General features: G+C 36.7%; 5 protein-coding genes and 1 long non-coding RNA gene across 10 annotated transcripts; 1 reads left to right on the top strand and 5 right to left on the bottom strand.

Moving 5' to 3' along the window:
• Window positions 1-6,570: 6,570 nt before the first annotated feature.
• On the top strand, window positions 6,571-9,603 carry LOC113344721 (probable protein S-acyltransferase 16). Its single transcript, XM_026588658.1, has 7 exons — window positions 6,571-6,905; window positions 7,810-7,902; window positions 7,994-8,095; window positions 8,256-8,333; window positions 8,410-8,508; window positions 8,597-8,692; window positions 8,946-9,603. The coding sequence occupies exons 1-7, from the start codon at window positions 6,630-6,632 to the stop codon at window positions 9,054-9,056; spliced, it is 855 nt and encodes a 284-aa protein (XP_026444443.1). The 5' UTR covers window positions 6,571-6,629; the 3' UTR covers window positions 9,057-9,603.
• A 93-nt stretch (window positions 9,604-9,696) lies between these two features.
• LOC113344720 (pentatricopeptide repeat-containing protein At5g41170, mitochondrial-like) lies at window positions 9,697-13,704 on the bottom strand. 4 transcript variants are annotated; one of them, XM_026588655.1, is made up of 7 exons: window positions 11,754-13,704; window positions 11,557-11,634; window positions 11,390-11,483; window positions 11,158-11,292; window positions 10,911-10,997; window positions 10,714-10,818; window positions 9,697-10,460 (listed from the first exon to the last, which is right to left on the bottom strand). In XM_026588655.1, the coding sequence occupies exon 1, from the start codon at window positions 13,635-13,637 to the stop codon at window positions 11,877-11,879; it is 1,761 nt and encodes a 586-aa protein (XP_026444440.1). In that variant the 5' UTR covers window positions 13,638-13,704; the 3' UTR covers window positions 9,697-10,460; window positions 10,714-10,818; window positions 10,911-10,997; window positions 11,158-11,292; window positions 11,390-11,483; window positions 11,557-11,634; window positions 11,754-11,876. The 4 variants fall into 4 exon arrangements, with proteins under 4 accessions (XP_026444440.1, XP_026444441.1, XP_026444442.1 ...); XM_026588656.1 differs by lacking the exon at window positions 11,158-11,292; XM_026588657.1 differs by having other exon boundaries at window positions 10,911-11,283.
• Window positions 13,705-14,021: 317 nt separating this feature from the next.
• On the bottom strand, window positions 14,022-17,635 carry LOC113344550 (peptidyl-prolyl cis-trans isomerase FKBP20-1-like). 2 transcript variants are annotated; one of them, XM_026588504.1, is made up of 6 exons: window positions 17,423-17,635; window positions 15,242-15,378; window positions 14,999-15,132; window positions 14,836-14,915; window positions 14,510-14,602; window positions 14,022-14,390 (listed from the first exon to the last, which is right to left on the bottom strand). In XM_026588504.1, the coding sequence occupies exons 2-6, from the start codon at window positions 15,351-15,353 to the stop codon at window positions 14,240-14,242; spliced, it is 570 nt and encodes a 189-aa protein (XP_026444289.1). In that variant the 5' UTR covers window positions 15,354-15,378; window positions 17,423-17,635; the 3' UTR covers window positions 14,022-14,239. The 2 variants fall into 2 exon arrangements, with proteins under 2 accessions (XP_026444289.1, XP_026444288.1); XM_026588503.1 differs by having other exon boundaries at window positions 15,242-15,375; window positions 17,423-17,634.
• A 23,713-nt stretch (window positions 17,636-41,348) lies between these two features.
• Window positions 41,349-43,904, bottom strand: LOC113344643 (receptor-like protein 12). The gene has a single exon (XM_026588572.1). It carries the CDS (start codon window positions 43,902-43,904, stop codon window positions 41,349-41,351), a length of 2,556 nt encoding a protein of 851 aa, XP_026444357.1.
• A 22,457-nt stretch (window positions 43,905-66,361) lies between these two features.
• Window positions 66,362-68,750, bottom strand: LOC113344644 (probable leucine-rich repeat receptor-like protein kinase At5g63930). The gene is made up of 2 exons (XM_026588573.1): window positions 67,265-68,750; window positions 66,362-67,128 (listed from the first exon to the last, which is right to left on the bottom strand). Exons 1-2 carry the CDS (start codon window positions 68,748-68,750, stop codon window positions 66,362-66,364), a joined length of 2,253 nt encoding a protein of 750 aa, XP_026444358.1.
• Window positions 68,751-70,493: 1,743 nt separating this feature from the next.
• On the bottom strand, window positions 70,494-71,226 carry LOC113344681. Its single transcript, XR_003357902.1, has 4 exons — window positions 71,049-71,226; window positions 70,870-70,952; window positions 70,728-70,777; window positions 70,494-70,559 (listed from the first exon to the last, which is right to left on the bottom strand). It is a non-coding gene; the product is annotated as an uncharacterized LOC113344681 (long non-coding RNA).
• Window positions 71,227-72,089: the final 863 nt, after the last annotated feature.

Here is a 72,089-nt window from a genome sequence, read left to right on the forward strand (position 1 = left end):
GAGACAAGACCGCTCTAAATTCCTGGCTGAAGTCAAACATTTCCTTTGGGATGACCCATATTTGTTTAAGTACTGTCCAGACCAAATCATTAGGAGATGTGTCCCCAACACTGAACAGAAATGTGATATCTTTCTGTCATGACCAAGCATGTGGAGGCCATTTCAGTGCCAAGAAAACCGCTGCAAAGATCTTGCAGTGTGGATTCTATTGGCCATCATTGTTCAAGGATTGCCATGATTATTGTGTTGCTTGTGAACGCTGTCAAAAGCTAGGAAGCATTTCGAGGAGAAACATGATGCCATTGAACCCCATTTTGATTGTGGAGATTTTTGATGTTTGGGGGATAGACTTCATGGGTCCATTTCCCATGTCTGACAGCAAGTTGTACATCCTAGTCGCAGTTGATTACGTTTCTAAGTGGGTAGAAGCCATAGCAACCAGAACAAATGACCACAAGGTGGTACTTTCATTTCTAAAGGAGAACATATTTTCACGTTTTGGTACCCCTAGAGCTATCATCAGTGACGGCGGTTCACATTTTCGTAACAAGTACTTTGAGTCTTTAGTACGCAAGTATGGCATAACTCACAAGGTTGCTACTCCGTACCACCCTCAGACTAGTGGACAAGTGGAAGTGTCTAATAGGGAAATTAAGCACATTCTGGAGAAGACGGTCAACCCGTCCAGGAAAGATTGGTCATTGAGATTGAATGATGCTTTGTGGGCCTATAGAACAGCTTATAAGACACCAATTGGCATGTCCCCCTATCGTCTAGTGTATGGAAAGCCGTGCCATCTACCTGTGGAATTAGAACATCGTGCCTACTGGGCAATCAAAGAGCTGAACTTTTCTCTGGACGAAGCTGGAATTCAACGGAAACTTCAACTCAACGAGTTGGAAGAATTGAGAAATGAGGCTTATGACAGTGCCAAGCTGTACAAGCAGAAGATGAAGATATTTCATGACAAGCGTATTCTGCGCAAATCCTTCACTCCTGGTCAGAAAGTCTTGCTGTATGACTCCCGATTACATCTTTTTCCAGGAAAACTGCGTTCCAGATGGAAGGGTCCGTACCTAGTACGCACAGTTTTTCCTCATGGAGCTGTAGAGTTGGAGGATGTCTCCAACAAGAACGTTTTCAAAGTCAACGGGCAGAGATTAAAGCCATTCCTTGAGCCATTTCCACCCGACATTGAAACAACCGACCTGGAGGACCCAGTCTATGTGGACTAAACTGGTCCACTCTTTCCCTAAATAACCAAAAAGTTTTCCAAATGTTTCCCTAAAAACCAAAATTTTTCGTTTTCCCATCAAAACCAAATTTTCTTGTAGATAATGTGTTAGTTAAATTTCCTTTTGTATATATTTGTGCTCATCCATTGTGACTCTAATATGATGGATTTTTGCCTTGAAATAACGGAGTTTTAATCGAGCTACCCCGTACAATCGGGTATTCTCTCTCCTTTTACTCTACTCAGCATGTTCCTCTTCATATATTGTTTTATAATTCTTTCCATATTTTGAAACATTGAGGACAATGTTTAGTTTAGGTTTGGGGGTATAGAGTAGATACCATGATAATTTGCCATAATTGAAAACGAACTCCTTCTTCTTTTTGAAAAAAATTGAAAAATTCCAAAAAAATTGAAAAATCAAAATTGAAAAAATTAAAAAATGAAAAAATCATAAAAATGGAGCTCATTTACCTTGAAATGTTGACTCTTGTGCAAATATGTATTTTTATTAGGAGTCTTAGTCTAGATATTTAGGCACCCTGCTAGCACAATTCACATAGTGATAAGAAATTTGCACGCACGATCTACCAATACATGTATGGCCTCGATCTTCAAGGTGTTTGATAGGAAGTTACGATTGCCAATCACTTTAGAATACTGAACGAAACTGACTAGCTTGTTCTTTGGTTGGTTGGGATAGAAGGTGGAGGTTACATTAAGAAAGACAACCATCGAATTTAACTGGGTGCATCAAAAAGGGCTACCTCTTGCAAAGTGTCATGTAATCTTTTGTTTCCTTTTGTATGTATCAAAAGTGTTTCCTTGTTCAAAAAAAAAAAAAAAAAAAAAAAAAAAAAAAAAAAACGATGTATATATTCAAAAAAAAAAAAAAAAAAAAAAAAAAAAAAAAAAAAAAAAAAATATCAGAAAAATACAAAAAAATCAAGTATTTATCAATTCCATCATCTCTTGTTCCAAAAATAAAAGAGAATTGTCAATGTAAATAAGAGTCATGTAAATAGTCATCTTTTGTGTTTTTGTGTTAAGCAAGGAGGGTGTATGCCATTGATGTACAACGCGAGAATTGTGAAATACCTCCAACTCATTCACAATTCTCGTAAAGTCCGGACAGCTAGCTAGATTTCGACCTCAGTTCTTAGCCTGAGAAACTATCTCTTGGTGATTAGTAGTCATGACTTCAGATCTTTCTTTACACATGTGTAGATACACTTTACACTCTTATCACATGTCTTATTTGTTATCAGTGTGGCTAGGATTGTGCCTTCGATAGCTAGATTGACATCTCCATTTTGCTGTGAGCTTAACTGTTTTGCACATGTCACGTTTGATGGAATCTGAGCTTATATTTTGTCCTAGGTTTGTAGGTACCTCTGGTAAACCTTCACGAGACTTCAACTCGTCCACTAGGGACACTTAGTGGTTTAAAAGGCTTAGTGCATACGCTAAATGCATTCGAGAGACCAGCGACAGTGGTATAGTTAGGATTTCCTTAGTTTTGTTTTACTTGAGGACAAGTAAAATTCAGGTTTGGGGGTATTTGATGAGTGCCAAATATGTATATATTTATCCCTTTTTGTTGGCATTTAACTCATCTTTTATGCATTAATTCTACATTTTATCCCATATTCTGTATTTTCATTGTTTTCAAGAATAAATATTTTATTAATTAATTTTGCATTTTTAGGTAATAAATAAAGTTCGGATGAGTCGCGGAGCGAAAAGAGCAGAAAGTAGTGAAAAGCCGGGAGAAATCACGCAAGGAAGCCGCGAAGAATGGTGCGCACAACCTCATTTTCTACACACAAAAGCGCCTCCGTTCTCAGCCGTCAGATCAGTTCCCAAAAGCATCCGATGGTCGCTCCTTCATAGAGCATCAAAATCTGAAGTCTCTGCCAAGCACCACAGCGCTGAAATTCCAAGCCTTCAGATTAGATGGTTGTTGAATCCAACGGTCGCTCCCTTGCTGTTCATCAACGTCTGATATCTCCGCCTTACACTACAACACCTAACCCCATCTAGAGCCGTTAACTTCGTTGTATAAAAAAATCCAGCGGTCGCTACAAGCTTCACTTCATCTCACCGTCCGATTGATCTTTCATCTCCCTATCCCACGGCTCAGCGTCGCAGATCATCAAACTCGATACACTCGCCTCACACCCTAGCGACCGAGCACCTACACCTCAAACAAACGCACCCTTCCCTTTCTCCATCGAACCATCTCCTCCATCAACTCCCTCTGCAGAACCACCATACTCTGTACCACCACCATGTCCGTCTCCATCACCACCACCTCACCCCAAATCACTCCACTATTTTCTCCCCAAATCACTCTACCTATACCCATCATCACTATCACGTTTTACATCAACTAATCTCCTCAATTTCTCATCTCTGCCGACTGAAACCCTAGGTGAGAAATTGAAGATATAAGTTGATGTTAGAGCAGCAATTGGAGCGGGAGATGACTCAGGAAGAGAAATAGAAGGATGGGTCGACGAGATGGAGCGAGAATTTCATCAACAGTAGGTAAATTAATTTTTCACCAAAACCTAATTTTACTGACTTTGGGAAAAATTGGGGAAAACCAAAATTATGTGTATGGGGTATAAATGGGTGTTGGGGGAAGTATTAGAAAGACACTATTTACCTCTCTGGACTAGCCAGTAGAGAATTTGCTAAAATTTTATGAACTTCAAATTTCAGTGTTTTTCTCAGTTAACAGTTGCAAGTTGCTTATGTGTTGAGTTATCTGATATGTTGCTAGTTATGTATGAATTATCTATGTTAGTGTATGTATGTTGCCACTTCATGGTTAGCATGAGCTAATCAGCTTCAGGCCAAGGCTCAGTGAAGCCTTGTGCACTGTCAAGTGTGAATGATCTAGGATAGTTACTTCCTGTTGCTGTGTTTTGATTGTGCAAATGAGAGATACCAATGCTCATAGAGCCTGTGATTGGCTGTACTGTCAAAAGACAGCCAATGCTAGGGGTAGACTAGTGAGCAATTTGGTGTTCTTCCATTTCTAGATGTATGCTTAGGAACAAACATAACCTAGAAACATGTCACTTGATTAGGACACAAGGTGGATCATATGCCTTGGCTTACCCACCACTTCTCTTTCAGTCAATTATAATTTCAGTCCTGTGTGTTTGCTTCCTGATCAGTTATTTTCTTCAGTTAATTTTATTGCTTTTTATTTTCTTGCACCTTGTAGCTTTTGTGCACTGAAGTCAGTGCATAATCCTCACCCTGCCCTTGGCTGCCAAGCCTTGGTTATTTGCTGCTTTTCTTGGCTGTTTCTTTGCTGCTTTACTTTCCAAGCCTTGGTTCCTTGTCTGTTATCTTTCCCTGCTGTGGTTCTTAGCCTGTTTCTCTATTGCTTTACCTTGCATTCTTGTTTGTATGCCTGAAACCTTGTTTGCCTTTAGCTCACTGCCATAGTGCATTGCCACTCTTATTAGCCTAGGAAAACTTCTTATATGCTCCTCTCCCTGTGGACAAACCCCTACTCACCCTTTTATTACAAATCTTGACCTTGTATACTTGCAAGCTTTTGTGTGTCTTTGCATTTCACACCAGATTACATTGAATATTAAGAAAACAAAATTTTTTTGGCCTTCTTGTGATGAACGAAAGGTGAGAGATGAGATGTTTCCTGCTGGAATCTCAAGGCCAAGTAATGGGGTCAAATTATTGGGTGATGCGGTTAGCCTTGATGCTGGGTTTGTGAAGGGACTTTCTATTAAGAGAGCTGAGAAGGAAGTAGATTTAATACAAGTTTTACCCAAGCTCCTAGATCCTCAGAGTGAATTGTTACTCATTCGTTCGTGTATAGGCATCTCTAAGATGCTATTTGGGCTTCGCATTTGCTGTCCAGAATACACTACAGAAGCAGTGGATATTTTTGATAAAGGATCGAGGGAGGTGGTAGAGGGCATAGTGGTTTGTGGAGGTCCTTTCCTTGGGGATCTACAATGGAGGTTATCCACCCTACCTATTAGATATGTAGGCCTTGGCTTATACACTGCTAAAGAGGCGTCTTATTATGCTTTTCTGGCACCGCGTGTGCAATCCTGGGGTTTAAAAGATCACATATTAAGGGAGGGTGGAGTGGAAGGCATGGATGACAATTTTCATAAGGCTTTGGAGGCATTGCAAGCAACTCTTCCTGATTATGACTTTAGCAGCTTCGCCAGTAAGGACACCGCCCCCCCTTAAAGCACAAAGTAACCTGGCGAGTGCTCTTTTTGGTAAAATGGTTAAAGACATGGATTGAGATTACGAGTTATCAGACAGGAAGAAAGTTGTCTTTGGTTGCTTACGAGCAGCGCACGCCCAATACTTCCTTCTCGTTATTCCGATTGAGGGCCTTGGACAGAAGATGTCGCCCGTGGAGTACCGGTTCATCCTTAAGTACATGTTAATGATCCTTTTATACCCTTCTGATTCACGCTGCCCTGCTTGTTTCACAGGATGCTTAGACACATATGAGGAACATGCAATTCACTGTAAGGTAGATCACGGTTTTAAATATAGACATGATCATGTGCGAAATACCTTATATGATGTGTTATGGCGAGCGGGTATTTCAGCAAAGAAAGAAGCGGCTGTCAATTTTTTGACAAATCCATTGGAGGGGAGATCCACACTAAGGCCAGCAGACGTACTTATTTTTGGATGGGATAACGGCAAACACGCATGTGTCGACCCACTGGGGTTTCTCCATGAATAGGCATTGGACATGGTACTTTTACAGTTGGCCAAGCAGCGTTGAGGGCTGCATCAGGTAAGGTAGCGAAGCATGAGAAAGCATGTATCGATAATGGACACGCTTTTATTCCCTTTGCTTTTGATACTTTTGGTTTCTTGGCTCCAGAGGCGATTAGACTCCTCAAAAAAGTTCAGAAAGTCATGCCCAGTAATGTCATGACCCCCGGTTCGAGAAAATTTATTTTTAAAAGAATTGGTTTTGCAATTCAAAAAGGGCTTGCGGCGCAGCTTCTTGCTCGCTTGCCTAGTATGTAAGAATGATTGTCTGTTTTGATTATTTTAACTTGAACAATATTATTATTTTGTATTTTAATTTTATCCTAAAAAATATTTTATATTCAAAAATAATGATAATAGGACCCGAAGGGGTTGTTAAGTTCGAAAAAGACCCTTGCGCCAAACATCTCCTCCTTCGAAAAAGACCCGAAGGGGTTGTTAGTTGACCAACACCAACCGAAATTTCCACCACCTACGGTGGCTCTGAATAAAAATCAAACAGATCTTAACGTAAAACCCCCAAAATGCCCTCTATTTTTTTAATTTCATCTCACCTTCATATCTCTCTGGAAAAAAATCCATTCTTTCTCTCTGTCTCAGAGAGATGGGGCAGAGAAGAACAGTATCAATACCAATTATACTAGTTCTAAGTGTAATTGGTTACATGTATTACACAACCATATTCATCTTCATTGAGAATTGGTTAGGTGGTCTTAATACTTCTCATGGGATTCTTAATGGTGTTGCTTTCACCATAACTACTATAATCTGTATTGTTACTTATTGTATCGCTATTTGTAAAGATCCTGGTGGCGTTCCTTCTAATTTCTTGCCTGATGTTGAAGATTCTCAAACTCCTATTCAAGAAATCAAAAGAAAGGTCTGTTTTTTTTTTAAAACCTTTTTTGATTGTTTAATGGCTGATTTGGTTTGAAATTAGGGGTTTTAATATTGGTTTTGTTAGATGGGGATTGATTAGAATCGTGGGTTTTTGTTGGAAGTTGAATTTGGATTTGGGTTTGAGATTTTCAGCTGATTGTGGAAATTTAGGTTTTTGAGAAAACCCTTAGAGAAATATAAAGGTGATTATAACTTAACATTCATAATTGTGGAATTTATAGGGAGTTTGTTCTTGGGAGATATTGGCTTTGAATCTGGATTGAGTTCAGGTTGATTGTAAATGGTGGATTTTGGGGATTCGGGGGAGTGTTTTTGACTGGGGATTCTTAAGACGTTTAGATTTTAGAGACATACAAAATGGGGAGAATCTGAAAATTCAAGGAATTTTTCAATCAGTATCTTCGATTTCTAGACCATAAACATTTTTGTAGTTTCGTGATTGTTAGGTTTTCTTATAGAATCTAAGGGTTTAGCTTTCTAATTTCAATATCAGAACTTCGCTACAGAGGTTGACTCACACAGCTCTTCCTATTCATGGTGAAGCCACGTATAGAATCAATTATCTAATACAGTAGTTCGTAGGAATAGCTTGATTGATATGGGGATTAGTGATGGATGTATACATTTTGAACGCTCAGTTGGTCTCGGTAGTTAATTAGCTAATGTCCTATCACCTATACGAGGCAAGTTTGTTGATAAACAATTTGTATCAACATATATTGCTGATGTAATAAATAACCGGTTCTCTTATCATACTGAGAGATGTATGGAGATGTTCTGAATTTGAGTTGGATCTGGAATTGGAGTCTGTATTTGTTGGTTCACGAGTGTTGTTAAGTTGTCCTGTGCAAAATCTTACTTGGTTGTCTTGAATCCTGTTACAGGGTGGGGATTTGAGATATTGTCAGAAGTGCTCGTGCTATAAACCTCCCCGCGCACATCATTGTCGTGTTTGCAAGAGATGTGTTTTACGAATGGTGAGGATGGCCATAATTGTATACCTTGGTTAACTTCTATTTGGACCTTCGCGACTGTTTAGATTTCTGAATTACAATCTTTGCATTGCAGGACCACCATTGTATCTGGATCAATAACTGTGTGGGTCATGCAAACTATAAGATTTTCTTTGTCTTTGTTCTGTATGCTGTAATTGCATGCATTCACTCACTGGTATGCTTTAAAACTTCATTCCTAATTTGCTTTCTTTTCCCCCCGGAATAAAAATAAGATTCAATTGCAAGGTTCTACAGCGGCTGATGCCACTGCGATAAAGCTGAAGTAAGAGGATGAAGTTTTGGGTTTTAAAATTGATGCTATTATTTGTTTTCAGATTTTGTTTGTGGGTTGTGTTCTTGATGATGCTGAAAAGGATGGTCAACTAGAAGATGGCTCCTCCAGAATCCATTTTGTAAGTTACGACAGCAACCTGCTATTTATCTTGTAGGGAGTACTTTAATTGATCACTTAGGGTCCGTTTTCTGCAGATTATTTCTGGGGTGTTGGTTGTTCCATTAGGGACTGCGTTAAGTATTCTACTCGGCTGGCATGTCTACCTTATTCTGCAAAACAAAACCACAATAGAGGTGTGACAAAAACTTCTTTTTTTCTTAATGTTTTTCTTGTTTGCAAGTTCGCCTTCTAATTATCATTAGTAATTTACATCAATCTCAGTACCACGAAGGAGTGAGAGCAACATGGCTTGCAGAGAAGGTTGGAAACGTATATAGGCATCCATATGATCTTGGTCCCTACCAAAATCTAACAACAGTAAGAATCTTAGTTCGTGCAATTTGACTCTTTGATTTTACTTATTGTCACTCTTGCGAGTTTCATTCATTTGATATATTGAGAATTCACTTACACATTGTCACACCACTTGCACAAACCCCACAAGGCGCAATATGAATTCTCTTTATTGTGTTTTAGCCTCTTTTGTTCCTTCTTTTGTGATTTCTGCTTTTGGAAAGCATTTGATCATACAAGGTTTAAATAAACCATCCTTGTTTAACGTTTATTCTAGGTTCTGGGACCAAACGTTTTCACGTGGGTCTTACCTACCTCAAGACATATTGGTTCTGGTATACGTTTTCGAACATCCTATGACAACACAGATTCATCATCAGCAAGATGATAAAACTTCCTTTTTTGGCTTTGCTGCGGCTTTTAGAGAAGTGGTCTGGAAGCTACTAAATCTAAACCTCGAAGAGATGAAACTGACTCTGACATATGGTGGGTGTGGTCCATTTCAACCAGTCCATTCGTGTATATTACTACTGGGTTATCTCGCGGAAGAATGAAACGAAGCGAGTGCCCTTGTCTATCATCATACATGATACACAAATTACTGCACACAAGTTGACCATTTGATGTTCATATTAACAGAAAGCTCATCTACTAGTAGGCTTAAGAATGATTCATGCAGTGTTTTTGAAACGTAGTTTTCCGGTCTCAGGGTACTACTATGCATCTAGCATTCTGCTCCAAAAAACTGAGCTTTGTTACAGATTTCCCCTTTTCTTGTGTTCATTTTTGCCATTTTCTTTTCGGAGTAGAGCAGAGAAGATTGTAATTTCTTGCAATATTGTACAATAAACTGTTTTTTTTTCTTCGAATCACTCACCGAAACGAATTTGGCTTTGTTCTCCTTGGGTATGGTAAAATACAGATTCTCCAAGCCATCAACATGTTAGGCGTTTTTGGCACCACACCATGTTTCTTTACAAAAATCTGAAGGTGATATATAACTTTGTTTATTTTTACATGTAGACGATTCCTGATTGAAAACTACTTCAATAGTAACTCCTGATAAACTGGGACAGTAATAATTTGGACCCAGAAAATCATATAGTTCTTAATTTTTTGTGAGGATGATTTACAAAACAATACGTGACCTTACAGTACTGATAAAACAAAAGCAATTAGAAATCCAAATAATACTACAAAAAGTTATTATGATGGAAGCACTGAAGCCCTTTATTCCACAATTTAGAACGACTAATACGACGTCTCAGTAGTCAGTACCCACAAATGGTGTCTCGCGTGCATCAACTTGACATATCCGGCTCCAGCCTTTCGGGCTGCATAACAAATTTCTTCACACTACAAGTAACATTCCTCGATAAAAACGGTTTGCTTGAACGTTGGTTGTATTATCTTCTCCTGCTCTAGTGATTTGAAGACATTACCATGTCTTCTGTGCATCGACAGACATCTCTGACTCGTGCCTTCCGAGCTGCATAACAAGATCCTTCACTGTTGCGCGAACCCCAACCTTTTGGACCAAATCTTGCATCATCTTTGTTGGGAGTCAACTCTGCAGTGTTCACAGCCAGTATTGGAAATATTCCTCTGTACAAACGGTTCTTGGCTTGAACGTTGGTTGTACTATCCTCAGCAAATTCCGGCGTGCCCATTGCTTGAGTGACAGTCAAAGGAGTATTTCTCAAAAATCTTAGCCCATCAAGTTCCTTGCAAGGAACCCAATTACTAGGAACTGTATGATCACTCATCCATGGTTCTTCACCGGCTGCTTGACCTACAATACCACAAGACTTTATAAGTTTTGATGACAAATCTAAAACTTGTTTCTCGAGAGCTTGCTTATCTTCAAGGAACTCTGTTTCCTTGTCTTTAAAGGTGATAGCAAGTAGCAACCTCTTGATCAATTTGATCAATCGGAATTGGTGTGATGTTTAAAAGTAAGACTGAAACTAAAAAATGACAAGTAACTGTAGCTTAATAAGCATGGTGATTTGACAAAAATAACAGTCAGGAAATGATCCACATACCAGACACTAGGGACTACAAAAGAGACTTGAATAGGTTCCACCAATTCCGTTCATAATTGCATGTTGAAGGGAGATTCTTCTCATTCTATGACAAAATTTGTGCCACTACAGAATATGGGTACAGAAGTGTCAAGGCCCGAGCAGCAAATTTTAGTGGAATTATCAATTTCTTACAATTGCTTCACTGCAATTTTTACCTGGTGGCAGCAGCTTTGGCTTCCTCTATTTATCTCTTATCTTCTTCTTTACTCGCAGCGCCCGTCCTCCTCTGCCTCTTCAGTTCACTGATTTGATACTGAATACAATAAATTATCTAAAGAAAGTATTTGTAATTGACGTTTGGAACAAAACAAAGGACTAGCTGATAAAATAAAAGGAGCTACAACTTAAACTAGACATGTCCTTCCATCTAAAACACTATCGATATCAGAGCCTTTCTCTGACCTGCAACTTACAAACTCAACCTTGGGATCAGTGTTGCACTGTATAAATCACGCGGACATTTTAGCATCAATATGAAAAGCATTGAAAAATGAGGATGCTTCGGACACCCATTCTAGCAGGCCTTTTCTGCAAGAACTAAACATTTTCTCAGTACCCTAATCTCGACCAAGGAATAAATGGACTATGTTTTGTCGATGCCCAAGATAGGAGATATGTCAAAACTTAAACATACCAGGAAGCAAAATAGTATACTTTGGGGATGGTGGAGAACCAGCACTTCCATAGGCATAAGTCGGCTTACAAATGGCTTTTACAACTTCATCAATCTAAAAGAAAGAAAAGTGTGTGATGAATGGACAAGTTTTTGCTAAAGCATAACAAAGTCCCAAAGAAAAGCACCTTCATAGTTGTCAAAGCTAAATCTTGCGCTTTGGTCACCGCTCCATTTCCAACCTCAAACGAGAATAATCTTCATGACTAGTGACAAAAACTTCACCCGTTTCAGAAATCAACAAATCAAGTCATGCTTCTTCATAGTCATTCATAAAGTAAGAGTAAAAACAAAACAAAAAACATAACATCAAAATGAAAATTACCATGGATGAGTGGAAAGTTATCAGCTCGACCCCACTTTAGTGCCTTGTGTCTCCATACCTCCATCTCCAGACAAACCAACAGGGTCATAAGTAAGTTCTACCATGGTATACGGAACAAACCTTCTAGGCATATGCCTTTATGTCCTGTTGCTCAAAAAACCTTTCTTCCTCCAGATTACTACTTGCACTGCTGCTGCTAGTTTCTGACAAGGCAAGAATTGGTTTGGCGAAACAACTGAAATTCTCTAGTTGATCCACCGACAGTTTGGTCTTAAACAACGAAATTACATTATTGCTGGGAACAAATCCTCTTTCAAGCATTTCATGATAAAATTGCTTTGCTTTATCAATCTCTTCTTCCTCAATGAAACCTTGAATGATGATGCAATATGTGATAGCATCAGGTAAGCAGCCATTCTTTTCCATTTCAATGAAGATTCTCTCAGCCTCAAATGGCATCCCTTTCTTGCATAGGCCATCGATCATTATGGCATATGTTCTAACATCCGGCATAAATCTTTTATTACGGAGTTCACAAAATAATTTCCTTGCGCTTACAAGTTCCCCAGCTTTGAACAAGCCATCAATGGCTATATTGTATGTATACAGATCAGCTTCTAAACCATTATCCTCCACAAAATACAAAAGTTCGATTGCTTTGTCAAATTCATGATTCTTGAAGAGCCCGTCCAACAATGCATTACATGTGGTTAGGCTCAACGGCTGTCCGCAGGATTTAATATTGTTGAAAAAGTCTACTGCAGTTCTAATCTTTCCAATCCGGCTGAGTCCAGCTATTAGCGTGCTGTAAGTATATCCGTTGGGTTCCAAACCCTTTTCTTGCATTTCGTGGAAGACTTGAATAGCTTCATCCAATCTGCGATTCATGCAGTACCCATTAATCATCGAATTATAAGTTACTACACTAGGCTCCATGCCTAACTTACTCATAAGCTCAAAGACCCAACATTCACCTCTCACTATCCCTGCTTTACAGTAAGAATCTATCAGTACTGTGAATGCTACCATGTCCGGTGATATCCCTTTACCCACCATCTGATCAAAATATTCTCTCGCTTCCATCCACAAACCATACTGACATAAAGCATGAATTAAACATGTATAAGTGACAACATCAGCTGAAATTCCTCGACTCAACATCTCATTAAAGAGTCTCATTGCTTCACTTACCCGGCCGACATTACAAAACCCATGAATCAATGAATTGTAAGTAATCAAATTAGGCCGGCATTTCCATTTCACCATATTCATATGCAATTCTAGAGCAAGACCAACTTCCCCAATCCTACAAAGCCCACATATAAGAGTCCCATAAGAAACAGCATTCGGCCGAACACCCCTCTCAGTCATTTTCTCAAACACCTCAACCGCATGCCTTATCAGTCCCTGCATACACAATCCCTTAATCAGAGTGGTATAAACTACAGTATCAGGCTCATAACCCCTCTTAATCATTTCACCAAACACACAGAACCCACAATCAACATCACCTGATTTACAAAAACAGTTAATCAGAATGCTTAATGTAAACAAATCCGGCTGAATTCCGACCATACTCATCATTTTGCACATCATAACAACAGCTGAATGATATTTGTTCTTTGAAACTGAAGTTAACAGATGATTGAATGTATAAACAGATGGCAAAGGCTTCACTGAAACCATTTGATCAAAATAACACTTTGCAATATCAAGATTTTTAATCTCCCCAGACTTGCATTGGTCCCTTATGAAACGCTCAAATGGAGGAGTTGCTGTTCTTCTTCCTCTTTCTGAACCATTAAAGTGTCTGACAAGTTTTATTAGGAACAGAGGATGATGGTGATAACTGAAGCATGATACTCTCCTGGAGATGAAGTTCATGTTTAAGTTTTCACATTTTTGCTTGGTTTTAGTAGGAACCAAGGAGGAGGATGATACTTGGAGAATACTCCCCCTTCCATGATGAATGCTATTTTTTCTTTCATAATTTGCTCTGTATTGGTACTAAATCGGAAGTTATTGGGTCTGACTCGGGATCTGTGTGGTCTGTGGAGACATGTCTCAGCGCATACATCTGACTCAGAAGTGGTATAATTTTGTGCCTGACTCGTAGGTCAGGCATCTGACTGGATTCAAAAGCTTTTTAGTTTTTATAGCCCCATTGTTTCATAACTTTTGAGGCGGATCTCACAAGTCAGATTCAGCTACGCTGAGTCAGATTCAGACGAGTCAGACAAGTCAGATTAAATGAGTCAGACGAGTCATAAAAAACATTTGTTAAGCACCAGAAATGGAACATTCATCAAGAATTTCAGCACATTCCCTATGCAAGCTCATATAGTCGTGCTCAAGTAAGAATTACATTGTCATAGATTTGAAACCAAACCATAGTCGTTGCAGCAAAATTATGGACTAATACATAGGTAACTTTCTTCAGATACAAAGAGACTAGTGCAGATGTCCCGATTAGCCAGGTTGAAGTCTTATTTTCCTTTTCCTTTTCCCTTTCCAGGACCTTTCTTAGCGTCCATTTTGGCTTGCACACGAGCGGCTGCAGCAGCTTTGGCTTCTTCTCTTTTCTTCTTCTCTTCTTCCTTGGTCGCAGCAGCCATCTCTCTCTGCCTCTTCAGTTCACTGATATGAAATGAACAGGAAGTCTTCAATAAACACTCTAGTGAAATAAAGTTTTAAAGCGACAGTTTGAACCAAAAGAAAACTGCTCAATAAAGTACTGAAATTGATGTACTACTTACTCTAAACGCGCCCTTTCATCCGATACACTAGCGACATTAGAGCCTTTCCTTGGTCTGCATGCCACCAACTCTACCTCGAAAACAAGAGTTGACCTGTATAATACACATACTCCCACTTTTAGCATCAGTATGATTAGCATAGGCTGCATTGCGAGCAATAACGATGTTTGAAGACATTTTTTCCAAGCACTTGGACATTTTTAACAGTACTCAGATCTCAACGAGGTATAGATTGTAATATTGTATAAATTTATACCTTGTTTGGCCAAGAGGTCGGTCTTAACTTATGAGTACCAGGAAGACGAAAAAAAAACAACATTACTTACTCTGGAGGGATTTCTGGGGGAGAACCGGCACTTCCATAGGCGTATTCCGGCTTACAAACTATTTTCGCAACTTCACCAGTCTATAAGAGTAGAAACACTAAGAGCAATGGACGATTTATCGCTTCAACAACGCAAAATCTAACAAAGATCAAAAGAAAAGCACCTTCATGGTTTTTAAGGCTAAATCCCAGGCCTTGATCACAGCTCCCTTTCCAACCTCAAACGAAAAAATAGTATTGTCTTCATGGGTAGTGTCGAAAACTTCACCCGTTTCAGCAAGAGTGCCTTCATAATGGACTGCACAACACCATAAAATCATACATCTTTTATGATTCCACCTTAGTCATCTATAATCGACAAGTAAGGGCAACCAAAAAGAAACAGCACAACATCGAAACAAAATTACCATCAACAAGTGGAAAGCTCTCAGTTGGACCAGTTGCATCAGGTTTGGCTTGCCTTATAATGGTCTTAATAACACCTCCATCCCCAGACAAATCAATTTCGTTACCACCCATTACTTCTGGAGTTCGAAATACCCTGCTAAATGTCAGAAATTAGCATGCTATGGCTACCTTTAATAGCTTGCATGTCAGCTAAGTCTCGTACTAGCTTAGATCACATATCATATTGGAAAGAAATTTTTGCTACTGTGATATGGTTTATTTGGACATATAAATGTGTGATATGGTTTATTTGGACATATAAATGTGAGAAATGCTTCTGGCATGTGGACACAGACCCTGTCAAGGATATTGGTCCAGTAATATCTCATGGTATTAGCAACAGACCTTCGGATCGGAATGTGAGAACAAGAAAACTGTTGAAACAACTTAAAAAGGAGAAAGATGCACACTTCAGATTTACTTCTTCAAATTTAAGTTATCCTAGACAATCAATTAAAGATTTTAGGAACTCAAATCGTAATTTGCCTAAGCCACAATGACAGCCTCAAACTGATTTCTTCCCGTAATCCTTAATGTGTGGAAGGATTCTGGAAGTGTCCAAACAATAAATTAGCAAGCCTTCTTCTGTCTATATTCTTTGTGTTACTTGTAGACTAGCTAAGAGTAAGTAGCCCTCGTGTATGATGATAAGATTAACAAACCTTAGCCCATTTAGAATAATTATTTTGACCTCAGAAACAGACAATCCTTTTTTCAACATTCAATCGTGAATTAAGTTAATATATAAAGAATTGTTCTAGTATGAAAAAAGGATTGTCAATTTTTGAGATAGTAAATTTGAGAAAATGGATACATCGATAGTAAAATTAGATAATATAAATTAGAACATGATTATTTACTAAATTAGACAAAGATAGTAAATTCAGTACATATAAGTTCTAGTATGTATCAATTACTAACTAAAACTCCATTCAGTGCTATAAAACCCAGCAGTATCGGGTCGCTAAAAATGGTATGACAATAACAAGTGTAATGGATCTCTAACATTGAAAACCTTTTCTCAACAATAGATGGGCAAACTAAATTTGGTTGTTTATTTGTTCCTGTGTGTACTAATCAGTAGCCAAAACTCAATTCAGTCCATGTGTTTATAAAACACGCAAATAACCCAAACAACCGACCTTTGGATCCTAAATTGGTGATATAGAAGCCATACTGTGGGCAAGGATACAAAAGCTAACAACGATAGGGTTTCGAACATGAGAAAAAGACTGTTGAAACGACTTAAAAAGGAGAAAGGTGCACCACATCAGGTATTTCTAATTTACGTACCTAGACAATGTATTAAAGACTATAAGAACTTTAATCATAATTTCCTTAAGCCACAATGGCAGCCTAAAACTGATTTCTTGCAGTAATCACTAATGTCTGGAAGGATTTTATGTCTTCTTAATCCCTCCTTTAAAACGCTATGTAGCAATAAAAAGAATCTAAACAATAATGTGGCGAGCCTTCTTCTATCCATAGTCTTTGAGTTACTTGTGGACTAGCTAACTGGATTGGAAAGTAAGTATCCCTCGTGCGTTATGATGATAAGATAACAAACCTAGCCCATTTACAGCAACTATAGTAACCTCAAAAATCGACATTCCTTTTCTCAACATTCAATGGCAAAAATAGAATAGTATACTTACAAATGGTATGACAATAATAAGTTTCATGGCAACAACATTTCACATGAATCAATCAAATAAATCCATAATCACTAATCTCTAACATCAAAACCCTTTCTCAGAGGCAACTTGATAGCACTAAATTTGGTTCCTTTTAATCCTGTGTGTACTGATTAGTATCTAAAACTCAATTCAGTGGTCTTAAAACCAAGTTCACTGCAAGAAATTTCACATTAATAAAATAATCCATAATCACTGAAACCCTTTCTCAACATTCAAAGGCCAAATTAGATAGTACAAAAATTTGTTCCCTACGCGTGGAATCAAAACTCAATTGCAAGAATTTGAAAAACCACAAAAAAAATCATGGCAACAACAATATTTTTCACATCAATCAATCCAATAATATTTTACATAATCAGACAGGTAACTACAAAAATATACCAAAAACAGAGGGGAAAAAAGTCAGATTTCAAGACTAGGGTTATGAGTAATTTGTCTACTTACTTGAGATAGGTATGTTGTTTTGGCAGAAGAACCTGTAAAAGTGAGGTTAAAGGAAGAAGAATTTAATGGAACCAAATAGGAAGATTCTGAAATTTTGGGACCCAAGAGGAGTATTGTAGGAGAAGGAGGAGGAGATAGGAACTGTTGTTGCCATAGACAGCACAAAGAGAATCAAGAATATCTTTCTCTGAAAAACCTTACCCTACCCCTCTTCACTGCTGAAAATTTTAGGGATTTCTCATCCTATTGTTGGGCCTTGGTAAGATCATGCTCAAATAGAAATGTAGCCCGAAAGAGTTTGTTTGGATTGGGCCTGATTTGACGGAAGTCCATAGGTTTCACATGTTTGACGACTAGAAGCAGAAGTAGTTATCCAAACACCCTCTCCATAGGAAGGTTACTCTTTTTCTTGAAAAAGTTATTCTTAAATTTCATTCTTAACTTCTAACTTTTCAACTTAATTAAGTCAAAAAGTTTCTTTTTAAGATGTATCCAATACTAAAGGATTTTATTTATGAATAACCACAAGTGACTAGAATTTTTGTGACGAAACATCAAATTTGGAAAATCCAATTACCGCAAAGATTTCAATTTTTTCTAGCCCTAAAAATCAATAGGCTAGAAACTTATCACTTTCTATTTTGTGGTTATGTCTAGGAAATCTCTCTTAATAAATCTCTCTGAGCAGCCATGTACTTGTGTTAGATAATAAATATCTCGCCATTAATTCTTCTATATGGGATGATTTAATATATGTTAGCACTTCTCTTTTAGATTTTGCTGTTGATTTTTTTTTGGTTTTGTTTGGTTGAGATTTGGGTTGTTAGTGTTTCTATGATTTGGGTTATGATGGAGAAAAGAGACCAGACCATATAACCATCTGAAACTCGGATTTACAAACAAACCACATCTTCAGCAACAACTCTGGCATCTATGTTTACATTGGATATGTTTTACAGCTCTAGATATCCTCTAATTCTTCTCTTAGGGATTATCTTTGATCTGTGTTTAATTAGATTATATTTTGTTTAAGCAGTATGTGTAATGGGTTTATTATGCTTGAGTTACTCTGAGATCAATAGCTCCAAGTTTGGTGATGAATATTTTCAGCAGGAAAAGCAGTTTCGACGGATTTTCAGGCGTTATCTTTGTATTCCGTATGGAAATGATTCTGATAAACCTCTCTTGGAAGCAATAAGCATGGCATCAATTCAAGTCAGGGAAACCAATACGGTCTCAATTCATTATTCAATATTTTCTTCAAGTTTTTCAATCACTATAATTGTTACAACATCTTCATTGCCGACACAGCACAATTCGTTTCGATTTAGACTCTTTAAGACGGATTCATACTGCCACTGCTACTCAAGACACAATGGTTACTACTGTTACTCAAGACACTTTGGTTATTGTATAGAAATTGTTACTATTAGTTGGGTCATTATTACCCTGATTGCATTAGGTAATCAAAAATTTAAAAACTCCAGTTCATGTTGTTTACATGTTCTGATGAACATTGGGTTGGATTTGATCCAGTCATTGCGTTGTGCTTTGATAGATTCCCTAGTTGTTTGTTCCTCTCCTTTGCGAGAGAGAAGAAGGTCCTGTGAAACTATTTTTAGGTCTGAAGGGATAGGATTGATAGGCAAGAATTGGTGGATATACTACAACTTGAATGATTATTTTGTAATCTTGAAAATATCATGTAAGGTTTCCGATTTTCTAAATCGGTTTTATCAATGTATTGGCTGAGGTTATCCTCTTTTATGAAAAAAAAAGGTTATTTCTATGAAATTGAAAACTCAGCTTAGCCCTGCACACTTCCCTAAAACAGAAAAATTAAAAAAATGCATACGAGCTTCACCAATTCCAAAGTCAAATCATATTCACTAATTAAATCTAACTAGTTATACTTAATTGGTTTAGATAATTAAGTTCATTAACACAAATTAACAGAAGGAATTTTATCATAAAAATTGTAGGATAAGGGTTGTTGAGTTTATTACATCTGATCCCATTTTATTTTCTGTTTTCTTATTAGCCCTTAAAGTTTCCGTAGCCCCAATAATAGGTTTCATATATTGTTAAATTCTTTTTGGTCTCCGTATTATTAGAACGATTTTTTGGAGTTCATGGAAATTTTATGGGACATGGGTGTTGATGGTGGTTTTTAGTTTAGAGTTAAAATCGTGAAACCTTAGTCAAACAGTGGCGTCACACTTGAGTAATAATTTCGCCACTAGAACATTTATTAAACCATTCAACATGTCTGCGTAAAATTACCGGGGTACCTTTTTTTTATGTAAATGCCATGCTCCACGGCAAATCCCTTGGTACTGACTGGTATCACCTCTACACATGCCAGCCGCGCATGTTAGCCAAACGTGCCAATCACGCGTGACAGATATTTTAAATTAGAGTTTCAACACGCTAAACCCTAATAGCCATATCTCCGCGCCAAAGGAATGTCAACCATGCCATCCGCACCACCGTGCCAATGGCATGCCATGCCAGCCACATCTCCGCGCTAAAGGCATGCCAACCATGCCAGTCGCACCACCGTTCCAATGGAATGCCATGCCAGCCACAACTACGCGCCAAAGGCATGCCAACCATGCTAGCCGCACCACCGTGCCAATGGCATGCCATGCAAGCCACATCTCCGCGCCAAAGGCATGCAAACATGCCAGCCGCACCATCGTGTTAATGGCATGCCATGCCAGCCGCACCATCGTGCCACTGGCATGCCATGCCAGCCACATATCCGCGCCAAAGGCATGCCAACCATGCCATCCTCACCACCGCGCCAATGGAATGCCATGTCAGCCACATCTCCGCGCCAAAGGCATGCCAACCATGCCATCCTAACTCTAGGTCAACACAACTGGCATATACAAGGGCTCCAATGGTCGACTTTATTGAATTTATTCCGGTTGGTCTGATGGTCTAGCCTCAATTTTTTTTTTTTTTGTATCTCAATCACTCTATTTCACCCAATCACTTATAAGAAAATAGAACAAAAGGTGAAAAGGATTCAACGAGATACGGCGAAACTACCATGTTTTTTTTTTTAATTATAACACCTGAGCTCTGTGGTTTTATGAATAGACTCTTTTGATGTTTCCATCTATTCAGATTGGTTCCTCAACTCCTATAACCAAGATGCTTCCATCCACTTAGATTGGTTAGTGGCATCCTTAATAAACATAAATTTCTAGGCTTTGGAGTTTATTTATTGCAACTAAAAAGTTTCTCCCACACCCACAAACTTAAATCTAACATTGTCCTCAATGTTCTAAAGATAAAATTAAAATCATATGAACAAGGAGAAACTGTTACCATTTGAAGCAAAAGAGTTAACGAAAGATATTACCGTATTGCATGAGATTGGGTTACCTCCCAAGAAGTGCTAAGTTTAACGTCTTCAGCCAGACCAAGAAAGGATCAGTCACCTTATAGAATCATAAAATAATAGCCGGAATAACTGCGGATCACCAAAACCAAATAGAGATATCACAAGTAAAAGGAATCTGCAACATGCCAAGAAAATTAACAAATAAAGCACAACCTTGTCTAGTTTCCTGTTTAAGACAACTACATCTAGCTGTGGTTCAGGTTCAGGTTCTAGAACAGGGTCTAGATAAAATATTTCCATGGGTTGCATTTCCTCATAAGTTCTAGAGGTTCTAGAACTTAGAATAACCTAGAGTCTAGTGTACAGGTTTTAGAGTCTGTAAAAACTCAAATAAAAACTTAGAATCACATAATAATAACCTGAATAACTGAGGATCCTCTAAGTCAATCAGATTTGACTAACACATCTGACCACAATGAGAGTGGTGGTGTTCCTTAAACAAATATGTCGACCCTAATCTCCTAAAGTAATTAGGTTTAGTCTCAGAACTAAATAACTGACATATTTCAAATTCAAACGTTCCCACAAATGGAATAAAAGTTTTTGGTGGGAAAACAAAATCAATCTGGGTATCATAGCCTGGGTAAACCACATCAACTAGAGGATGGGTTTCTAACAACTGAACTTCTTCCTGTACATTATTAGCTCCGGGAGAGCTAGTATGACGGTAGTCTGGCACAATTGTTGAGGCACATATATCAAGTCCCGAGTGAGGGACCTTTCTAAGAGTTAAAACACATGGAGAATGGTAATCACCCCCAAACTTAGAGTTTTCAGTGTCTCTAGAAAGACTAGTCACAACTTCCCTAATTTCTAGGTCATCAGATTCTTGGAAATGGTCAATTGATTTTTCTAAGTCAGGTTCATCCTCACTAATATCTACGAGTTCACTTTCTTTGTCTAAGACTATTGTTTCTAAATCGCTAGACTCAAAAAACTACATCGACAATAAAGATAATTTTTCTCGGCAATAATAACTTTACTTTCTTTCCTTTTCACGCGTTGATTTTCTGCCAGCACACTCCCAGCATGCTTCTTACTCATCTCTGATGCTATCAAACACACTAGCCACACCCAAATCAACCGAAAATAGCACAAAATCACGAGAATATCTCACGGGACAATATTCCTCTCTGTTTTGTTAAATCCACGTAAAGTTTGATATTTTCTCGAAACCAAAGGACTTACCAGACATGTTTCATCATCACAGGCCCAAACGAAGCCTTTCCCATGAAAATCTCCACGTAAATCTCAGCCCAAACTTTCCCAGAAAACCCGAGAAAACTAGCCTCTCCTGTTTTGTTGGGAAACAATATCCATCCAAAATTCAGCGATCAAATTGCCTGTAATAACTCTGTTATGCACTATCAAATCATCTCAAAAAGTTTCAGCCATTGAGTGTCTCTAAAACACCTTCAAATCTCGAGTCAAAATCTTCCCGTGATTCTGCAAAGTTTTCCCGCCAAAAATGAAATTCAAAAGAGGAAGAAGAAGGTGGACTGCCCCTATCATGTTCTGGGATGCGAATAGTAGGTGCCTTGAGGGATGCCCCTTATCCAAACTGTGGGTGCCAATAACAATTCCTCCGGGTGCTTTAGACAACTTTTCGAGCTGATTTTTCCAAAAATATTTATTTTCCAAAAATACCTACACACACAAAAAACACCGTAATAAGTACAAAATCAAGTACCAATAATACAGAAAATTGAGGACAACTTAGACACAAAAATGGGTTTATCAGTTGTACAAGCGACTCATCATTTTTTGGTCTGTAAAACAAATCATCCATTATACTATGCCCTGGTTTGGTTGTATCATTATAACTATATATAAACTTAATTATGTTATTTGATGTCACTACACTATTCTGCTTTTCATGTTTGAAAACAACCTTGCATCGCACTTTCCATATGAACCAAATTACAGTACTGCATAAGACATACCAATCAATATCATATTCTCCCCTTTGGGGATTTGCGAAGCAATCAGTTAACCATTCATGGAAAGAAACAGTACCATTCCGTATAAAATCCATATCAAAATTAAAATGCATCCATACCTGAGAGACGTAGTTACATTGTAAGAACAAATGTGTCATATTTTCTTCATGCTCATTACATAGCTTACACTTAGTATCTATATCAGGTATAATTGCCGCCACTCGCATACTATTTGGGAGTATGGAATGGGCTACCTTCCAGATGAAGGTTTTAATGGCAGGAGAAGTCTCCATTCTCCATATCATACTCCATTTTTTTTCAACTGTCCCCCTGAGTTTATATGACTGTAAAGCGACTTGACAGAAAACGTACCTTTATCATTTAGAGTCCATCTGGTAGTGTCCATTTTATCCTCCACTGGAATTTTTATTTTCTGAATCTTTGTTATTGTGTGTGCATCAAAACATTTTCTCAATTTCTCTAGATCCCAATTTTTTTGATCAGTAATTAGATCACTTACTTTTCTTAGACCCTCATAATTTGTATCAGGTCTTTGCATAGGAATTTTAGTGTCTGGGATCCAAAGATTATCCCAGATGTCGATATTCTTACCATTTCCTATCTCCCAGTAGCAACATTTTTTAATTTGGTTTATACCGTTTAGAAAACCTTTCCAGATCCAGCTATCTCTACTTTTAGGTTTACTATCTATATGAAGAATGTCACAATTGGGATAGTATTTTTCTTTCAAAATAGTTACACACAGAGAATTAGGGTTTTGTTTTAAGTTCCAGCCCATCTTTGCTAACACAGCAAGGTTAAATTTCCTAACATTTTTTATACCTAAACCCCCTTCTTCAAGAGTTTTATAGATGGCATTCCAAGTTTTTAAGCACACTCCTTTTTGTCCATTTTCATTTAAGCATTTTTTTCCCCACCAATAATCACGTTGAAGCTTGGTTAACTGATGAGTGCCAAATAAATGTATATATTTATCCCTTTTTGTTGGCATTTAACTCATCTTTTGTGCAGTAATTCTACATTTTATCCCATATTCTGTATTTTCATTGTTTTCAAGAATAAATATTTTTCTTACTTAATTTTGCATTTTTAGGTAATAAATAAAATTTGGATGAATAGCAGAGCGGAAAAGAGCAGAAAAGTAGTGAAAAGCCGGGAGGAATTACACAAGGAAGCCGCAAAGAATGGAGCGCACGTCCAAAAAGCTAGGAATGGGCTCAAGAAGGAAGAATTGTTCTTAAAGAAGATATGGGCTTGGCATACCCAAGGCCCAAAACCCTTACCCAAACCCATTTTCTATATCCATACCCGCCTCAATTCCCGATCGTCAGATTGGATCGCATCTGCATCCTACGGTCGGTTCTTTGCCTGCGCATCAAACCTCGATACTTCCGCTTAACACTACAACACCTAACTCCATCTTGGGTCGTCCGTTTTGCTACATCCCTTCATCCGACGGTCGCTCCACGCTTACCTCCGTATCGCCGTTGGATCCACCTACCATCTTCCCATCCATCGCTCCTTGTCACAGATCATCAAACTCCGCTGAACCTGCTTCACACCCTAGCAACCGAACACCTACACCCCAAACAAACATACCCTAATCTCATTATCCATCGATTTCTCTTCTCCCCAAATCTCTGCAACTCCATCACCTCCACCAGCTACACCTCCATCTCTTCACCCATCACCTTCTGCTCCACCATCACCTCTTCCCCGACCTAAGCCCATCATCACCATCACGTGCTATCTCTTTATCAACCACTAATTTCTCCAATTTCTCATCTCTCTTCTCACTGAAACCCTAGGTGAGAAATTGGGGATATAAGTGATGTTAAAGCAACAATTGGAGCATGAGATGAACGAGAAGAAGTAATTGGAGAGTGGGTCGACGAGATGAAGTGAGTATCTCAACACATTAGGTAAATCAATTTTACCTAATTTTCTATTTTTTGGGGAAAAGGGGTTGGAACCCTAATTCTGAGAGGGGGAGTATATATTTGTAATGTTTTGTGTGAGAGAGGAGTGGGGATGATCTCTGGACTAGCCAGGAGAGAATTTAAACCAAAATATTATGTAATTCCAATTTCAGTCTTCTTATGCAGTTAACAGTTGATTGTTGTGTGTATCTTATGTTTCAATTAGCATATGTGATGAATGTTGATACTGTTAACATGTGTAGTATGAGATAATTAGCAACAAGCTGAGGCTTTGATGAAGCCTTGGTGCACTGTCAAATGGTAAATTGCTAGGATAGGATGCCATATGCCCTGTTTTGCTTGAGCATTGAGAAGAAAGCAGTGCTATGATTGCCTGTGATTGATTGTGCTGTCAAAAGACAGTCAATACTAGGGGTATTTCTGTTAGCAAGCTGTTTTTCTTTCCTTTCTATTGTAAGCATAGGACTCACTTCAACCTAGGAATATGTTATTTGATTAGGACACAAGTTGGAATCTAAGCCTTGGCTTAGCCACAATATCTTTCTCAGTCACTTACATTTTCAGTCTTGCTTTGCTTCAAATTCAGTTTATATTTCTTAGCTATTGTCTTGCAATTTGTAGTCTCTGTGCACTGAAAACAGTGCACAAAATCTCCCTCTGCCCTTGGCTTCCAAGCCTTGGTTCTTAGCTGTTTTCTTTGCTGCTTTGCTTTACCTTGATGTTTTGGTTCTTTACTTCTGCCAATTCGTATGCCATATTGCTTTGTCTTGCTCACTGTCTCTATTATTAGCTTAGGTTTCTCTTATAGTGCTCCCACTCCCTGTGGACTTTCCCCTGCTTTCCTTCTATTCTATAAACTTGGCCTTGTATACTTGCAAGTTTTGTGTGCAACCCCATTTCCACACCAAGTTTTTGGCGCCGCTGCCGGGGAGTGGTGTTGCCACTGCTGAGTTCCATTAGCATACTTGCCTGCAATCATTGCACTGATTGCACTGTGATCATTGCAGGTACCACCTTGGCTGTGCTGCTGCTGCTGGTGCCTTCTCCATACTTGGCCTGACTATCTTTGCACTCTGTGATCATTGCATACTTGCTGCTGCTGCTGCTGGTGCCAAGCTGTGCTGTGCTGTTGCTTCCAAGCCAAAGCCTGCTGCTGCCAAAGCCTGCTGCTGTCAACTGGGCTCGCCTATTTCCTTTTCTGCCGGGCTTGTGCACCCTCTGCCGCTGGGCTCTGTTCCAACCTTTGTTGCTGGGCTTGAACCAACTGAGCTGGGCTTAGTAATCTCAATTTCGCTGGGCTTGCAACTTCTGCTCCTGGGCTTGTCCTTTTCTGCTGGGCTTCGCTGCAGATTCTGCTGGGCCTGTGTTGCTGAGTCACTTCAATTGCTGCTGGGCTTGAACGTGAGCTGCTTAGGACGATCCTAAAGCCCAACTGGGCTGTGCAACTAAAAGGGGACCAAAAGCCTAACTAGGCTTCCCTCCAAAAATCAAGTAAGCCTAACCCATGAGTTAACCCACTTGGGCCTCATTTAAATTCAAATTCGGGCTTGTAATAATTAATTTAATTATTTATTTGGGATTGTAATAATTTTTATTTTCCTTTATTTTCTTTTTCTTTTTTTTATTTGGGACTGTAATTATTTTTTTTGTCTTTATTTTTCTTTTTCTTTTTCATTTTCTTTTATGGGCTTGTCTTAATTATTATTACTGTTTTTATTTTCTTTTATGGGTTGTGCTAATTTATGCTAGGTTTAGTTCAAAATTTTTTTTCCAAAGCCCAATTTTAAACCAAAAACCAAAATCCCTTGTTAGTCCAACACCCATTCAAAACCAAATCTTCATAACCCTTGTGGGCCAAAATTGTTTCCGATTGCTCTGTCTGACCAACATGTTAGTTGAGGAACCTACAAGGACATGATTGTGACCTATAGAGACCAAACAAACAGACTTGTTAGAATTAATCAAGAAGAACCTATCGAAATTCTGAGCTCTGAGGTAGACAACCCAGATCAAACCGAAACAATGGGAGAACCCCGTACCCTCAAGGATTATATGTACCCAACTAGAGCTAGTCAACCTTCTTGTATTGTGCTACCCGAGGATAATGGCCATTATGAGCTGAAATCGAGCACAATACAGATGCTTCCTATTTTTAGAGGTGTTGAGAATGAAAACCCGTACCACCATGTGAGAGAATTCGAGGAAATTTGTGGAACTCTGCGTTTCACTCAAATGTCCGACGAAACCCTAAAGTTAAGGCTTTTTCCTTTCTCCCTGAAAGATAAGGCAAAGGCCTGGCTCTATGCTTTACAGCCTCAATCCATCATGACATGGGATGACCTCATAAAGGAGTTTTTCAAAAAGTTTTTCCCGAACCACAAGACTGCGACAATTCGTCAAAGTCTGAATAGCTTTGTGCAATTAGGGTGAGACCTTAGCTAGATACCTGGAGAGATTCAATGAATTATTGCTCCAATGTCCCCATCATGGTTTTGAAAAATGGAGACTTGTGCAAATTTTGTATGAAGGTCTAGATGTGTCCACCCGAACAACGGTTGAGTCGATGTGTAATGGTCTATTCGTAGAAAAACTGCTGACGCGTCTTGGGACTTCTTGATTGAAGTAGCTGAAAAGACGCAACAGTGGGAATCCATCCGTGAAACCAGAAAGACTACATCCGAAGCAAAGGCTTTTAGGATTGAAGCGGATTTTGAGGGAAGAGCAAACATGGCATCAATAGTTAGGAGATTAGAAGAGTTAGAACTACATAAAAATTCAAAACCTTCCACCACTACTCTCCGAGAACATGTCGCTTCGTCTGTTTGTGCTGCTTGTAACGACCCCAACCATCAATTCCAAAATTGTCCCGATTTGCTTGCAGTCCAGGAATCTAGGCTTGAACAGGCACATGCCATGTTTCAAAAACCAGAGCATAACCCTTATTCACAGACCTACAATCCAGGATGGAGAAACCACCCTAACTTTTCATGGTCAAAAGGACCCACTCAGGAGGACCATCTCAACCCAATCAGAGCTATCAAAACAATCAGGGATATCAGAACAATCAAGGTTATCAACACCCGAGAAACCCTCAACAACAATCAAACTCTCAACAACAATCATATCCTCAACACAATACCGACAAGAGATTATCCACCCTAGAGGAAATGTTCCAGAGTTTGATGCAAAGTCAGAAAAATCTAGATCAAAAGATGGATCAATGTGATGTGAGAGAGAAAAGGGTAAACTTCCGAGCCAACCCCAACAAAATCCAAAGAGGATATTTCAAACAGGCACAACATCCTGCACTGAAACCTCACCCGATCAAATCCATGCCATTACCACCCTCCGAAGTGGTAAAGTCATCGAGAACAACGTGGGCGAACCTAATGAATCTGATACAAATTCCACGCTGTCTCCACAACCCCAGAAAACCAAAGAATCTGAGCAAGTTGGAAAATCTGACAATTCTACTGCTGTGAATGTCCCTTTGCCAACTCATTCTCCTGTTGCCCCATTTCCTCAAAGATTGATCTATCAACAGAAAAGTACCCATTACAATGAGATGTTAGATCTGTTCAAGAGAGTCAACATCAACATTCCTTTTCTTGAAGCAATCAAGCAAATCCCTGCTTATGCCAAATTCCTCAAAGACTTGTGTACTCAAAAGCGCAAGCTCAATGTGCAAAAACGTGCTTTCTTAGCTGAGCAGGTGAGTTCCATCATTCTGAACAAAACTCCACCCAAGTTTAGGGATCCAGGATGTCCAACAATTTCTTGCACTATAGGAGAACACACGGTCAATAAAGCGTTATTAGACCTAGGTGCAAGTGTTAACCTACTGCCATATTCTGTTTATGAGCAGTTAGGTCTTGGGGAGTTGAAACCAACATCTATCACTCTACAACTGGCAGACCGATCTGTCAAGATTCCTCGTGGAGTGGTCGAAGACGTTTTGATCAAGGTTGACAAATTCTATTTTCCCGTAGACTTCATTGTCTTAGACACTCAACCTGTACAAAACCCAGACTGTCACATTCCTGTCATCTTAGGACGTCCTTTCTTGGCTACGTCCAACGCGATCATTAATTGTCGTAATGGAGTGTTGAAACTGTCTTTTGGTAACATGACGGTAGAATTGAATGTGTTCGATATTAGTCAACAACCTGTGAATCTTGATGATGATGATGTGCATGAAGTTAATATGATTGAAGGATTAATGCAAGATTCGTTGACTAACATTCTATCCGTCGACCCCTTTCAAGCATGTATGGAGAACTTTAACCCAGATTCCTATGATGATGCATACTGTAGTGACGTCCTATCTCTGCTCGAATCTGTACCTCAAATGGACGTCACTGAAAGGAAATATGAAGTGGAACCACCCTTACTCTCTGATTCCAAGCTTATTCCATCCATTGTTGAGCCACCCAAGCTTGAATTGAAAACATTGCCTAGTACGTTGAAGTACGCATTCCTAGGTTCTTCTGATACTTTACCTGTCATTATTTCATCATGTTTAGACACGGAACAGGAAAGTAAGCTTTTAGAAGTACTTAAGGAACACAAAGAGGCCTTAGGATGGACCATCTCAGATCTCAAAGGAATTAGTCCCACCATTTGCATGCACCACATTAACCTTGAAGAGAATGCCAAACCATCTAGGGAAATGCAAAGGAGACTTAATCCTAACATGAGAGATGTAGTCAAAGGAGAGATCCTGAAACTACTTGATGCGGGTATCATATACCCAATTCCCGATAGCAAATGGGTTAGTCCCATTCAAGTTGTGCCTAAGAAGTCAGGCATTACTGTAGTTCAGAACGACAAGAATGAATTAGTCCCTACTCGTACAACCACAGGATGGCGAGTATGCATCGACTACAGGAAGTTGAACACAGTAACAAGGAAGGATCACTTCCCGCTCCCTTTCATTGACCAAATGCTAGAACGTGTGTCTGGACACAGTCACTACTGTTTTCTAGATGGCTTTTCCGGTTATAACCAAATTCACATTGCTCCAGAAGATCAGGAAAAAACTACATTCACGTGTCCATTTGGGACGTTTGCTTATAGACGTATGCCCTTCGGGTTGTGTAATGCACCTGCTACTTTTCAGCGTTGCATGATGAGCATTTTTTCTGACATGATAGATAGTTTTCTCGAGATCTTTATGGATGATTTCTCTGTTTTGGTTCCTCGTTTGACGAATGTTTGAAGCATCTTGCCCTCGTGATATCCAGATGTAAAGAAAAGAACCTTGTTCTAAATTGGGAAAAATGCCATTTTATGGTGAATTCAGGAATAGTTCTAGGACACATCATCTCAGAAAAAGGAATTGAAGTGGATAAAGCTAAAGTTGACCTCATTCAACATCTACCACAACCTTGCTCTGTGAAGGAGATCAGATCATTTCTAGGTCATGCTGGTTTTTACCGGCGATTCATCAAAGATTTCAGCAAAATCTCCAGACCTCTGTGCAGTCTTCTCTCCAAAGATGTTGCCTTCAATTTCGATGCTGCTTGTGTGAAGGCATGGGAGGAATTAAAAACCCTTCTCACCACCGCTCCTATAGTCCGACCACCCGATTGGAATTCCGTTCGAACATGTGTGATGCCTCTGATTATGCTGTTGGTGCTGTTTTAGGACAGCGAGTTGATAGACTACCATATGTGATATACTATGCTAGCAAAACCCTTAATGATGCCCAACTCAATTATTCAACTACCGAGAAGGAATTGCTTGCCGTCGTTTTCGCATTAGACAAGTTTAGATCTTATCTGATAGGGTCTAAGATCATCATATACACAGACCATGCGGCTTTGAAGTATCTTCTTTCCAAGAAGGATGCTAAAGCTCGCCTTATTCGATGGATACTCTTATTACAGGAATTCGATCTCGAAATCCGTGATAAGAAAGGTTGTGAGAATGTGGTTGCTGATCATTTGTCTAGATTAACTTTAGAGTCTATTGATGAATTGAGCTGATTAGAGAATCATTCCCAGATGAACAGCTGATGTCTATCTCAGACCTTCCTTGGTTTGCTGATATTGTTAACTACCTCGCTACAGGTAGGATGCCCTCACGTTGGTCGAGACAAGACCGCTCTAAATTCCTGGCTGAAGTCAAACATTTCCTTTGGGATGACCCATATTTGTTTAAGTACTGCCCAGACCAAATCATTAGGAGATGTGTCCCCAACACTGAACAGAAAGATGTGATATCTTTCTGTCATGACCAAGCATGTGGAGGCCATTTCAGTGCCAAGAAAACCGCTGCAAAGATCTTGCAGTGTGGATTCTATTGGCCATCATTGTTCAAGGATTGCCATGATTATTGTGTTGCTTGTGAACGCTGTCAAAAGCTAGGAAGCATTTCGAGGAGAAACATGATGCCATTGAACCCCATTTTGATTGTGGAGATTTTTGATGTTTGGGGGATAGACTTCATGGGTCCATTTCCCATGTCTGACAGCAAGTTGTACATCCTAGTCGCAGTTGATTACGTTTCTAAGTGGGTAGAAGCCATAGCAACCAGAACAAATGACCACAAGGTGGTACTTTCATTTCTAAAGGAAACATATTTGCACGTTTTGGTACCCCTAGAGCTATCATCAGTGACGGCGGTTCACATTTTCGTAACAAGTACTTTGAGTCTTTAGTACGCAAGTATGGCATAACTCACAAGGTTGCTACTCCGTACCACCCTCAGACTAGTGGACAAGGAAGTTCTAATAGGGAAATTAAGCACATTCTGGAGAAGACGGTCAACCCGTCCAGGAAAGATTGGTCATTGAGATTGAATGATGCTTTGTGGGCCTATAGAACAGCTTATAAGACACCAATTGGCATGTCCCCCTATCGTCTAGTGTATGGAAAGCCGTGCCATCTACCTGTGGAATTAGAACATCGTGCCTACTGGGCAATCAAAGAGCTGAACTTCTCTGGACGAAGCTGGAATTCAAAGGAAACTTCAACTCAACGAGTTGGAAGAATTGAGAAATGAGGCTTATGAGTGCCAAGTTATATAAGCAGAAGATGAAGATGTTTCATGATAAGCGTATTCTGCGCAAATCCTTCACTCCTGGTCAGAAAGTCTTGCTGTATGACTCCCGATTACATCTTTTTCCAGGAAAACTGCGTTCCAGATGGAAGGGTCCGTACCTAGTACGCACAGTTTTTCCTCATGGAGCTGTAGAGCTGGAGGATGTCTCCAACAAGAACGTTTTCAAAGTCAACGGGCAGAGATTAAAGCCATTCCTTGAGCCATTTCCACCCGACATTGAAACAACCAACCTGGAGGACCCAGTCTATGTGGACTAAACTGGTCCACTCTTTCCCTAAATAACCAAAAAGTTTTCCAAATCTTTCCCTAAAAACCAAAATTTTTCGTTTTCCCATCAAAACCAAATGTTTCCCAACAAAACCAAATTTTTTCCAAAAAGTCCAATCCCATTAAAAACCAAATTTTCTTGTAGATAATGTGTTAGTTAAATTTTGTTATATTTTGTGCTCATCCATTGTGACTCCTAATATGATGGATTTTTGCCTTGAATAACGGAGTTTTAATCGAGCTTCGCCGTACAATCGGGTATTCTCTCTCCTTTTACTCTACTCAGCATGTTCCTCTTCATATTGTTTTATAATTCTTTCCATATTTTGAAACATTGAGGACAATGTTTAGTTTAGGTTTGGGGGTATAGAGTAGATACCATGATAATTGCATAATTGAAACAAAACTCCTTCTTTTTGAAAAAATTGAAAAATTCCAAAAAAAAAAATTAAAAAATAAAAAAAAATTAAAAAAATCATAAAAATGGAGCTCATTTACCTTGAAATGTTGACTCTTGTGCAAATATGTATTTTATTAGGAGTCTTAGTCTAGATATTTAGGCACCCTGATTCTAGCACAATTCACATAGTGATAAGAAATTTGCACGCGCACGATCTACCAATACATGTATGGCCTCGATCTTCAAGGTGTTTGATAGGAAGTTACGATTGCCAATCACTTTAGAATACTGAACGAAACTTGACTAGCTTGTTCTTTGGTTGGGGATAGAAGGTGGAGGTTACATTAAGAAAGACAACCATCGAATTTAACTGGGTGCATCAAAAAGGGCTACCTCTTGCAAAGTGTCATGTAATTTTTGTTTCCTTTTGTTATGTATCAAAAGTGTCCTTTTTTAAAAAAAAAAAAAAAAAAAAAAAAAAAAAAAATATCAGTTTTCATTCATTCTCTCTTGTTCCAAAAATAAAAGAGAGTAATCAATGTAAATAAGAGTCATGTAAAGAGTCATCTTTTTGTTGTAAATAGTCTTGTAATAAGCAAGGAGGGTGCAGCCATCGATGTATAACGCGGGTAAACTGAAATATCACCAACTCATTGGGTGAACATTCACAATTCTCGTAAAGCCGGACAACTAGCTTGGCTTAGAATTCGGTTCTTAGCCTAAAAACTATCTCTTGGTGGTTAGTAGTCATAACTTCAGGTCATTCTAGAAACATGTGTAGATACACTTTACACTCTTATCACATGTTTTTTTTTGTTATCAGTGCTAGGATCGTGCCTTGATAGCTAGATTGACATCTCCATTTTGCTGTGAGCTTAAACTGACTTGCACATGTCACATTTGATGGAATCTGAGCTTATATTTTGACCTAGAACTTTGTAGGTACGTTCTAAGCAAACCTTCACGAGACTTAACTCGTCCACTAGGGACACTTAGTCGTTTAAAAGGCTTAGTGCATACGCTAAATGCATTCGAGAGACCAGCGACAGTGGTATAGGTAGGATTTCCTTAGTTTTGTTTTACTTGAGGACAAGTAAAATTCAGGTTTGGGGGTATTTGATGAGTGCCAAATAAATGTATATATTTATCCCTTTTTGTTGGCATTTAACTCATCTTTTGTGCAGTAATTCTACATTTTATCCCATATTCTGTATTTTCATTGTTTTCAAGAATAAATATTTTTCTTACTTAATTTTGCATTTTTAGGTAATAAATAAAGTTTGGATGAATAGCAGAGCGGAAAAGAGCAGAAAAGTAGTGAAAAGCCGGGAGGAATTACACAAGGAAGCCGCAAAGAATGGAGCGCACGTCCAAAAAGCTAGGAATGGGCTCAAGAAGGAAGAATTGTTCTTAAAGAAGATATGGGCTTGGCATACCCAAGGCCCAAAACCCTTACCCAAACCCATTTTCTATATCCATACCCGCCTCAATTCCCGATCGTCAGATTGGATCGCATCTGCATCCTACGGTCGGTTCTTTGCCTGCGCATCAAACCTCGATACTTCCGCTTAACACTACAACACCTAACTCCATCTTGGGTCGTCCGTTTTGCTACATCCCTTCATCCGACGGTCGCTCCACGCTTACCTCCGTATCGCCGTTGGATCCACCTACCATCTTCCCATCCATCGCTCCTTGTCACAGATCATCAAACTCCGTTGAACCTGCTTCACACCCTAGCAACCGAACACTTACACCCCAAACAAACAGACCCTAATCTCATTATCCATCGAGTTCTCTTCTCCCCAAATCTCTGCAACTCCATCACATCCACTAGCTACACCTCCATCTCTTCACCCATCACCTTCTGCTCCACCATCACCTCTTCCCCGACCTAAGCCCATCATCACCATCACATGCTATCTCTTTATCAACCACTAATTTCTCCAATTTCTCATCTCTCTTCTCACTGAAACCCTAGGTGAGAAATTGGGGATATAAGTGATGTTAAAGCAACAATTGGAGCATGAGATGAACGAGAAGAAGTAATTGGAGAGTGGGTCGACGAGATGAAGTGAGTATCTCAACACATTAGGTAAATCAATTTTACCTAATTTTCTATTTTTTGGGGAAAAGGGGTTGGAACCCTAATTCTGAGAGGGGGAGTATATATTTGTAATGTTTTGTGTGAGAGAGGAGTGGGGATGATCTCTGGACTAGCCAGGAGAGAATTTAAACCAAAATATTATGAAATTCCAATTTCAGTCTTCTTATGCAGTTAACAGTTGATTGTTGTGTGTATGTTATGTTTCAATTAGCATATGTGATGAATGTTGATACTGTTAACATGTGTAGTATGAGCTAATTAGCAACAAGCTGAGGCTTTGATGAAGCCTTGGTGCACTGTCAAATGGTAAATTGCTAGGATAGGATGCCATATGCCCTGTTTTGCTTGAGCATTGAGAAGAAAGCAGTGCTATGATTGCCTGTGATTGATTGTGCTGTCAAAAGACAGTCAATACTAGGGGTATTTCTGTTAGCAAGCTGTTTTTCTTTCCTTTCTATTGTAAGCATAGGACTCACTTCAACCTAGGAATATGTTATTTGATTAGGACACAAGGTGGAATCTAAGCCTTGGCTTAGCCACAATATCTTTCTCAGTCACTTACATTTTCAGTCTTGCTTTGCTTCAAATTCAGTTTATATTTCTTAGCTATTGTCTTGCAATTTGTAGTCTCTGTGCACTGAAAACAGTGCACAAAATCTCCCTCTGCCCTTGGCTTCCAAGCCTTGGTTCTTAGCTGTTTTCTTTGCTGCTTTGCTTTACCTTGCTGTTTTGGTTCTTTACTTCTGCCACTTTGTATGCCATATTGCTTTGTCTTGCTCACTGTCTCTATTATTAGCTTAGGTTTCTCTTATAGTGCTCCCACTCCCTGTGGACTTTCCCCTGCTTTCCTTCTATTCTATAAACTTGGCCTTGTATACTTGCAAGTTTTGTGTGCAACCCCATTTCCACACCATTAACTTATCACAAATTTTGACTGGGATCTTAAACAATTCATTTGATACACATCCAAAGAAGTACTGACATTTTTTATCATAACAGTTTTCCCCGTATTGTTTAGGGCACTACTGTTCCATCCAATAACTCTGGTTCTCATCGTATCCACTAATGGTTCAAAACATTCGACTTTAGATCTGGTAGTAAACAGTGGCGAACCTAGATATTTATCAGTTAGGGGAATAGCAGTAACATCTAAGATGTCTTTTACCCGTCTTCTAATATCTGAATCTGTTTTGGAACTAAAGAAAACCCCCGACTTGTTTATATTTATTAGCTTCCCTGATGATAGACTAAAATCTCTAAAAAGTTTAACTAAACTTTCAACACTCACTTTACTGAACAGTAAACAGTCATCAGCGAAAAGTAAATGACTAATGGGGGGAGATTTATTAACAAGTTTTATACCCTTGATCATCCCTAAATTCTCAACATTCGTAATAGTTTTAGATAACGCTTCCATACAAAACAAGAAGAGATAGGGAGATATCAGATCTCCCTGCCTCAGCCCCCTAGTCGGTTTAAAAAAGTTTGTCGGAAGCCCATTTAAAAGAACAACTAAAGTCATCGTCGAGATGCATTGGTGTACCAAGTTACACCATTTACTGTTGAAACCCATTTTATTCATAATACGAATTAAAAAGTCTCATTCTACCCTGTCGAATGCTTTCGACATATCAATTTTTAGGCCCATAAAACCATTCTTTGATTTTGAATTTTTCATTTTATGGATTAATTCGTGTGCCAGAGTAATGTTTTCTGATATCTGCCTTCCAGGGATGAAGGAAGATTGGTAGGGAGAAATAGTTTTTTCAAGCAGGGACTTCATTCTCCTTGCCATTAACTTAGATATTATTTTATAACAGGTATTTGCTAGAGCTATAGGCCTAAACTCCACAGGAGTTGTAGGGTTAAGATTTTTGGGGATTAAAGAGATGAAAGAGGCATTCATCTCTTTAGAAATGTGCTCAGTAATTAAATTTTTTGAACCATGTTAGTTAAATTAGCTTTAACAATTTCCCAATTCTGTTGAAAGAAATTGGATGGAAAACCATCCGGTCCTGGACTTTTATCCGGTTCCATAGAGAAGAGAGTTTTCTTGATCTCGTTTCCCAGAGGAGTAGCACACAACATGTCGTTGTCCTCTTGATATATAGTATTTGGTATAAGATTTATCATACTCTGGTCAATATCAGTGTTTACTGTAGTAGTAATTTTCTGAAAGTGACTTGTTATACAATCTGAAATTTCCTCCTTTGTGTTTAACCAAACATTATTTTCATCTTTAAGATTTTCGATTCTGTTTCTCCTAAATCTATGTTTAGCTCTATTGTGGAAAAATCTAGTGTTTCTGTACCCTAAAGCAATATTCTGGGCTCTACTCTTATCTTTCCAAAAAATTTCTTTTATAACATACCATTTAGCAAGTTCGCGTCTCAAGTTTGCTAGGTCAGTTATTTTGTTAGGTTAGTTTACCGTGTTATTTGTCTTATCCATATCTTTTTTTTTATCTTTTGAATGTTACTACTGATGTTTCCAAAACTAGTTATATTCCAATGTTTCAAGATATGTTTCACATTTAAAAGTTTCTTATTTACTTTATGGGTTGGTGACCCTCTAATGTTTTTATTCCAACTATTCAGGATTAATGGTTTACACTCCTCATGTTTAATCTATTCCCCGAAATATTTAAAAGGCGTAGGGCCATCATTCCATTCATTATAAGTGTTCAATTTTATTGGAACATGGTCAGAGGCTAGAGGGACAAGGTGTGTTATGCTGGAGTTAGGAAATTTCCTATTCCATTTATCGTTTACTATGCCCCGATCTAATCTCTGCTCTATATTTTGATCATTTTATCTATGGTTATTCCAAGTGTAGGTGTAGCCTGTGAAACCTAAATCCATGAGATTACATTCAGTTATTAAGTTATTGAAAATTTTGGCTTATTTTCTCCTAAAAGGAAATTTACTCTTTTTTTCCTCTTCATGAAGAACAACATTTAGCTCTCCTATGATTACCCAAGGATTGTTTATAGTGTCTGCCATTTGGCTTATAATGTTCGAAGACTGAAGTTTAAACTTTTTGTAAGGACTCCCATGGAAGCAAGTAAGTGTCCAGCTAAAGTCATTATTATGATTTGTAATTTTAGCATTTATGTGGTTGAAAGCATAATTCTCAATCTGTAATTTAACATTATTTTTCCACATGAGACACAAGCCTCCAGCCTTACCTCTAGGTGGAACTAGGAAGAAATTTTGAACATTTACTTGTTTCATAATGTTTTTCATCTCTATGTTCTGTTGTTTTGTTTCCGAAAGGAATAATATGTCTGGATTTTCCTTGTTTAGAATGTCTATCAGGCTATTTTTGGTTTCTAATCTACCTAGCCCTTGGCAATTCCAATCAATCATATATATAAACTTCCAAAAACAAGAGACTTATGGATATCGAAATTTTCCTAGGACTAAACATATAACTGTGATATTGTGACTCCTTAAGCAAACAATCAGATTTCTAATCCACAGTATTTGATTCAAAATTAAATATAGCACGTTCAAAATTAAAGAAATTTTAAAGGAAGTACTAACCTCAATTTCAGTTTGTATTATATCCACTTCTGCAGTTTCAGGCCTAGCTTTTGCTTCAGCTTCATATTTTGTTTCCTCCTCTTCACTCACTTTCTTCTGAGATTTAATTTTCTTAGGGTTCTACTCTTCAATTGACTCCTTTCTCTTTCTCTGACGGATTGTGGTTTCCGCGTTGATTTGTCCTTGAATTTCCTCTGAGTTCTGGGGAACAGACTTACTGATTTCTCTAGCATCTCTCTTCCAATGCCCTGGTTTATGGGATTGAGGTTTCTTTTTCAGAAGGTGGTGATTTTGATTTGGTAGGAAGGTTGTTAAGGTTTTATTTTGAAAGGGCTTGAACAGGGGGTGGATGGGTTGATTTCCATAAGAAGTTAGGTTTTGATAGAAGTAAGAGGGATCAATTTCTGGTGATTTTCCTACAGTATCAGTTAGGGATTTTTTCTCTTTTCTGCTACTCATATGTTTCTTCGATTTTTCTGAGGAAGCAAGGTGAGTGTTTCGTATCATTTGTTTTCTAGGTTTTGTGACTGGGCTTTTCCTGGGCTTTAAACTTCTCATTGTTTCCAAGCAATGAAACAACATCCTTAGTTCCTAGCCCACTACTCTTCTCTGCAACAGCTGTTTTTGATTTGGTGAAATGTATTGCAGTACTAGGATTTCTTGTTGCACTCTGTTCACCAAAAGGTTGTGAAGTCAAAGTATCAACTAAGGCAAACGGGTTTGTACACTTACTGGTTGTACTGGACTCTCCTGCTTTGAAAAAAATAGTCGGTGCAGACCAAGTGAAAGAATTTTTGAGTGTTTCATTTTGGATATTCTTTCCCCTAATATTGACAATTTTTTCCTGCACTTGGGTAACCACTTCAACCTGCTTCTTTTCCTCAATGGAGAAGCAGACTCTCAACCACCCAAGAAATCAATGGAGAAGAGACTCTCAACCACCCAAGAAATCTTATAGATGAGGAGAAATAACTGCAAATCTCTTACTGAATCCTAGTCCTTCCTAACCATCATAGTGATGAGACAATTGAGTGTAGTACAGTGATTCCAACAGACAGGTTTTGAGGCACCCAGTCTATGTATTTTAAAAATCTTTAGCAGCAGCTGTTTCATGGATTTGAAAACTTGTAGGTTTGTACTTACCCTATTCCTACAAGCTTGTGCGGTAAACATCTCCTCCAGTTGTCTGATTTGATTTTGTAGGTGTTGACCCACAATGGTTTTTGTTTCTATATTTTTTTCTTGTAGACTAGTTTTTCTTAATTGAAAAATATTTCCCTCGCCACCGTGCGGATTTTGATAAACTAACACATAAATTTTAAATTTTAAACTAACTTCATTAGTCATTTCAAAGAATTTCCATTTTCTATATTTAAAAAAGGCTAAAATCAATTTAAGATGCACACTGAAGTGAAAGTCACAGCCAAACAGGCACAAGAAACCACAGACCAAACACTTAAGCGAGCTTTTGGCCACAAAAACAATTAACAGACTAGCAGTGGATTCAGAAAAATGAAATTAATCTAGTCAAGACTAATGTACGAGAAATGCCAGAGAACCTGTAACCAAAAATAATTCACCGGGACAAGAAGAAAAAAACGGATGAGACTAACAACAAGAAAAAAAGGAGATAGATAAACAGATAAAGCTTTAAAAACTTGAGAAATCAGTAAAAGAGGCAAGGTCTAAGGTTCTAAACAGTACCCACAAAAAAGAAGCAACCAAAGAGAAACTCTGAATTACAGAAAATTAGGAAAACTTGAAAATGGGAGATCAAAAGGAGCAGCAATTGAGCAAGACTAACAAATTGCTCAGTACTAGAAAATAGCTTGCACGGAGAATAAACTAAAAGAAATAGGCTAGCAGAAAGATGTGAAATGAAAATACTTGTAACTATATTAAACGAGAGCGGTAGAAATTAATTTGGACTTGAATTCGAAAACTAACCAAACTAGTATAAGTGCAGCAGAAATTATCAAACTTAAGAGCACAAGAAAAAATCAAAAAGACTGAGTAGAGATACTTATCAAAGAGAAACCAAGGAAAATCAGCCAAAATCGAGAGCTGTAGGCGACGCTTGTATTTGGGTAGTAGTAGTAGTCACAACTCAACCTTCACTGAAAAAGTTATACCATATCCTTGTTCAAACCTGTTCTAAGCAGGCAAACTGATCAATCTTAAAGTGTCTTTTTGGATCAAAATAGAACATAATGTAACTCGGTTTCAGTAGCTTTTTTCAATGTCTTAGTAGATAGGTGTCTTCAGTGTCTTGGGTAACAAAGTGTCTTTTGTATCAGTCTGTGATCAAAGTTTTAAATCTAAAAGAGTCTTCTTTCTATTTTTTGTATACTGAATCTATTTTCTTAATGTATCTTGGATAATCAGAACTTGCATCTGTTAGAAGATGCCTAGTAGGAACAATTTATGTTGAGTTCATTTGATCTTAGAATTTCCGATCAAATTCTGTTCTAAATTTTGCCGTAAAGTCGTTTAACGGTAAAATAACGGGCAATTAACGGTACAATTTAGCCTTCATTTGAAATTCCGTTCTAAATTTTGTCTGAAAATGAATAAGGCAAGAGAAAGAGAAGAGAGAAAGAGAGAGAAGAGAGCATACAACCAAATGAGTTTATGGGTGTGATCCTGTACATAAAGCAACATTATTAACAATTCCACATGTTTATATCGTATATGTGCATGGGATGATTTCAAATTCATATGCAAGGTGGATACATTCATCATGTTAAAATTTATGGGTGTGATCCTATACTCTAAAGCTATTAAATCTGCCACAAGTCAAAAATACGAATCCAACCGGTATTATTGATCTTTTTGTGAAAGTGAGGTCAAGAATTAAGAACATAAGACATTCAAGTAATTTGAAGGATTTTCACTTTTGTTTGTCTCCGCAAGAGAAATCTTTCAAAATCTGGAAGACCAACTGAAGGAAAGAGGATGTTCCAAAGAGCTTTATTATAAGCATATCTTACACCAGTAGAAAATAGGAGTTTCGCGATTGTCGGGGCAAGTCATATATACGAATTAAAATGAGACAAATTTATAATAAAAAATTTGGCGTTGTCACCACCATTCTTTGTCCCAAGTCATTGGGTTGACACCATTAGTAGTTCCCTTGAAAAAGTAAGACGGCTCCCAACATTTTTTAATCAAAGAAAATTCATCATAGTTTGAGCTTTCGATGAAATACAAACCGGTGATATTATAATTATTCACTTTGAATACATCTTATGATCACAGCTACAGTAGAATCGACAAAACTCCAATATGGAAACCACCATTTCTCCTTTTTTATAAGCATTACAAAGAATAGACCCCAAAATCCCAATATAAACCCCAAAGAAATAATACTATACAATATCAATTTCTCATTTGTATCTTCTTGGTAATTTTCTTGATCGTCTTTTTTACCGTCTTCTTCCACTTCACAAACATTCTTTGTAGGTTCTCCACACAATAATGCATTCCCAACAAAAGCCCAGCCATCACCACCCAACGTGCTAAAGTGAATGCCTTTTGGAATTTGACCACTCAACTCATTGTAAGATAGGTTAAGAACCCCAAGAGAGTCCAGTGATGTTAACGATTGTGGGATTTGCCCAGATAGTCTATTGAAACTTAAGTACAGGGAAGCTAAGTTAGACATATCTCCAATACTCGCAGGTATGTTACCCGAAAAATAATTGTGGGACAAATTGAGCCTTGCAAGTTCGCTTAACCGACCTATCTCTGTTGGAATGTTACCATCAAGCATGTTGCAAGATAGATCCAATCCCGAGGTATAACTGTATATTTTTTCAAATTGCAACATGATCCCATTGATCACCATCTGCAATTGAATATCATACACATCCGGAAGAGATTGAGATACGCCTGTTAAATTCATCCAGTAGCCTCCTAATTGCTTAGGAATATGGCCTGAGAATTTATTATGCGATAAGTCCAAAATTTGCAGTAGATTCAAATTATTAATTTCATCAGAGATTGATCCATTGAAATTGTTTGACCTTAAAGAAATGATACTTAAGAGAGAGTGTTGTGCACCAAATAGTTCAGTGGGTATACTTCCTTCGAATTGGTTATTCGCCAAGTTAAGAACTCTCAACAAAGGTAGTTTACTGATGAAGTTGAGAAGAGTACCATCGAGATAGTTGTCCTGCAGTTGAAGATAACCCAATGATTCTAATTTTTCAATCTCATTTGGAATATTTCCTGTGAGATTATTGCTCCCAAGGTTTAGTGATTGAAGATCTTTACAATACCCTAAGGTATTTGGTATAACCCCTGAGAATCTGTTGTTTGAGAGGTCAACTATTTGAAGAGAAGATCTTGAACTTTTGGAACATATAGAAGAGGGAATTGAACCCGAAAGTTGATTCCCAGCTAGATTGATGGAGTAATAATTAGATAGTCTTTTTCCAATTTCTATTGAGATTTTACCACTGAGTGTATTATTTGATACATCAAATGAAGCGAGATTTTTGAGTTTTGAGATACAAGAAGGAATAACTCCTGTCAGGTTATTATGAGACAAGTCCAAATTCCAAAAATGACTCAATTTACAGATGAAAGTAGGGAACAATCCTTTTAGATTGCAAGATTTCAAAAACAGACCCTGTAGTTTGAATTTAGAGTACAAACTGATATTTTGATCAATATCTACAGTAAGCCTATTTGAGCTCAGATCTACGGTTGTTAGATTTAGATCGTTAATCAGAGATTTCAATGAAACGCTTCCCTCAATTGAGTTATTAGAGACATCAAAAACACTAAGGTTATGAAGATTCGATATGCAACTCGGTATGCTTCCTGTTATATTATTACTTCCTAAATGAAGTGTTCGAAGAGAAATAAGCTCACAGATTGAACTTGATACGGGTCCTTGGAAATTATTCCTAGACAAGTCCAGAAAGGTTAGGAGCTTTAGATTGGATATTGATTTTGGTATGGATCCTTGGAAATTATTGCTAGACAAGTCGAGATTGGTTAGGAGCTTTATATTGTGAAAGTTGGGAAAAGTTGCGCTAGATATTCTGCAATATGAGAGACCAAGATCTCTGAGATTGGAAAGATGAGATATATGCTCACCCAAAATTTCTTGTGAAAATGTATATAAATCAATACCACTCAAATGTAACACCTGTAAATTAACTAACCCTCTCACCCATTTTACAGATGATGGTCGTAAGTTAAAATTCCCAGATAAGTCAAGGTAATGTAGAGATGAAAGGTTGTTAAACTGTGTCGATATCGATGAACCAATGTTGGAGTAGGAGAGATCAAGATGAGAAAGTTTTGTTAGATTGGAAAGATGGAGCGGAATTTGTGTTCCCTTGAAATCGTTGAAGGCAAGATCAATATACTCGAGATGAGGAATTCTAAAAAGGGAAGGAGGGAAGTTACCTGTTAGTGAAGTGTTTCGTGGATTATATTGGAATGAACCATCATATCCTCTGAAGTAATTTTCATAGACTGTGTTTCGAAGACTGACGGAGATGACCCGAAAAGAGTCATATGAACATACAACTCCGAGCCAATTACAACAATTTTGATGTTGGTAGCTGTCTTGCCATGATGCCAAACGATTTGCAGGGTCTTCCAATGAGGATTTGAAATCAAGGAGAGCACTTCTATCCTGTTCATGACATCCATGACAGGTTAGTGTGAAATGAGCCGTGCTGATCAATAAACAGAACAAAAAATGAAGATTGATGACAATGAGACGAAATGATGTCATTTGAGTAGTCTCATTTAATGAATTCATGGCTAATTGATAACAAATCAAATGTGCAGAATGTTCACTGGTATGGAGTGGTATTTATAGTTTTTAACATCAGCAACTCAAGTAGGTAACGTCACTATGATGTTTGATGAAGTTTCTTTTAGAGATAATAACATCATAGTGACGTTACCTAGCAGTAGTGTCCATTTACAATGAGTGGACATGCTTGATTCAAAGACTTACAGGTGCAGTCAATGGAGGAAAACATGCATCATCAGACTCATGGGGTCGGAAATACTATTCTCTTGCGTAAAGAGAAGGATATCCTAATGAGCATTTTCTTCCACATTTATTTTCCAACAAACCGACAAATTGGAATAAAAAGTTTGTAAATTTTGTGGACAATTTTTTTCTGGCACAAATCATCCCGACGTAGAGAACGGGGCATCTTTACTATTCTCTCCCGATAAGAATAAGTCCCTACTCCCGGCCTCCATCTTTTAAGTTTGATTTTTCATGGAATTCAAGGGATTGTGAACATGAGTTTGTTTAATACGTATTTTCTAATCAGTTAGTAATTTTGAAGGCTAAATTGAGATTGTAGTATGCTAAGGGGAATGTGGGGGCAGTTGCTCTCATGGCCTATGGTGGTAGCACTTGGAATTGTAGTATGTTAACCTAAGAAAGTCGAGTGATGTTAAAGACTGTGGGATTTTCCCTGATAATCTATTGAAACTTAAGTCCAAAGAATTCAAATTAACTATCAATTGATGAATTTTATTTTGGAAATCAATCATTTGATGACTGTTTTCTTGTTCAGATTTAAAATTGCTTGTTGCTTTGATTTGTTAATTGTATGAAGCCCACCTATTCAAACTCTAATCCTCGGATTCATGAATTTTGTGCAGATATTATGGAGGAGGTATTAAGTCAGGAGTCTCCAAAAAATTCATAAAGGTGCAGAGGAAAAAACCAATTTGTGGCGACTCCGAATTATGGCACTTGCAAAAAGTGATTCAATGACCTAGTCAGGTCTCCTCCGAGCCACATCTCCAAACACCCTTCCCCTGTTACATGAAGATGGGATAAAGAAAAACTAAAATTAAAGCTCAAATAAAGAGAATCTAAAAGAAACCCAAAAGTAAAAACACATTATGAGAACAAAAATCAAACCAAAAATAGATTGAAAAACTTCAAACCCTCTAATTTTAACGAGCTCCGATATACCCAATTTTCATGTTCAGAACGCTATCATCCCAAATATAGGGATACACCTAAAAAACCAAGTCTTATGATTTCTTATATCTCTATTTGAGTAGGGATATTTCTTCCCTACTCTTTAAAGTGGATCACATTTGATCCCCTCGTAGAAAAGGGAAATGGAACGAATACTAGGTATCCGTTAAACAGATACTGAATATCCATTGCATATTGGATGAATATTGAGTCTTCTGATTATGACTAGTATAAAACTCGAAAATTTGAGTATTTTTTTCCAAAATTTGATTTTTGGGCCACTCTATATTCGGAGGTTCGAGTAACAATAAAACCTCGAATATAGTAGTGTCAAGGCTCTATATGCCCAGGCTCATGGTGGTCCAAAGCTCTATATACCAACGCTCATGGTGGTTCTCATTTGGGAGCAACACATATTCAAAAGTCAAATGAATTACTTGGACTTCCGATTATGACTAGTATAAAACTCGAAAATTTGAGTTTTTTTCCAAAATATTATTTTTGAGCCAGTCATATCGGAAATCTTGTTAACTACTACTGCTTCTGGTTATGTCAAGTCAAATTCGAAAGTTTTCATTTTTTTTTCCAAAATCTGATTCTTGAGCCAGTCTATATTTGGAGGTCTGGTAACTACTATTGCTTTCGATTATGTCGAAGTCCAAAATTCGAAAAGTTTCATTTTTTTCCAAAATATGATTTGAGCCACTCTATATTTGCAAGTCTGGTTAACTACTAAAACTTCTGATATTTTCATCTCCTCCGATTGTAATTTATCTCCCCAATGCTACTCAAACTTTTTCCTAAAAATTTCTTCTTTACGAATGCTACTCAAACTTCCGATTGTCTTTATCTTCCGAATGCTACCCAAACTTCTTCCTGAAAATTTCATCTTTACGGAAGGAGGTGAAATGTCCAATTGTGCACTTATCTCTCGATTATATAAGGACAATTTTGCTATTAAGAAATATGTGAGATAAGGGGTGACTCAATTTAAGTTTGGGTGACCCTATTTTATTTTTTATTGTTGGCCCCTAATTCCTTTTGAGGGGCCCCTAAAATGCTAGAACATTATCGTTGTTTAAATTTGTTCCTGTTATTTGAAGAGAGACGCTCTAAATATGCTTCAACTATCATTAGCGGCTAAATTATCTCATTGCTTTAAAGTTATTTCAACCATCCTAAAGAGTATTATGTTAAGTTGGCATACGCCTCAAGCAACTAAACTTCAGTTGCTCAAAGGTTTTTGAAGTTCGAGATTTGGGTTTAAACTTGTCTGAAATTAGTTGCTCGAATTTCATCAACAGGGAATATTTCGGTTTCAGGGAATGTTTCGGTTTGTTAGAAGTAGGACCAAGAAGTAGATTCTCTTTACACGAAAACCTCCCAAAAATCCCCCAATATAGGAAGTCGAATTATCAGGGAAATTGTTAATAGACAGAGTAATCAAAAATAAAACCACATTAATCACCACAAAACTCGGAATCAACCATGGAAACCATCTCTTGAATGGTTTACTAAGAACATCTGTTTGAGAGAAGAAGGTGTATTAGTTGTTGATGGTGTATTTGTTGATAGTGGATGTATCATATTATCATTTCTTGATTGTAAAGAAGACGGAATCACAATTTGTTGTTGTTTTCTATATCAGAGGAATTTGGCGGTTTTCCCTCCCCATTTTCCTTGATTGTATCCTTTGAAACCCCCGAATTACTTATAGGAAATCGAAAGGGAATTAGAATTTTGATTATGATTTTGGGTTTTTTTTCTTGGATTTGAAGCGACGGTGTGATAGAGAGGGATCGGTTAATCGAACTTTGATTTCTTCTTTCTTTTGATTCAAAATTTCATTATATTTCTTTTAGTTAAGTTGATTAATTATGGATTAATATTGGACCCACGGGGAATGAAGGGACAGCTTGTTGGGTTCTATCGGGTTTATCTTATTTCGGGTAATACAGACACGTCTAAAATGGTCATGTGTCTGTGTTAGATTCGTGTCCGATACTTGGACGCATATGTTTCCGGACAGATGCACCAGTGACATCACACTTATATAGGTAAAATAAAATCAAAAAACCCTTTTGTCTCGTATTACTTTCTGAATGAACTATTTTAATATAAATGTCTATCAAAAATATCTGAATTTTTTGTATATGTATTGTTTTGTTAGTATATATACTAATTCTTATACTAATTTGTTATTTTTTAATAATCTATTAGCATTGTTGAGAAATTTAATTTATTTTTTATATATTGTTGGAAAACATTACTAATTTCATAATATGTTTGTATCCTAGTTTTTTGAAACTTTGTTTGTGTTCACATTATTGAGCCCGCGTCCGTGCAACCCATTCTTATCCGATAGTGTCGTGAGTTAACATAACTTACTTTTGATTAGTAAGGTCGTTCGGATTATGAACGGTTGATATACGGGGGATTAGGATGATTGGAGATTTGGATTGTTTTCTTTTAATGTGTGATAGAAGGTTAATCTGAGAATGGGAAGTTTTTTACAGGTATGTATGACTATGGAGACTAGAGAGAGGTGAACTAGAAGTAAAGATATAGATGACTTGGGCACGAGGGTTGTGTATTGGTATTACAAAACGTTTGAAAATCGGGTCACATATCAGTTCACGTGTATTAGATGTGTCCGTTATAACATTTATGTCGGGTGTGAGTACGTTTGGGGCAAAAAATACGTTATTTAGGAAAAAAAACACGTTTTTTTGTGCATTTTTTTTAAATAACGAGTGTGACAACGGTTAAACAGAAAATAAATAAAAAATTATGATCTGAAATTTCTATCTAACGGTTATAACGTGGGTGAAAACGTTCTAACGTGCCTAAAAAACATTGTGACTAAGTTTTTTTTCTCTTTTAATATTCCCTCCATCCCTAAATGGAATACCTATTCATTCTAAAATTTTGTCACACTAATAGATGACCTATATCATAAAAAATATGATATTTTTAAAATTACCCTTTTAATTGAGTATTGATAGAATAAGAAATATGTATAATACGATAGTCATGTTTATATTCATGTCGTAGGTGCTTTAAAATGATTTTCAATGATATAAAATTTACAAATATACGTACTATAATATTGTAGTTTAAAAAATAGATCATTCCTAAATTTTACTAATAATTATCGATAAGGTATAATAGTAAAAAATAGTTAAAAATACTCATATTTCCTTTTTTTCTTTAAGAATTTTGCAAACTCGAGCTAGGTCACCTATTGATGGATGAAGGGAGTAAATTCTTTTAAAAGATTTTTAGTATTTTTACTATATAAATATACGAAAATTTGATAAAATTCGTGACTGCAAATTTTAGCTATTAAAATTTTGTCGGGAGCAACTATGCAATACATGCATAAGTGATGTGAAGAAAGAATCAAACGATCATCTGTAAAATTTACAATAATATTTCAAAAGGAATGCCTGCAATTCTTTCTGTCAACATAAAAAAATACATAACCTAAATAGGTAGATTTGTTCCTTTATATTTTTCTCATTTTAAGTTTCAACAAAGCAGTGTATTTGATTCACTTGAATCTTCAAGTTGATCCAATTGGGGAGGTAACAATAAATATGTCGCATCCCTTGGTTAATTTTTCTTTTCATTTCCTTATTTTAGCAAACGAAATCATCATTTCATTATTATTTTTCATTTTTTATTTTTATATTCAACCTTTAAAAACACAAAAAGGTGTACCGTTGTAGTAAATAAGAATTTCATAACTCTGCATCTTCCGCGAAGAAACTCTTTCTTTCTCCGAGTTTTGAAATTTTCAAGTTTCAACTTTCAACTACAAGTTTAAGAGGTAATTTTAGTATTCTTATTAAAATTTTAATTTAATATATGTATTTATCATTAAATTTATTGTTTGTTACTATGTAGTTTATTTATAAGTAAATTTGATTTTTTTCTTCAAGAGACCGGATAATGATGGTGGTGTCGAATGTTATATCCGAACTATACAAGTACTTTTTTATTTCAACAATTAAGTTATGGAGTAGTTTTCTTTCTTTTTTTCAATGCTTTCGTCATTTTTTCCATGTTGTTCATGTGCATATATATTGTAATTTAAGATGTTGCCATAATTTTATAATAAAGCTTCAAGGAAATATCAAAAGTTCAAATCAAGATATTTCATATAGCCAATAAAATCTATGCAAAAAACAAAGAAAAAGAATAAAATTTCCGAGCTTTAAATTTAAAACTTTAACTTTCGTAATGATGAAATTAATTAGCTAGTTAATAAATTATCATGGTGTTAGTCTTTATGCTAGTTATGTACATGCATGTGTTAATATCAATTTCCATTTGGTTCATTTAGAAAATATAGATCCTTTTGGTTACCCATATCATCGGCCGCGAAATAGGTTCGTGCAATGGTGAACGGTGGCACCATTCGCATACTTATATCTGAATGTGCTTAAATAATGATAATTTTCTGTGAGACTCTCTTTGCCGAAGAACCAATGTTGATTTTGAATGATAACGGATAAAATTTAGTGGAAAATATGAGGCCATGAAAAATGGAGACTGGGAGTAGAGAATAGTACAGATGTCCCGTTTTTTACGTCGGAATGATTTGTGCCAGAAAATAATCTTCCACACAAAATTTACAAACTTCCTATCCCAAAATGGAGAATGGGAGTAGAGAATAGTACAGAATAGTACAGATGTCCCATTTCAGAGAATAGCATTTCCGACCCCATGAGTCTGATGATCTATTGGCTGCAACTTTAAGTCTTTGAATCAAGCATGCCACCCGAAATCTCAGATCTTATCTCTGAAAGAACCTTCATCAAACACATATATGAATGATGTCCACTCATTGTAAGTGGACACTACTGCTAGGTAACGTCACTATGATGTTACTACAAGAAAAGTTGGATTAAGCGACCAGGCATTTTTGAGTCGCTCTAACCCTTAAAGCGACTTAATTTGGCTCTCGCTCTCGAATTGTAAAAGGTGGGATTTCTACAAGTCTAGATCTGCTAGGAAATCGCTTTAGTAATCAAGCAACTATCATATAGCGTCTTTTTTCTTAATTGCTTCATGGCTAGACCGACCTTCCTAGAGCAAGCAAAATAGTGATCGCTTTAAAGCTAGACCAACCAAAATACAGCAAGTATAACGCTGATCACTTCATATATAAACCAACGATAATAGAGCAAGTAAAACGCCAATCGCTTCATAGATAGACCAACCATAATAGAGCAAGTGAAATATCCGAAGTTGGTTGCTTACATTTTTGAGCTACCAAATTTTTTGCCCTGAAGTTGGTTCCTTACATTTTTGAGCTACCAAACTTTTTGCCCTGAAGTTGGTTGGTTACATTTTTGAGGTACCAAACTTTTTGCCCGCTACATCTGTTGTTCTAGTGTCGGAAGTATCTGGCCGATTTCGATTTAGATAATCCCAAATTGAAATTAAAATTAAAATTACAATTAAAATTGATACTAAAACAAATTATGAATCAAATTAAAAACTGAATCAAGTTTTATTGCATCACATAGATCAATTTACATCATTTATTAAAAAAAAAAGACAATCTTTACAAGAACAAAAAGATCAAAAATACAAACTAATCACTACAGTTTCCTTAATTTTGAAACAAAAGATGAACACTCCTTCGACTTTGTAGCACCAAGCTCATAATAAGAGATTCATACTGCCATCATTCTTGTGTTTAAGTTCCTCTCTTATCATTCATCATTCAAGTGTAAAGAAACCGGCAAATCCTGAATCTCCACAACTTGTAGTCTGCTCTTTGCCCAAATGGATAGGTGCAGTTAGAGGATACTTGGTAATTAACACCTGTGGAATTGCCAAGAGATTCAAACAAGTTAGTTTTCACGAGAAACACAAAGAGATGAGATTGATACTATGAGCTTAACAAACTGCAGAAAAAAATGAACCAGAATAACAAAAAGCGAAATGCACAGTTAGTTCTTACATATAGGATCTTTGAGAAACTTTTCATTTTAGGTTGGAACTGCAAAGTTTAAGGATCACTATCAATTAAGCCGACCTACAAACCAACCTACGACCGCAAGATGTCTAAATCTGAAATGAGTAACAACGTTAAATGTAAGGGTCAAATGACTATAGGTCGAATAAGGAACAACAAACACGAGAGACAAACTCACTATAAAAATACCCAATATACTGTCTAGTAGCATTCTAGAGGCCATACTAACCATTCTGCAACACCTAAAAAGGCATAATTGTGCCCTTTCAATATGCACTCTCGTCTCATCTGCATCAACATGTATTCAATAAAACACACTACAAGAAAAACTGGATTAAGCAACCAGGCAGTTTTGGTTGCAAAAGCCCATATTAAGTCGCACTAACCCTTAGAGCGACTTAATTTGGCTCTCGCTCTTGAGTTGCAAAAGGTGGGATCTCTATAGGTCTAGATCATGTAGGCACTCGCTCTAAGAATGTTTCAACTACCATCAGCGATTAACTAATATGCTTGCTTTCAGTTTATTCCAATTATCCTAGAGTGAGTTGCTCTAAATTTATTTCAACCATCTTAACGAATAATATGTTGCGTTGACAAAGGTTTAGAGCAACTTAACTGACTAATAATAAGTTGCTCAAGGGTATTGGATGTACAAGATTTTAGTCGGTACAAACTTTCAACTTGTCTGAAATTAGTTGCTATAACCTTTGAGTTTGTCTAAAGTTAGTTGCTCCGGTTCGTTTAAAGGCTTCCGACCAATTTTGACTCGGCTGAATAAACAATGTAATCATAATTAACACAAAAAGCAAATACACAACAAACTAAATGCAAAATTAATTTAATTTATTATCATTAAATTCAATTTACAACATCAATTGTTAATCAGGAAAATTACAATCTCATTTTACAAAAATTAAATAAAAATACAATCTCATTTCTTTAAAAAAAAACAAATTACAAGCTCTTCAACATACTTTAAATTTGAAGGCTACATCATGCTTCTTCTTGCCAAATACTTAAAGCTTTGAAGGCTACATCATGCTTCTTCTGAAACTCACTCAGATTCATACTGTTGCGACCTGATACCGTATTTTCTAGATCTGGTTTTGATGTCAAAGTTTAGGTTGCAAAAGTAGAAGGATACCCAACAATCCTAGCTACTGCAGAATCATCACCAACAATCCTCAGTTGCTCAGCACGCCATCATCTGCTCTTGTTGTGAGTCTCTAGATGCAACTTATTCAGCCATTCCACCTGTGCGAAGCTCTCAGCAATTCAGTGCAATAACCTCAAACCAAAAGCCTACAACATACACAACCAGCACCCATCATTTCATCCATTTCTTCATCACCAGAAGTACCATGAACAGAACATCAACAACAAATCTTCCCCTGCAATAGAAGACCCATTGAATTCCTTCTGCTGTGCTATTTGAGAAGCAATACTGTGGTCAAAAAAATATAGAGCAGCTACCATCACAGCTGGTATAATGGCAGCAAAAAAGTACATGGGTGGGACTTCTCCCATATCCTGCAGTTTCGATAAAATTATTTTAGTATTTCGTACTTTGGATTTAGATCCTTAGATTGTGTAGTCAAATAGTATCTAAAAGAAGAAGAAAAAAAACAAGTTTACAATAGGTTGTATCTACAAAACTACCTTGATTACTTTCCAATGATACATCGATGCCGGTTCCCATGGAAGAGGAGTAAAAATACTTTGGGGAACTCCAGTTGGAACTTCCTTTGGAATAGTGAATGACATTGCTGTCTACACCAAAACCATGAAAGGAACCCCATAGTCTGCAATAAGGCTTATGAGAAATCCTGCAATAAAGTTTAAAACTGCATTTAGATTACAGGTACTCTTAGAAGTACACTGTCAGATCAGTTTGATACTTTTCAAACCTGTTCTGTAATGCCATGTGAAAATTAGTCCCAGCAGTCCATTCATGCATATCCACTGAAACTGATATCTTTCATCAATTGGATTTTAAGCCTTTGGAATTACAAATTCACTAACCATTCCCTGTAATTCAAAGTTGGAAGCAAAAAAGTTAACAAATTTTGTTCATTAAAATCTCCATATGTTTTATTTGCCAAAAGGGAACTACTATTAGTCTTCTACCTTAATGGCCTCTGGATGAAAAGAACAGTGATCAACATGCCAAAAATCTCCCCAACAATCCTTGTAAATATAGTGATAATAGTACGAGCACTGAATATTGCAAGGAGAAACAACAGAAAGGCTGTCCAGATACAGACCCTACACAAAAACATCACACATAAAACTGCTTCAATCAAACCTATCTTGCTATCTCAGTACCACCATCTCAACAAAACCGCTTCAGAATCCCATGAATATCAACACCGTTCTTGCAATTCCTCATCTACAATAGAAAAATCAAATCCATCAGCTCACAATTCACTCTTTCATAGTATTCACTCTTGACAGTACTTTATCTTTCAGAGATTAATCATATTTACCAGACCCTTCCTTTTCGGATTTGTACATGACATCTTATACTTTGATTCTTTAGAAGTTCTTTAGTTCAATTTGATTGTCCTGAAACCTTCAAAATTGTAATCAAATTCTCTATATTCAATTGATCAAAAATAACAAAATCTAATAAGAAATGGATGACTAACCTTATGGACATTAACACTGCTTGCAATCTCTCATCTGTAGTTGTGGATGCAACCTCCACCACTACTACCACCACCAGCACCCCATCTACCTCCTCCTTCTCCACTACCACCACCTCTAGGTCTAACTCAGGCGATACCTGAAATTGCAAATCAAACACCATTATGCTAAAACAATGACAAAGAAAAAAAAGTAAAAACACAAAGTGAAATCCCAAACATTATACACAAATAATACTTACAATCCAAAAAATTTCAACACCACCAAGTACAACAACAACAAGCTGTGATCTAAAAGGATTCTAGACTCTATACTCAATCACTTTACTACCACCTTTCATTCCGCCTCCACCACGACCTCCTTCTTTGCTGCCTCCTCTGCCTCTACCACCACCACGACCTCAAATTTTTCAAATCAAACATTCCCATCTCTAATCTTTCCCCTAAAACCTCAATTTCAGTTTCAGTCACTTGATTCAATTACATCCAAGAACCCTAATATCTATATTGGGAAAGAACAGAAACCCTAGCTTCTCTAATCTTCATTAAAACTTACACATCAATCACTAATTCTTCCTCATCATACTGTGTTCACCAAACCCACTTTAATTTCTCAATTTCTAACTCAATTACCGATTCACTGACAAAACCCTAGTTCTCGATTCATAACAGGACTCAATCATATTCTTCATAATTAGCAGAAACACCAACTCCTGCTTCTTTTATACATCGTCATGATATAAATTTCTTCAATCCATACCTCAATTTGACCTCTCGATTTTCAACTGAAGAAGAGCAGAAAAGAAGAATGAAAAAGAAGAAAAAAGAAAAGAGAATAAGAAGAGAAAATGAGTTTCAAAGAAGCAGGTGAAGAGGGGGAGAGGAGACGGCGATGACGATAAAAGATCGGTTGAGTGAATTAGATTTTCTCAAGTAATGCCGCCGGTCATCAATCTATGGAGGAGACGAAGAGCAGAGAAGATCAAGATAGAGCAAAACAGATAGAGTTCGAGTGGTTGGGAGGGTTTGGTGGGTGAATGAAAATGATGGACGGAGTTCGTTGGATCCAGCCATATGGATTGAGAAAGGAATCTGATGGTTGAGATTTTATTTGTGATGCTCATACGGATTGAGATGCATTTGTGTTTCTTTTGTGTTAATACGAACTCATGTTTTCGGTTTAATTATCAACCTTTAACATGAAAAAAATCCAAAAAAAAATATAAATAAATTCAGAACACTGTTTTCGACATTCTGATATAAAAAAATCCAAAAAATGTATAAGAATGAATCGGGAAAATGAAAAATGAAATCGATAATTGGTGTGTTTCTTTGTGCTTTTTCTTTGTGTTTTTGTGCTTTCTCTTTGTGCTTCGGGTTTGAATTTCGACTAGTCATGAAGTAATTTTTACAAGTCATATAGGTCATGAAGTAGCTTTAGTTCACACTTGTAAACTCAGGTTATAAGATTACAAGAGATGGACCACGGAATTCATGATGGTTCAGACCTCAAACTTAGTTGCATACATCATCAAAAACGATAAATATGAATCTCAGTGTTGATTCGAACTCCAAATATGGTATAACAACATACAAAATATGATCCAAGAACCTATGAGAGGGTTTCTGACTTCAAAATTAGCATGATACATCATCGAAATCGATAAATATGAAGTTTAGTGTTGATTCGAACTCTAAATGTGGTATAACAACATACAAATTATGAGCCAAGAACCTCCGAGAGGGTTTCTGACTTCAAACTTGGCATGATACATCATCGAAATCGATAAATATGAAGTTCAGTTTTGATTCGAACTTCAAATGTGGTATAACAACATACAAACTATGAGCCAAGAAGCTCTGGGAGGGTTCTAACTTCAAACTTATCATGATACATCATCTAAATCGATAAATATGAAGCTCAGTGTTCATTAGAACTTCAAATGTGGTATAACGGAATACAAATTATGAACCAAGAAGCTTCGACAAGGTTCTGGCATATTGTACACATACAATCATAACCTGGCCGTGAATGGACTACTATAAGTCCATCTACTTCGTACGAACGATGAATTCATCCATTTACAGGTAAGATTCCTTCGGAATATACCCTGAAACGTTAAAAAAACCATGTTCTGGCATATTGTACGCATACCTTGGCTCCGAGATCGTAACCTTGACGTGAGTGGACTACTATAAGTGCATCTACTTCGTACAAACGATGAATTCATCCATTTACAGATAAAATTCCTTCGGAATATACCCTGAAACGTTAAAAAAACCATGTTCTGGCATATTGTACGCATACCTTGGCTCCGAGATCGTAACCTTGCCTTGAGTGGACTACTATAAGTGCATCTACTTCGTACGAACGATGAATTCATTCATTTACAGATAAGATTCCTTCGGAATATACCCTAAAACGTTAAACAAACCGTGTTCTGGCATATTGTACGCATACCTTAGATCAGAGATCGTAACCTTGCCGTGAGTGGACTACTATAAGTCCATCTACTTCGTACGAACGATCAATTCATCCATTTACAGGTAAAATTCCTTCGGAATATACCCTTAAACGTTAAAAAAACCATGTTCTGGCATATTGTACGCATACCTTGGCTCCGAGATCGTAACCTTGCCTTGAGTGGACTACTATAAGTGCATATACTTCGTACGAACGATGAATTCATTCATTTACATATAAGATTCCTTCGAAATATACCCTAAAACGTTAAACAAACCATGTTCTGGCATATTGTACGCATACCTTAGATCAGAGATCGTAACCTGGCCGTGAGTGGACTACTATAAGTGCATCTACTTCGTATGAATGATGAATTCATCCATTTACAGATAAGATTCCTTCGGAATATACCCTGAAACGTTAAACAAACCATGTTCTGGCATATTGTACGCATACCTTGGATCTGAGATCGTAACCTGGCCATGAGTGGACTACTATAAGTCCATCTACTTCGTACGAATGATGAATTCATCCATTTACAGGTAAGATTCCTTCGGAATATACCCTGAAACGTTAAACAAACCATGTTCTGGCATAATGTACGCATACCTTGGCTCCGAGATCGTAACCTTGCCGTGAGTAGACTACTATAAGTGCATCTACTTCGTACGAACGATGAATTCATCCATTTACAGATAAGGTTCCTTCGGAATATACCCTGAAACGTTAAACAAACCATGTTCCGGCATATTGTACGCATACCTTGGCTCCGAGATCGTAACCTGGCATATTAAACAAACCATGTTCTGGCATATTGTATGTTAAACAAACCATGTTCTTATCCGATGTCGGTCGACCTCACACAAATTGGCCGAGATGATTGTGATACTTCACCGAGCATGAGAACTACTAAGAGTAAACTGGGAAAATTGACCGAGTTCCACATATTTTTTGACCAAAAGGGATTACCGGTATAATTCTAAAATTTTCGAGGTTTTGATAAAACACCTAAATCGATTTCATGTTAAATCATAGGAATCATATTTTTCTGATTCTTTCTTTTCGCTGTCCCAATTTATTTTTTATCACGAAATTCGGATATAAATTGCATTTTAGGTCAAAACGAACAAGCATTATGGTTTTTAAAATTTATTCAGCCAACAGAAAGCTAAGAGTTCCTAGATAATGATAGGAAACAATTTCGGTAATTATCATCGAGTTTCAATTATATAAACTTTCGGCTAATGTATTAGAAGTTAAAGGGAATGAATCTATGAACTATCATCTTTGAAAATATGGATAACATATAAAAATTAGATTGAATACTAGTATACTACGAATGTGTATAAATCAGTTGAATGAAAATTATTAGCAAAATGAGAAAGAATGGGAAATGTCTTCTTAGACCATCGATCAAATAAAACATCAAAAATTACTTAAAAAGACTTTGATCCAAGATAAAATAAAAAGTTATGCACCAACGAATCAATGAAGATTTTATTTGAAAATCATATCAGTAAGTATTCATTAATTACTAAGATAGATTTAAATTATATACGCAAAAAATGTTAGATCACTACAAAGATGAACGAATTCGAAATCATCACGAATTATATGTGTGGATACAAAATATAAATCGGAAATGATTTATGCACCGAGCGGTGTATGCACCGTGTGAGAGGAGGGTGGGGCCCATTTCTTTCTCACTCCCTTTCCCAATGTTCAGAGCCATTACTGGACCGTCAAATTTTTCCGAAATGCGATTCACGGTACTCTTCTTCAGATGTAGCAAAGTTGAATGTAAACCGGTAAAAGATAATATCATCAATGGCATTAATCTGGCCAATGCGAAACCAAAAATTATAATCCACCGATATTAACTCAAAATGAAAGCTCATACGGATTGCAACGTGTTTTGAATTGGGAAACCTTTTATGCGGAAAAATTCAATTATTTTGAGTTAAAGGTTTCTTTTTCCGCGGTAAAATTTCCCACCACTTTATGCGAAGAAACTTATAGCCACGTGTTTGCTTCTCCTTCACGTGTTTGCTTACCCTTGTTTGGTCCAACGAAAACTTGATAGTTGACTGCTCATCCTTCACGTGTTTGCTTAAAATTAATGTTTACTGTTTACTGAAGTGGAACGGTACAATTTGGCAAAGTAACAACTAACAATGTTTCTATGAGATGATATATCCTTAAATTTTAGAATCTACCATTCATTTTCTAAAACCATCGTCAAGAACGGTACAAATTATAGTTTGGACATATACATATATCCTTAAAACAAATTTTACTCACCACAAACTGATTCTGTTTATTACATAACTACATTTAGAATGACTAAAAGAAAAAATTTAGTAAACAAATCACAAATTTTAAAATTCTAGCTTTTCTTTGTTGTGACTAAGACTTGGTTGCTGAGATAGGATTGTACCAACCAAACAATTTTTGAATTGCTGCCTTATGGTGCCTCAAAGTAAATAGCCATTCAAGCACTTCTGTTGTTGCTGTAGGTAACTTGAAAAAGTGATGGAGCAACCGAACACCTTTGTTGGTCGCTAAGAAGTAGTGGATATAAATTTACAGCAAGCAAACTAACTGGTAGTTGTAAACTTGGTCGCTTGACCATTAAAGCGACCAAAATTTTGGGTGCTTGCTAAGATTTTAGTCGCTTAAGCCATGTTTTCTTGTAGTGACATCAAAAATCACCAGCAAATTCATCCACAAGCACATGGAAAAAAATCTCAAATGGAATCAATAGTTTTACTAAGTAATTCAGACAAACTGTACGGATTTTCATCATATTTACAGGACAATTTTTTTTGTAGCAGATGTTTTTGAGAAATCAGAAAACCATGTAGTAGGTAGTCAAGACCATGTTCTGTAAAGTGATAACTATTTCCATTCACCAAAAGCACTCTGTAACCCTATATGCAAAAGTACTAGTTTAATTGGATTACAATATAACCACATACTTTAAGTTCATTGAAACTGGAATGGAGAAATCTCAATTAAAATAAACTAAATGAATATCAGTTGGTTCTCTGGATGAATATGAATATCTTTTAATATGAACGATAAAACAAGAATCGAATCTCTTTGCACATACACAATATGAAGCAATTGAAATTATAGAAGAAAGAAAGAGAGAATAATAACAATATGAAGAACTCAAATCAAGAGCTTTCTCATTCTCTTTTTTATACCAAGGAAGCATGGACTCTCACAAAATGGTGGCGCATCCAACGCACGCGTCCCTTATCGGATACATCAGTAACTTCACATGCATATCTCCCACCAAAGTTTAGTATAAATGTTAAGACAAAGATATATAAATTTGAATGTTGGTATATATTAAGACAAAGATACCTGATTAGTTGACAGTATCGGCTGCCCTTCAAGGCGCTTGAGACGATACTTGTATATTGTATATCCATAAACACCTTTTTCATCCCAATACCCAACAACCTGGAAAATTACAACCACTAAAATCATTTCTAATGCATAACTTATGACCCCAGCCAACTGAATATACAACATAAGTAGATATGTACTTGAATGTTAATCCTGAAGCTCCTCACATTGTATAAACCATAATATGTGTACCTTCCCACAGTAGCTTCTAGAACACTTCAGTCCACGAATGACTCTGACGTGAATGGTCCAGTTCTTATATTCTGCCTGTAGAATTTGAAAACAAAAATATTTGATACTTGTAGCATTTGATCATTTGCTTAAGTGTTGCAAGCCAGAAGTTGCACTCGTCTCACTCGCTTGTGGTCATTTGAACCTATATTACAAACAAAGTCATAACATGTAATGAGCATCCAAGGCTCCAAGAAATTAATTGGAAACTTGTAGTTGCCTCCTGTTGTGCAACGCAATTTATTTTGGTCCCATAAAACCAAATCATTTAACCATCTTCAAACCTCTTCTTTTACACAAATACGACAATCTTTGTGTATTTTGGTAAATTGTGCCCTCATTATGTGCACTATGATAAGAATTTGCATAGAACATACAAAGACTACATATGAATACGATTTTATAGAGCGGTTCTCTGCATGAAAGTGGACTGCACACGAGTTCCTTCTGTGGTCACAAAATAAAAGATAAGTTTATCTAGACTATTTACATGGATCTGTAAGTCAGTAACAAAATCACCATTGTCCAGCAAGGCAAAGCTTAATAATCTTATCAGATGCATTCTTAGATATGTCCAAAATGTTAAGAAGACATATAACTCTTGATTATGTTTGCTTTCTCCTTTACAAAAACATAGACCAAAAGAATATGTGGAGTTTTGATTAAGGGAAAGAGTTGTAACCTACCAGGAACTTTGATGTATCAACTGACTGAACGGTAGGTGGAGTTGCAGGCGGTGGAGTTGCAACTGTTTGCGATGGCTGAGCAGGACTTGGAGCTTTCATTGTGCACCCATTGCAGGTCGTTGAGAAAATCATGCTGCAGTGTTTTTCTCTCCTGGCATAAAAGGCCTTTGCGCAGGTATAGGTGCAGGGCCATGAAACACTGTATGGCCTGGAGTGGAACCCATTTGAGCAACAGTTGCAGGAGGAATGTCTGTCTGGAAACAAACAAAAAGGATTACAGTTGAGATAATGAGAAAAACAACAGGACCATTGCCGATAGGGCTTAGGAGGCATAGTTTTGTCTAGAGGAAACAAAAGCAATGACTTCCTGATCTACAAAAACTAGGAACAAAGAACCAAAATCTATACCAGTCTGAACCATGTGCTGAAAGACACCAACAACACCACCCAACGCTTCCCCAGCAGGTGCTACCATCTTTGTTTGGATCTATAAATTAACAAAAGTAGTACATCTGAGAAACTAATCCATCTTAGAAATTTTGTATAAAACATAGTTAAGTATAGTAGTTAAGATATAATAAACGACAACATGTATACAGTGTTTTATAAGAAAGCAAGAAAATATCCATTTTTAAACTTTTGGGTGAACTTCAGTAATGGTTTAATTATTTAATCCACAATATCCGTAATAAATGGCCAAAGATAAAAAGTTTTACAACACTCGCCCTAAATGCATATCAAATGATAGGACTTGTGGAATTTTGTCATTATTTGGTTCAGGAGATATTAATAATTAAAAACAAAACTAGAAGTTAATAGTTGAATACGGGCATGTACCGTATCCATAGGTAAGAATTCAAACTAACCCCATATCTTGATTCTTCCATAACTCTCATTGTCTGACAAATATATGGTGTCAATATCGAACCCAATCAAACCTAGGGTAACGGATTACAGAAAAAAATGCAAAATTTTCAGAATCTGATAAGAACCAAAATCCCTAAATGCATCGAATAAGAAAATCCCTAAACAAATTTTGAAAAATAAATTGAAATAACAACGAATCATACTTTCTTGATGATACTGAAGTTTGAAGAGAGTTAAAAAGAGTGATTTCGTGTTACTGGTTTGGTTGAAAGAGAGAGAAAGACATGTAGGTGGGTGAGTTGTTAGTGTGAGAAACGGGATCTAGTTTAGCAAAAGATTCAGGAGAAGAGGAAATAGAGATGGGATAGAGAAAGGAGGCAGAGATATAGATTTAGGGTGTTCATGAATTTACCGATAGCAGCGACTGCATCTTAATCTTCGTTTCCAATCCATTCATCATCAATTAACCGATGTGAGATTTGGTTTCGTTTGTTCAAATGTAGAATTTGAGTTTTTTTTCTGAGGGCGGGGAAGATGAGAGACGAGAGAAAAGTGAGTGAATGAAGACAAGTGAGAGAAAAAAAATCGTTTTATCTAAAAGAATTTGAACGGCTAAGATGTCATAGGATGGGGTCATACGGATTATGAAAATATTCGGACGGTATAGATTTATGTTAAAAGTGTCATACAGATCAAGGAAAATCTGTTTTATTTGTGCTTTCTCATGAAAAAAATCCAAAAAATATATTAATAAATTTAAGACATTGTTATCGACATTCTGATATAAAAAAATCCAAAAAATGTATAAGAATGAATCGGGAAAATGAAAAATGAATTCGATAATTGGTGTGTTTCTTTGTGCTTTCTCTTTGTGTTTTTGTGCTTTCTCTTAGTGCTTCCGGTTTGAATTTCGACTAGTCACATAGGTCATGAAGTAATTTTGACAAGTCATACGGGTCATGAAGTAGAATTGGTTCACACTGGTAAACTCAGGTTATAAGATTTCTAGAGATGGATCACGAAATTCAGAATGGTTTTGTCTTTAAACTTAGCTAGATACATCATCAAAATTGATGAATATAAAGCTCGGTGTTGATTCGAACTACAAATGTGGTATGACAACATATATAAACTATGAGCCAAAAATATTCGGGAGGGTTTTGACTTCAAACTTAGCATGATACATCATCGAAATCGATAAATATGAAGCTTAGTGTTGATTCAAACTTCAAATGTGGTATAACGACATATAAGTTATGAACTTAGAAGCTTCGGGAGGGTTCTGACTTCAAAATTAGCTGGATACATCATCAAAATCGATAAATATGAAGCTCGATGTTGATTCGAACTTCAAATGTGGTATGACAACATACAAACTATGATCCAAGAAGCTCCGGGAGGGTTCTAACTTCAAACTTAGCATGATACATCATCGAAATCGATAAATATGAAGCTCCGTGTTGATTCGAACTTCAAATGTGGTATAACGACATAAAAATTATGAACTTAGAAACTTCGGGAGGGTTATGACTTCAAACTTAACTGGATACATCATCAAAGTCGATAAATATGAAGCTCGGTGTTGATTCGAACTTCAAATGTGGTATGACAACATACAAACTATGATCCAAGAAGCTCCGGGAGGGTTCTAACTTCAAACTTAGCATGATACATCATCGAAATCGATAAATATGAAGCTCGGTGTTGATTCGAACTTCAAATGTGGCCATGAGTGAACTACTATAAGTCGGAAACTTCGTAAGAACGATGAATCCATCCATTTACATGTAAGATTCCTTTGGAATGTACCCTAAAACCTTAAGAAATCTATTTTCTGGCATATTAAAAATACATTTACATGTAAGCGCCGACGGTGTGTTTCGGAGGAGAGGAGGGGTGTTTTTCGGAGGAGATGAAGAAAGAAAGAGAGAACCAGATATGAATTAGAGTTCGAGTGGTTGAGGGATACAACCAATAATGAAAATTATAATAATCGACGGACCACATTTTGTTTGATCCACTCATACGGATCAAGAAAAAGATCTTGACAGTTGATATTATATTTGGAATGCTCATACAGATTGAGAAGCAAGTGTGTTTCTGTTTGTGCTAATACGAACTCATGTATCCGGTTTTGTTATCAACATTCGACATGAAAAAAAATCCAAAAAAAATATTAATAAATTTAGGACATTGTTATCGATATTATGATTAAAAAAATCCAAAAAATCCATAAGAATGAATCGTAATAATGCAGTCTGTCTCTACTTTTATTTCTTCGGTCTCGATTTAAAAATAGATTCCTGATTATAAATTAGACCGGACTTGTTATCTGAAACCTACTGTTTGGTTTATACAAGTGCATCTCAATCGATCAACCTTAGTAAATTTCTCCACATAGTTATCTAACAAATAAACCGAATTTTCGTGGTTTCACTTAATTTCACTTGTTATTTGTCAATCTTGCCCAATGTCAATCGACCTCACTCAGATTTTCCCAAAAATCATTAGGTTCTTTATTATCTATCATTTTAATTGAATGTTCATCGACGTTAATTAATTAAAGACATTATTTATCAATCTTGTCTAATATTACTGGATCTCACTCAAAATTTTTTAGATTCCATGGGTTTATATAGTTATCGATCAAATAAACTAAACTTCCTTCATTTTGACTTAATTTAACATGTTATCCATCAATCTCACCCAATATCGTTGGACCTCACTCAGTTTCTCTTAGATAGATTGGTTTATCTAGTTATCTATTATTTTAACTGAATGTCCACCGACCTTTGTGTATTTCACCCTTTATCTATCAATATTATCCAATTCGCTCGACCTTGCTCAATTTCTCTTACATAAATTGGTTTATCCATTATTTTAACTGAATGTCCTTCAGTAGTTCACCGAGGATGGGAACTACCGACAGTAAATCGGGAAAATTGACCAAGTTCCACCGATTTTTCGAAAAAAAGGAATTAATGATATAATTTTAAAATTTTCAAGGTTTTGATAAAACACCTAAATCAATTTCATGTTAAATCATAGGAAACAGACTTTTCCGATTCTTCCTTTTCTCTATCCCAAATTTTTTTTAATCACGAAATTAGGATATAAATAGTATTTAAGATCATACAAAATTGTGTTAATTACAAAACGAACAAGGAATACGATTTTTCAAATTTATCTGGCCAATAGAAAGCCAAGAGCTAGATAATGATTGGAAACAAATTCGGTAATTACCTTCGGTTTTCAATTAGATAGAATTTCGAGTAATGTATTAGAAATGGACGGGAATGAACAAGTGAATTATTATCGTAGAAAATATGTAGAACATATAAATTTTGGATTGAATACTACGAATGTGTATAAATAAATTGAATGAAAATGATTAGAAAAATGAGAAAGAATGGGAAACCCACCTCGTAAAATTACTATAGAACTTCTATTGGAAACCCACCTCGTAGAATTTCTACAAATCAAAATTAAACATCTCAACATCAAACATCAAACACTATATTGGTGATCGCTTCCCTTTCCCATTATTAGAATCATCCACTTTCCTTTTCTGAATTGGTGGTCGCTATACCTTGGTTGCTCAGACAGGTTTTTAGCAGCCAAACATATTTTGAATTGCTGATACATGGTAGCTTGAAGTAAATAGCTACTAACCTACTATTCCACTCGCTATGTAGTACTGGGAAAAATGATGGAGCAACCCACAAATTCAATTAGTAGCTACGATTTAATGGGAGCATGTTAATAGCATCCAAAGTTTTTGGTAATTGAAAACATGGTTGTTTAACTATTAAAGCGACCAAAATTTTGAGATCTTGCTAAGATTTTTGTCGCTTAAACCAAGTTTTCTTGTATTCGGCGGAAAATTATCAGCCAAACTTTTTTTTTTATCTAGATTTAAAACAGTTTGGTCAAACAATAAGTTGCACTATGAATATCGAATCAGCTTAAGCTATATAAGTTAGATTCTGAATCTTATCTTAAACAAGATTTGATGTTAGTTAATTTTTATGATTATTAGGCGAAGTTAAATACTGGTAGTTATTGATCCATCAAATGTTGTTGGTATCATTTTGATAAATATCGGGTGTGGCGAATTTTACTCTATGTACGGGTAATATCTTCCTATTTAACCAGAAAATGCATTTAAATAAGCTACACTTCCATCTACAGGTGACTTATCACCTTATTTAGTCGAATCATATTATATTCTATTTTGAAAAATTAATTAAGGTGTGTTATTTTTTAGCAATTATCCGGGAAAATTCAAAAAGAAACTTAATAAGCTTTAGGGTTCTGTCGAAGCCTGCTCAGGTCGATCTAAAACTGGCGTTTAAGGAATAAAATACATAAATCTTTTTATGGATTAGAAGATTGCAGGTCGCCTTCATCACCAAAAAAGAACGATGCAATTGTAAAATGCTTTTCCGGATAACTTTTAACTACTAAGCTCTTTTCGCCTAATGCTACAAACAGAAAATCTCCAACTTGAAACCAAAAAAATAAATAAAACACAAAATTGGTTAAAAAGACCAAAATCAACAATTCCTAAGTGAAATGGACAGTTAGATTTTGATACTGTTTAAATGGACGAAAATGTAAAAATAGGCAGGATGTAAACAGTTTCATCGTGCCCATTTTCAAATATTTTTTCGTATTTTTAATTTACACAGGATGTATCCAGTTTCATCCTTGCTATTTTTTAAATTTAAGCTAGAATGAAACTGGTTTCATCCTTACCATTTCACCCAAACTATTTTTTACTCGTCCATTTGAACCGTGATTTAAAAATATTTGGACAAATGACCCATTTTCCGTAAATACAAATAGTTGAATACACAAAGTTTCCGATACCCAAAGGTTACAACAAAGAGTTCTAAGAATAGTTTACAGCTATCAATCTTTGTGGATACATCCTTTCACTATTTTAACTGCAACAGAATTTATAGTTCTCCAATATGGAAACCACCATTTCTTTTTTTTTTTATAAGCAAAACAAAGAACAAACCCCAAAATCCAACTGAAAACCCCATGGCATCAATAGCATATAACAACAACGTCTCTATTCTATCCTCTCGATCGTTTTCACTGGCTTTACTTGAAGGATTAGTACTACGAGTACTAATATTATTGTCACCGTCGCAATCTTTATTCAAAGGGAATCCACACTGTAAATCATTCCCGGCAAAAGCAGAACCATCCAAACTCAGTGTATCAAAATGATTGTTCATCGGAATCTTACCGCTTAAATTATTATGAGATAGGTTTAGAAAACCAAGGGAGTCAATCAATGCCAAAGATTGTGGGATACGTCCAGACAGTCTGTTGGAACTTAAATCCAAAGACTCTAGACTAGACATATTCCCGACACTCGCCGGGATATTGCTCGAGAGATGATTATGTGACAAATTAAGCACACCAAGTCCTTGCAATAATCCTATATCTTCTGGAATGTTTCCACCAAGAATATTACAAGATAAATCAATTCTTGTACGGAGATAACTGTTATCAAGTTGGACTGTGGTGCCGCCTTTGATAGCCAATTGATAATCCCCATTATATATAGTCTGGAATATGGAAATTCTACTTGTAAAGGACTTCAAATATCCTAGCTGTGAAGGAACTTTTCCAGAGAAATGATTTGACGATAAGTCCAATATTTGAAGCCATGGCGAATGGAAAATATCTTCAGGAATGGACCCATTTGAATCTGTTTGACCTCAAAGAAAGAATCATAAGTTGACACAGTGAACCAGGACCAGTGGGTATAATACCTTCAAAGTTGTTATTTCCTAAGTTGAGAAATCTCAAAGACAAAAAATTTAGTATGAACGTAGGAAACATACCATCCAGATTATTGCCGTTTAACAAAAGGGATTCCAGATTTGTGTGTTTAAGCTGATTCGGAACATTTCCGATGAGATTGTTGTTGGCGAGGTTTAGATAATGAAGATCACGGCAGCTTCCTGTACTGGTAGGTATAATCCCGGATAATTTGTTGTTGGAGAGGTTAATCTGTCTGGTGTATGACATTCCAAGTTTTTGTGAACATAATGAAGAAGGAATTGAGCCTGAAAGTTGATTGTGTTGTAGATTATAGCCGTAAACACGAGACAGACTTTGTCCAATTTCTATTGACATTTCACCACCAAGTTTATTGTAGGATAAATCAAGAAAATCGACACCTGGAGGTAGAAGAGGCAGAGAACCATGAAGTCTGTTGTTGGACAAATCCAAGCGATAGAGTTTTTGGAGTTTGGAGATGCAAGATGGGATTGTTCCCGTGAGGTTAGCATAAGAAATCTCCAGATACTTCAAATGGGTAAAATTACAAATGGAAGAAAGGATAAATCCTTGGATGTTGCATGATCGCAAGTTTAGATGCTCTAGTTTGAATTTAGATGGATATAGGTGGTGTTGATCTATAACTACTGTTAATTCATTGTAACTTAGATCCAAGAAAGTCAGCTGGTTTAGTTCATTGATCAAAGAGATGAAGGAAACATTTCCTGTAATTGAGTTTCTGGAAACATCAAAGACACTAAGATTTCGGAGGTTTGTGATGCAACTTGGTATGGTTCCTATTATATTATTATAAGACAAACGAAGGAATCGAAGAGATGAAATCTCACAAATTGATTTTGGTATGGTTCCTTGGAAATTATTAGACGATAAATCGAGAAAGTTTAGGTCTTTTAGATTGGAGATCGAAGAATGGATAGAATCTGTAATATTGTTCTCAAATAGGTTTAGATGCTGCAACCGAGAAAGATTGTAGATTGAAGAAGGTAATGATCCTTGAATTGAACACCCTGAGGCAGAAAGACTGACTAAATTTGGCGCATTTGATATGGAACAGCGCCTGCAGGTTAATTGAATTCCTGATATATCAAGAGTTTCTAGATTAGGCCATGGTAGTTCAAACATTTTAGTTAGTTGACCAGGATCAAAATTTGTATTACCACTCACATCAAGCTCTTTCAGTTGAGGAATATAAGGAATGGAACCATGTAAATATAAACAAGATGACATGTCAAGAACAGAAAGTGAAGTTAGATTAGCCAGCTGTAATGGGATCGAAGAATTGTTGCCGTTCATTCTAAGAGATGATAGATGGGAAAGATTGTGAAACTCATGGATCGGGAAATATGGGCCAGCTATGTTGCAATCAGAGATATCGAGATCCGTAAGATTCCAAAGATATGAAATATGTTTGCCAAAATTATCTTTTGAAGAAGACGTGGCGTCTGATAGATCAATTCCACCCAATCCTAATACCTGGAGATTTACTAAACCTCTAACCCATTTTACAAAAGTGACGTTAGTGTCCATTTACAAAAGTCTCCATGATTGATATTTGTGTTTGATAAAGTTTCTTTTAGAGATAAGATCTGAGATTTCGAGTGGACATGCTTGATTCAAAGACTTACAGGTGCAGTCAATGGAGGAAAACATGTATCATCAGACTAATGGGGTCGACCGATTTAAGTTCTTACTACCAGAAAAGTAATTAAGTTCTACGATTCAGTTACATATATAATAATAAACTAATAAACTCCGTTGATGATGAACTTAGACCATATTTCATAATAGTGTACCTGCACATTTATGATGAAAAGTAATTAAGTTAAAAATAAGTTCCCCTATCAGCTGATTAATGTGGGGAGGTCATAATACTCAACTGAATGATTCAGACAACTTTTATCTTACTATTCATCAACTTATTATCCAAAATATCAGTGAATCACATTTATGAAAAAGATAGAAAGACATACTCTAATTGTGAAGTAATCTTCATGTGTGGCAGCCTTGGTAAAGCAGGACATCGGTAAGTGCAAACATAACAAACAAAAAAAATTAAAAAATCATTTTCCAGTTCACAAACAAATGTCAAAACCTAGATTATGATTCACTAGTTTTGCGCTTTGGTTTTCCACATTTTAATAACATATGTTCATTTACATTTATGTATGAATTTCTCTCTTTTTCGTGTTCTCATTATATATTCTACGAGGGTAAATGAATAAAAACAATGTTAGTTTGGAATGAGATAATTCCATGATGATTGACTATAGATCAATAGAGACAGTGACCTAGCAGTATACATACAGAAGAACTCACATATATGATTTTTAAACCAAGATACAAAAGAAAGATCTAAACGATTATACAAAGTACGAGAAAGAATTTACCAGCAGCAACGAAACATCTGTTGTATTGCATCCTCTTGTGAGCTCTACAAACACAAATAGCCAATCCTTTTTACATAATTATGCAGATTGTTAACAACCCCTTTTAGCCAACCGTACCCTGCAAACATGAAGAGCATAGACACCCAACAACTAGAATTATATCAAAAATCTAAGCCACTGATCAATTATAAACAACAGCATAGAGACCCAACAGTTAGAATCATATACAGAATCTACGCCACTCATCCATTCTAAACAACAAAAACTTACATTTCTCATTGTTTTCTTGTGTCCGAATCTTCCCTGATTTCTTATTAAGAGTTCCATTTTGAGACAAACCATACCTTCTAATCATTCCTAAACTCTTAAGTCTTCAACATTACAACCATCCAAACCACACTTTGACCAGCAGCAAGCTTCTCTTCTTGGATGTTTTGTTTGCAAATAGACATTTACATCAATAAAAGTTATATTGATGAAGCCTGGTAAACATGGTAAAATCATAGAGAATGTGTGTTTCCTTACACTGACGAGTTGACATAAAGGTCCTTCAAATTCACTTTTTTTGTTTGTTATTGTTTGTGTTCTCCAAATCAAAGAATGACTGCAAAATAAACATGGATCAGATTATATCATCAAGGAAATCCAGGCTAAGAAAATCAAATACAGGCATATTAAGAACAAATACTCACATGTGACTTTCATTGGTGCATAATTACAAGCAGCTCTGAACTTAGTCCAAGATCGCACATCACTATATTCACATATGGTGAAAGATTCAAAACAGTTTCATGTTACGGGATACCTCAAAAGCACCAAACCAATTGAAAAACAAAATAGAAACAAACCTTACATTCACTGATGCAAGAAACAGATCGTTGCTCACAGGTGGCTCTCGCTGTCTAGAAGAGCGATCCAACAACTCAGGATGTTGATCAATCATATAGACCTGCAAATAAAACATAAAGATAACATTATTATTTATGTGAAGTAAACATCGGATATTAGGCAGAAAGTATTTTGCAAGGCATGAATACTAATCACAATACTGAAAACGGAAAAACGGCTGCAGAGTTAACATAAGGAAAATTTTAAGATGTCAATGCAATAGTATTACCTCCCTGCTTGTCCCCGAGAATAGTAATCTTCTGCCATCATCTACAAGACCTTTGAACCACAACAAAATAACCTCAGAAATGTCTAACAAGTGTAAAGTAGTTTTTGTACCACATTGGGAATATGAAAAATATTATACTTACATGGCACCACCACCAGCTGGATCGAATACTTTGAATAAAGACATTACAGTTGATGAAATTCCATTTGCAGATCCTCTTTGGCACTGAAATTGTTATCAAAATATCTTAGTTATAAACCCACCTAATATAACAGTTAAAAGCCGAGATAAAACGAAGACAAGGGTGGGCGAGTGACTTACTTCAGTGGTGTTTCGTAAGATGACAAACCTAGTGAAAGTAGATGTATCGTAGTCATTTAGAACCCATAGAATCAAACTCCATGTCTACAACAGCTGATAACTCTGTAAATCAATAACAACGTTTTCAAATCAAGACAATAACAATTCAAGCATTCCCTTCCACTAAAAAATACTAAGATTTGGGTACTATCATGGTAGATTGTTCTCCAATCTTATAGTACAAGATTTGGGTGCTATCGTGGTAGATCGCTCTTTCTCATCACGATTTATTTACGTTTTGTATCTTTCTTTGTATTTGTTTCATGTAATGATGTACTTGTTTCTCTTTAAAACCATCATGTAAACGTTTCTTGTGGAATGATATACTCGTGGTTTGATGATAAATAAAAAATAAAAAAAAATCACGTAAGGCATCGATGCTTTGCTCTATTCCTCCTTAAAGAAAATACTCTGTTCAAAACAAAAACAAAAAAAAAAGAATCATGGGAATTCATCACGTAAGGCATTCTTGCGTTACTGTTTTATAAGGAAAGCACATAACCTTACTGATAACCTTGAATTAGGTTAACAGGTTCTTGAATTGCAGAAAAGATCAATCACATTACAAAGGAATTTGTAAGAAGAGATTGTATTAGTGTTTATATACAACACTAATAACAGAATAATAGAGGCTGTCACTAACTAGTGGACAGTATTAGTCGTGAATAAAATTGTACGAACAACAAGAGTGTGTGTAACACACGTATGTATGACTGACAGATATAAAAAACACGCTTATCCTGCACCACTATAAGTGTTAACCTGCGCTGCTACATAACTCTAACCTGCACTGCTACATAACTCTGTGTCATTATCCCCCTCAAGCACAAGGTAGGAGAGACTACTTTGAGCTTGGATCTGAGCAGAGAAAACCTGAGACCATGCAACCCTTTAGTGAATATATCTGCAAGCTGATCAAAAGTAGAAACATAAAACACATCAAGTGCTTTATTTTGTTCAAGTTCCCTGATGAAATGATAGTCTAGATGAACATGTTTCATC

The sequence above is a fragment of the Papaver somniferum genome, unplaced genomic scaffold (genome assembly GCF_003573695.1).
Source record: "Papaver somniferum cultivar HN1 unplaced genomic scaffold, ASM357369v1 unplaced-scaffold_79, whole genome shotgun sequence".
NCBI lineage: Eukaryota > Viridiplantae > Streptophyta > Magnoliopsida > Ranunculales > Papaveraceae > Papaver > Papaver somniferum.

Coding starts and splice junctions, on each gene's coding strand:
- LOC113344644 (XM_026588573.1), bottom strand. CDS start 68,750: ATGGACACTAACGTCACTTTTGTAAAATGGGTTAGAGGTTTAGTAAAT. Junction 67,129..67,264: donor AAACGGCAATAATCTGGATG/GTATGTTTCCTA, acceptor GAGGTCAAACAG/ATTCAAATGGGTCCATTCCT.
- LOC113344720 (XM_026588656.1), bottom strand. CDS start 13,637: ATGAACTTCATCTCCAGGAGAGTATCATGCTTCAGTTATCACCATCAT.
- LOC113344643 (XM_026588572.1), bottom strand. CDS start 43,904: ATGAATTCATTAAATGAGACTACTCAAATGACATCATTTCGTCTCATT.
- LOC113344721 (XM_026588658.1), top strand. CDS start 6,630: ATGGGGCAGAGAAGAACAGTATCAATACCAATTATACTAGTTCTAAGT. Junction 8,334..8,409: donor GCTCCTCCAGAATCCATTTT/GTAAGTTACGAC, acceptor CGTTTTCTGCAG/ATTATTTCTGGGGTGTTGGT. Junction 8,509..8,596: donor AAAACAAAACCACAATAGAG/GTGTGACAAAAA, acceptor CATCAATCTCAG/TACCACGAAGGAGTGAGAGC.
- LOC113344550 (XM_026588504.1), bottom strand. CDS start 15,353: ATGGGTGGTAACGAAATTGATTTGTCTGGGGATGGAGGTGTTATTAAG. Junction 14,916..14,998: donor TAGCCTTAAAAACCATGAAG/GTGCTTTTCTTT, acceptor CTACTCTTATAG/ACTGGTGAAGTTGCGAAAAT. Junction 14,603..14,835: donor CCCCCAGAAATCCCTCCAGA/GTAAGTAATGTT, acceptor TGTATTATACAG/GTCAACTCTTGTTTTCGAGG.